General features: G+C 35.2%; 3 protein-coding genes and 1 long non-coding RNA gene across 6 annotated transcripts; 2 read left to right on the top strand and 2 right to left on the bottom strand.

Moving 5' to 3' along the window:
- Positions 1–3,250: 3,250 nt before the first annotated feature.
- On the bottom strand, positions 3,251–5,402 carry LOC129891321 (uncharacterized). Its single transcript, XR_008767166.1, has 3 exons — positions 5,077–5,402; positions 4,537–4,613; positions 3,251–3,312 (listed from the first exon to the last, which is right to left on the bottom strand). It is a non-coding gene; the product is annotated as an uncharacterized LOC129891321 (long non-coding RNA).
- Positions 5,403–36,176: 30,774 nt separating this feature from the next.
- Positions 36,177–36,689, top strand: LOC129892937 (uncharacterized). Its single transcript, XM_055968444.1, has 2 exons — positions 36,177–36,336; positions 36,478–36,689. The coding sequence occupies exons 1-2, from the start codon at positions 36,177–36,179 to the stop codon at positions 36,687–36,689; spliced, it is 372 nt and encodes a 123-aa protein (XP_055824419.1).
- Positions 36,690–44,013: 7,324 nt separating this feature from the next.
- On the top strand, positions 44,014–46,812 carry LOC129891319 (nascent polypeptide-associated complex subunit beta-like). The gene is made up of 6 exons (XM_055966632.1): positions 44,014–44,120; positions 45,211–45,278; positions 45,817–45,965; positions 46,053–46,109; positions 46,365–46,403; positions 46,496–46,812. Exons 2-6 carry the CDS (start codon positions 45,211–45,213, stop codon positions 46,669–46,671), a joined length of 489 nt encoding a protein of 162 aa, XP_055822607.1. The 5' UTR covers positions 44,014–44,120; the 3' UTR covers positions 46,672–46,812.
- Positions 46,813–47,438: 626 nt separating this feature from the next.
- Positions 47,439–63,543, bottom strand: LOC129891318 (pathogenesis-related homeodomain protein). Of its 3 annotated transcripts, none has more exons than XM_055966629.1 (11): positions 63,340–63,543; positions 61,543–62,055; positions 51,698–51,863; positions 51,351–51,474; positions 51,079–51,191; positions 50,613–50,972; positions 50,290–50,526; positions 50,107–50,196; positions 49,221–49,271; positions 48,741–48,962; positions 47,439–48,008 (listed from the first exon to the last, which is right to left on the bottom strand). In XM_055966629.1, the coding sequence occupies exons 2-11, from the start codon at positions 62,025–62,027 to the stop codon at positions 47,742–47,744; spliced, it is 2,115 nt and encodes a 704-aa protein (XP_055822604.1). In that variant the 5' UTR covers positions 62,028–62,055; positions 63,340–63,543; the 3' UTR covers positions 47,439–47,741. The 3 variants fall into 3 exon arrangements, with proteins under 3 accessions (XP_055822604.1, XP_055822606.1, XP_055822605.1); XM_055966631.1 differs by having other exon boundaries at positions 48,741–48,959; XM_055966630.1 differs by lacking the exon at positions 63,340–63,543 and adding an exon at positions 63,181–63,294.
- Between the last annotated feature and the right edge of the window lie 8,546 nt (positions 63,544–72,089).

Genomic DNA, 72,089 nt, shown 5'->3' with positions numbered 1-72,089 from the left:
ACTCTGATACCCTCTCTGGACACCACATGTCCCAGAAATGCCACAGACTCCAACCAAAACTCGCATTTTGAGAATTTAGCATAAAGCTGTTGATCTCTCAAAGTCTGGAGCACAACCCCCAAGTGTTGCTCGTGCTCCTTCCTACTCCTTGAGTATACCAGTATGTCATCAATGAATACAATCACGAAGGAGTCAATATAAGGTCTGAATACTCGAGTCATAAGGTCCATAAAAGCTGCGGGGGCATTAGTAAGCACAAACGACATCACAAGAAACTCATAGTGGCCATAGCGAGTGCGAAAAGCAGTCTTAGGAATGTCAGCTGCTCTAATCTGCAACTGATGGTAGCCAGACCTCAAGTCAATCTTAGAAAACATGATCGCACCCTGAAGCTGATCAAATAGATCATCGATACGGGGCATGGGGTAACGGTTTTTCACCGTCACCTTATTCAACTGCCTGTAATCAACACACATCCGCATAGTCCATCCTTCTTCTTAACAAATAAGACAGGCGCACCCCACGGCGACACACTCGGGCGAATAAATCCCTTACCTAGAAGATCCTCAAGCTGCACGCTGAGCTCCTTGAGCTCTGCAGGGGCCATACGATAAGGTGGTATAGAAATAGGCTTAGTTCCTGGCTCCAAATCTATGGCAAAGTCAATATCTCTCTCTGGGGGTAGACCAGGTAGGTCAGTAGGGAAAACATCAGTATACTCCCTAACCACAGGAACTGAATCAATAGTAGGGGCCTTGCTGGATACATCACGGACATAAGCTAAGTATGCTAAGCACCCAGATGTAATTAGCCGTCGGGCCCGCATAAAGGATATGATACCAGTCGGTGAGCGACTATAAACACCCTACCACAAGACCGGGGGAATACCAGGCATGGCTAATGTAACGGTCTTGGCATAACAGTCCAAAACCGCATGATGAGGGGATAGCCAATCCATGCCCAGAATAACATCGAAGTCCAGCATATCAAGTAAAATAAGATCTGCCCGAGTCTCATGCCCCTGAATAATCACCACACAGGATCTACAAACCTGATCCACTACTAAAGAATCCCCTACCGGGGTCGAAACATGTAATGGGACCTCAAGTGACTCATAAGGAATACCCAAACGTGGAGCAAAATATATAGACACATAGGAATACGTGGAACCTGGATCAAATAAAGCTGAAGCAGTCTGCTGACAAATAAGGATAGTACCTGTGATAACATCATCTGATGCCTCAGCCTCTGCCCTCGCCGGAGCAGCATAGAAGTGGCCCTGTCGGCCTCCCCCACGAACATTCACCCTACCACTTGACCTGCCTCCTCGGGAACCTCCCCGAATACCCTGCTGACCATCGCCACGGCCGTGACCCCGATCTATACCTCCTAGTGGAGGTGGTACTACTGCCAACGGTCTAGCCCGGCCGGGACACTCCCTAGCCCAGTGCTCTAGTGAGCCACAATCGAAACATCCTGAAGCTGAGCGACCCGTGATAACTCGTCCGCGGTAGGAAGAAAGTGGACTCAATCCCCTCAAGCTCTGCCCTGCGATGGAACCCCCCGAACGGGGCTGACTACTCTCAACTGCTGGTAGAGCGGCCTGAATCGGCCGGCTGGATTGACCCTGCTGGTACCTATCCTGCTGAAACCGCTGGCGGGGCCTGTCATAACTATCATGGCCTCTAGAATGTGACCCACTGAAGCTACCCTGATGCCTGGGTCTCTTATCGCTTCCCCCTTGGGCCTGGCGATGAATAATTTCGATCGTGCGGGCATGATCCACCACATCCAGAAAAGAGCGGCCCGCAGAAACAAGGTGCTCGGTCCCCAATCTCAGGTAAGGTCTTAATCCATGCACAAAACATCGTACCCGCTCCTCCTCAGTAGGTAGAATCATAGTGGCATGTCGGGAAAGCTGATGAAATCTAGCCTCGTACTCTGCAATCGTCATGTGGCCCTGCTCCAACCGAGTAAACTGATCCCGAAGTCGGTCCCGAACACTCCTAGGGATGTATTGAGCTAAGTAAGCCTCTGAGAACTGGGCCCATGTCAATAGTGGTGACCCAGCTGGTCTGGACTGCAAATAAGAGCGCCACCACTGTCTGGCTGCCCCTCTAAACTGGTGAGCAGTGAAGTCGGCGCCTCTGGACTCCACAAGACCCAAGGAATGGAGCTGCTCTTGACAGGTAGTCAAGAACTCCATGGCATCCTCGCCAGTGGCTCCAGAAAATATCGGGGGCGATAGCCTCTGAAATATCCCTAACATCTTCTGATCCTGTAATGACATCATACCCTCTGGAACTGCTGGCGGGGGTGCAACAACTGGTGGAGGCAGTTGAACCTCAGGTACTGGCTGAACAAGCGGATCCCGCGGTGCTAGTATGCCTGATACTGGGGTCGGGGCCTGTGGTACAACTCCAATAGCCGTGAGGAGCTGCACAATCGCTGTCTGTAGTGCAGGGGTCATAACTGGTGCAGCTGGAGGCTGTGCTGGTGGTGGTGGTCCCTCTGGCTGAGTAGGAATAGGAGCGTCCTGATGATCCTCTACCAGCTCTGGCTCTATCTCTGGGTTGGGAGCTGGTGCTGCTCTCCTACCTGTCCCACGAGGACGACCTCTAGGCATGCCGGGCCTTGGTGTGTTATCATTACCGGTGGTACCGCGCGTACGAACCATTCCTGTGAAAGAGTGAGTGGAACAAATGAGATTTCACAGAATCAATAAGACACAACACTGCACGAAATGATACAACATAGAGAATGTTCCTAATGACATCTTGTAGCCTCCCGAAGATAAGTTACGGACGTCTCCGCACCTATCCGCGAGACTCTACTAGACGTTAGCTCTGTACAAGTGAGACCAACGAACCTAGGGCTCTGATACCAACTTGTCACGACCCAATTTTGTAGGTCATGATGGCACCTACTATAACCCTCTAGTAGGTAAGCCAACCTATTAACCCGGAACTTCAAGTAATGTGTTTGAAGGCAAAAACTATATAAGAGCATTGAAATATAAAAGTAAACAGAATGAATAAGCGGAAGTAAACCAAAACATGTTTTAAACAACTAAAGATCCCTCCCAGAACCTGGAAGTCACAAGTACAGAGCTGCTACAAAATAAAATACGAGTACAAGTCCCGAAAGTGGACCAAAAAGATATAAAACAACTGGCTAGTCTCAGAAGGCAAAAGACGGGCCATCCATGCTGAAGGAGACAAGAATGATCTAAAAACGCCAAGTACTCACACTAGTCTCCGAAGTTGACTGCAACAGGCTCGATTTATCCACGGCGATAGCTGGTGCTCGGTCCTGCATCACGAAAGTAGATGCAGAGTGTAGTATGAGTACCAAGACAACAGGTACCCAGTAGGCATCATAGGCCAACTGAGCAGAAAAGGTAAAAACAATATGAAAAAGAAGAATAGCCTAAATAGGAGTCAACATAAGCATCAAAAGGAAAAAAAATACTACCTATGAAAACTACAGCTAACTATACCCAACTGAGCCCCCCATAAGCCCAACCGGGACACTCGTGCGCAAGTTAAATAAAAACTCGGACGAACCCCCATAAGCCCGCCGAGTACACAGAATAGCTACAACTACCAAGGCTAGGAACCAAGAATCTGCGATGTTAGGAGCCGAAGTATTATATCATTTCCAAACCCAGAATCTCTAAGAGTCAATCGATCTAGTGGTGACTTAGGGGTCGAGGCTGGGACTGGGACCCAGAGGCTCACCCGAATATTCAAAGTGGTCAAGGCCAGGACTGGGTACCCGGATGCTTGCCATAATATATAAGTACGGTCGAGGCCGGGACTGGGTACCCGGATGCTCGTCGTAACACATCGATATGATGAGGCCAAGACTGGATACCAAGATGCTCGTCATACTACCAAGTCGACGGAGGCCGGGGCTGGGTACACGGATGCTCCTCGATAATTCAGAATGGAGGCCGGGACTGGGTACCCGGATACTCACAGATATTTTATCTTATGGTGCCGAATATTCTCCTTTCCAACTAAACAATAATAGTACCGAGAATCTCCTTTCCAATGAGTCAACCAATATGCCGCCAAAACTAAAACCGGAGCCAAAGTCAACGATCACGAAATCTAGTGCTGCCGACGCCTCACAAAAGTCATGATTATATCGAGTTATGGATGATGGTATTTTTAAGAGCAAGAGTAACGCCTAGCTAAGGCCAAACTACTAGGCACTAGCCCGCTACACCATTCTACAAGGATCTAAGTCTACCGGAGCGACGCCGGGACATCTAAAGCAAGTTTACATCCTATACTAAGGCCAATATACCCCACTGTATCAATAACATGCTCATTCAACTCTACTTATAAAACTTAACAAATAACGACAAGATACACATGCTTCTAAATATCCGAAAACCCGATAATAAGCCTAAAGCATAATTTCTAACGCCCAAGATATACAATCAAACTACCCAACCCAAATTCCAACTATTTCAACATGCTTTCACACATTTCAGCTCAATCTAAAGAAAGGTAAACCGTAGCCTACCTGTAGGCCAAACACGCGGGCTCCAAATCACTGTGCTGGAGCTTTTCCCTTTCGAACGGCCTCGGAACGCTGCCAAGCTGTCAAAAATAGAACCATAACGTCGATACGGTCGTTTAGACACTAATTTCATAATTTTTGGAAATGGACCAATTTTGGGGTCGAAAACGGGAATTGTGGGGCCCACATACGAAATTCCAGATTTGACCCCCAAAACAGGTTCTACACGTCACCCCAAGCACACAAATCAGATTTATAACATAATTCGGGGTGGGAAATTACGTAAGACGATCAAAAATCAATTCCCACATTTTTAAACTAAGAAAACGATATAAGGCAGCCTCCTTACACGTCGATTTCTCAAAAACGAAATACTGTCAATCAAAACAAATTATACCATGACGTTCCTTGCGAAAAACCCCACAATCTAGCCTCAAGAATCACTCAAAACGGAGTTATATTGACCAAGATACACTCTTTCAATTTTCAACAAAATTTCATTCCGAAAATGACTAAATCTGCTGCTTAAAATCAATTTATTACCTCGAACGACGTGCCAAAAATAGATTCTGAAACTTCCACGATGTTCTCCTTAAATTTCCACGCAAGATAGCCTCTGGAATCACCCAAATCGGATTTATATTGGTCAAGATATAACTTGTCAAAGTTCTTCAAAAATCCATTCCGAAAATGGATACTGCTGCAAATAAAATCACGATTTTTACCAGAATCGAATACTCCAAATCAGTTTTCAGTTTCTCCAATGCATTCTCCACGAAAAACCTCACAATTTTGCCTTTTGAATCACCCAATTTGGAGCTCTAGAACTCAAGAAATGAGGGTTCAAAGTTGAGGAGAAAATCTGAAAATTTTTCTGCACTATTGCTGCAGATTTTCTGGTTTAGCCACAATTTAAAGTCTCCGAACGAACCTTCGGAATTCGTTCGGAATCAGATAAAAATAAACCAAATATGCTACTCCACTAAATTCGACATTCCGGACTCAATGGCGCATTCAGAATTTCCATACGAGATCATTTTAATAAAAAGTGGGCCCCACACCCAAAAGTCATTTTCCACAACGGGTCTCGATATTAGCTCGGGAGCCTCGGGAAGCGAACGAAAGGTCGTTCCTGACCAAAATTGACATTCCGGAACTAACCGCACTGTCAGAATTTTTATTCGAGCGCATTTTCCAAGAATGTTGACCAAAGTCAACTATAGGCTAAGTTTCAAAGTCAAAAGCGCCAAATAGCCCCAAACTCGTATCAATTGACTCGATAGTCATTCCAACAGTGCTACTAGCCTAATTTGGTCATTCCGGAGCTGATGGAACCATCAGAATTTGAATTCGAAATTTCGTTAGCCCAAAACTCAAAAAGTCGCAACTAAACTAACTTAGGCCTTTAAAATACCAAAATGGACTCGGGACCTCTAAAAATTCAACCAATACTTATTCTAGACCAAAACCCATCTCCTGAATCCAACGGAGTTGTCGGAATTCTATTCCGAGCATCGGAACTTCAAAAGTTGACCAAAGTCAAACCTTGGCTTAAAGTTCCTCAAATTCTCAACTCAAGGCCTCAAATCTTCGTTACAGCTCCAAAACTGATTCCGTAAAGTCTCCTAAGCCTATTTCGATAATTCGGAGCTGCTGGAATCGACGGAATTCCATTCTGAGACCCGTAGCTCCAATTGACCCCAAATACCACTTTTTAACACTTAAAGCTTATGAAACTCAAAATTTCCAAAGACTTAACTTTTCATAGGATTTTCTAAAAATTAACATCCGGTAACAATTAGAAATGACTCGGGGCATCTAAAGGGATGGGTAAAATGGTCATTTTACAAAAATTTCAAAAAAATGACCTTGAGGGTCATTACATAAACATAGTTCTATATGACATAATATTATAAAAATATTTATTAGCAAATATATAGGTATTGTATCTATTAAAGTAGCCTATTAAACTTATTAAATCTTAAACATGATTTCTATAAAATTTAACATGCTAAAGTCGTGTAGGTATAGTTTCAATTAATATGCTGAAAATATTAAGCTTAAATCGTGACATATGATTTAATTAACATATTGGAAATTATCTATCGAAAGCGTATGTACATGATATGTAATAATAGAATGATTGATAGTTTGAATAAAATATACAAGAGTTGGGCATGTTGTTTAATATATATAAATATATGAAAATATTAAAATTGATAAACTAATTAAAGTATAGGGTTTATCAATATTTATTTGTGTGGTAAACATATTTCATCTAAAATTAAAATCTGAAAGTCAACAAAAATAATTAAAATAACTAATTTCTTTCGGTATATTTGTTTAGCGCACGCAACCACATAAAATTTTTGTCAAAGTAAAAAAAAATTGCAAGTAGCACGTAGATTTCCCCTCCCCTTAGACTAATCCCAATTTCATTATTATTATTATGAAGAGTAGAGTTTACAAGATTATTACAAAATTAAAATAAAAGGTAAATGAATAAATAATACAAAATGTAAACGAAATAATGACATTTTAAACTTTCGCACTCCTCGTGTCTTGAACTTTGAAGTTCAAGCCCTGCTAAATCATAAAGAAAACACAACCAATATACAAATATATATAGAGGTATATCATGATTATATAATTTTGCTACAACAAAGCAAGCAAATAGAACGAGAACACATTTCAAAATAATAAACCAATATATCAAAGAAAATGGGAACTAACCTGGATACTTCATGTATTTATTTTGACAAGATATAATATGTAAGAACCTAAAGTAAAGACAGTACAATAAAATAGGAAAAGAAAGTACTAACCGGTTAATATGAGTTTTATGTTAATGAAAAGCGATAGCAATATCCGAGATCCAAACAAGTTGAAGTAGCAAAAAGGCAAAAGAAAAGACTTGAAAGTAATTAAGTAATTTGTTAAAAAAAAAAGAGGCTTCTCTCAATTCTAGTGTTCTTTTCTTTTCTTTTGTTTTGTGTTCTTGTCTTTTTTTTTTCTTTGTGTTTTTCTTCTCCTGTTTTTCCTTCCTTTTTTTCGTGTGTGTCTTTGTGTCTACTTATATTGATCAATCTATGGGTAAGAATACCATCAAGTCAACAAAGACAAAATAGCCAAAAACTTTAATTCAAAAAATTTCAAATAAGTGGACAATCAATCAAATTAATAACAAATTTCCAAGATTTACTCCTAAAATCACTCAAAAGATGTTTTATTTCAAAATAGTGGAGCATTAACCTTAAAGTGGTGGGACATTAAAATATTTAAAGTTGATACTAACTTTATTTCGAACTTTCATAAAGGGACAAAATTAATTATGACAAATACAATATGATTATATCATATTAGCAATTACTATAATTATTTTTAACACTAAAAACTTCAATCAACAAAAATTGTCATATTAAGTAAAACAAACTTAACCTTCTTCCTAAATTCAAATGGGAAAACAAGATGTCATTTATCAATTAACTAATCCGATAGACATCGGGATTAAAAGATATGTATTTTATACAATGGTGAATAATAACAATCTTATTGTAAAAAATTCTCAACTATACTTGTATATAATTAAATACAAGAATGTAAACATGGACAGAAAAACAAACAACACACACATATATAATAATCTTAATCGATTAATAAGCAAGTAAACATCTAAAAATGAACTATATTTTTGTGCATAATTAAAATGTAAGAACATGAATATGAACACTAAAATGAACATGAACATGAACATGAACAAAAAATAGATATATGCTTTGTAATACTAATCGATTAGGAACTAAAAAAACAACTTTGAATCTCAAATTTAACAAATCATTTGAAGTAGACAACCAACCCAACACATTTTATTTTATTTTTTTGAAAAACAAAATCTATAAACGGAGTCTAATATAAGAAGATCTAAATTTTCCAAGCAAAGAACTTATTATACACATTTTATTTAAAAATAAAAAAAATTTACACCGTATAATATATAATCATCAATATACAACTCAATCAAAATCTTTGGCAACTATAATCTTATGAATCGTATTTACTATACACATATTATTCTCATATAAATATTAACTATAACATCAATCATAATAATAATCACACATTCATCAATATTAAACAATTCAACAATAACATAAATTTACATATCATATACACAACAATCATAAAAGGACTATAAATTTTTAGATCTATTCATGAAACACAATATACGTATTTATATATATAATATAAATAAGATTAAATGAAAATATACCAATATCTTGTTGTCGTCGGAGTTGTCGGTGTCGCGGAAAAGCTGTTGGCGGCGTTGGTGGAGCTGCTGCGTTTCGCCGTCGTTGGTGGCGGAGAAGAGAGTGACGGGGAGAGAGAGGGAAAGGCGGCGACGGAGAGAGAGAGGGAGAGGCGACGATGGAGAGAGAGAGGCAGAGCCGTCTGTCACGACCCAAGCCTAGGGCCTAGACGTGACATGGCGAATGAGGAACCCGAAAATACCTCAAACAAGCCTCTTAGCATTCTTTTAGCCTTTCATAGGTAATGATGATAAATAAACAAGCGGAAATCATAATAAATCTTCAACTTACATATGTCCAACAATACCTCTAACTATTAGATTTAACGGGGCTAAGACAAGTCCCTAGCTCACCCTCAATCATAATAGAAGAAATTCCATAGTAAAATATCTTAACATATCATAAACTAGAAAGATAAAGGAGTATTGTTCCCGGAACATGGGAACTCACCAAAAATAGTCTTCAATGGAATATCAACTAGCCACGTGGAGGAGAATGAGGAGGAGCACTGATCCCTACATGGTGATATCATGTAGGCAAAAGAGTATGTGTTAGTACTTTGAATGTACTAAGTATGTAAGGATGCATGAACATTGAGAAAACATTAAAACATTTATGTAATATGGAACATAATTTAATGTATGCATAATAAATCATATATATATCCTTTAAAACATTCATTTTGTGGGAAATTAACCATAACCGACATTTAAGACCATGCGAGCTATTACATGGAATCCAACATAACCCCCTACGTTGGCCGGGGAGACTACTTGCCAGGTAGAACTCCGTCAACTTCATTCATTTCTTTAACTTTAACTTTAAGGGCTATTTATGGATCCATTAGCCTAAGCCTACAAGGGCTCCTATGTTGGCACATAGTTAATGAGACAAGGGGTTGCTACTAGGATTCCCTTACCGAATCCCACCTCAATGCCTCATTCGGTGCTAAGTCAATCCCACGGAATAGTTTAATACTTCAAAATATTCATAGCATATAACTTGAGAATTCAAACATCATATTCGGTAGAATAGCTCATTAAAACATTTGATAATTCAAATATGCAAGAATTGTCCTTATTGCATAAAGAATCCATCATTCATATCATTTCATCATTCTTTTAATTCATAAGACTCCCTTTTTGATCATAGATATTACTTTCATAAACATTTATTTAGAGTCAAAGCTTTCAAGTCAAACTTTATTAAAAACATAGTAAAACTAGGTGGGTTCAAATCACTTCAACTTGCAAATATGTATGTAAATAAATATTCATAAATACTTTGAAATCCATTAATTTAAAATCATGCTTTAAACAACCCACCATGAATTTCAAGAGCTTTTAAATAGATAAATAGCGAAATTACTTGTAAACCATCAATTCATATATATGAAATTATGTTGCATCAAAATAGAGCAATAATCATTAATTTAACCATGATTCATACTATTAAGTAAAAATAAGAATTTACCATAAGAAAATATTACTTGAAATCAAGATATTTAATTGAAAGAGTTTTTGGACTACATGGGTGGAAGAACCCATGGATAAACACACACATAACTTAGAGTAGAGCTTAAAGAAAATAAATATAATTTATCATATAATCAAAATAATTTAGACATGAGAGTGGAAGGAATACTCTCATTGAAACCTTACATACCTGGAAACCGAAGCTTTAGTTGGTACCGGAAGACTTAATGACCACTCTTGAGTCCTAGCTTCTTTCCTTGCCGGAACGTTTTGTGTACTACCCGGAATATATGAATTACCGGAATAGTATTTCTTCACTACTAAGAACTAAAACTATATTTGAGAATGTGTAAAGAAGTGTATAGAGAGAAGATTTGCTTGAGAAAGCTTGATGAATAAAATGAGGAAATAAGGTGGGTATTTATAGGTGGGAAAGAGGACCTAACAATAAATAAAATAATTATAAATAAAAATCTGAAAATTTAGTGGAATATATTGATGTCATGGATGATATTAAATGGAGGACAATTTATGTCATGAGTGATGTCAAATGTATCTAGATCTTTCTATGGTAGGTGAAATGAGTTATCTTTGACAGAATACTCTTTTTGGGAGCTACGTTTGAATAAGATAAATTCCTTATTAGGATTTAGTGTCTTCATAAGAATTGTAGATATGGAAGTCTAGTTTCATATCGTTCAAGAATCAACCAATTTGGATAAATCTATAGTGAGATATGATTTTTCTTCTATAAACACTCATTTCCGTCACAGCATCCTACCTTACAAAGATTAATTTATTTGACCTACTTAACCTCCGAATATTAAAATATGGTCTTCATAAACGTTGTAGGTAATGATCCTGTGGTTACTCAGAAATTTGAATCACTCAATTTGGATATTCCTATGAAAAGTTATGACCAAAATACAGAGGTTGTATTATGTTTAGGCAAAAATTGAAACATCGTATACAACGTTTTTAGGGGATGTTACACCGTCGGTGGTGGCTATATGGTGGAGAAGACAACTCTTGTTGTTGTCTTCTTCTCCTTTTGAGAAGATGATGAATAGAAAGAGAGAATTAGGTGAAGAGGTAGAGAGAGAATTAGGTGAAAGAGGTAGAGAGAGAATAAGATAGTTTTAGGGTTTTGGGGTGTGAAAAAGGATAAGAACGAATGAGAGCCGTCCGATCAAAATGCAATCTATGGTTTAGATTATAATTTGATATAAAAATAGACTACATTAAATTTAATTAGGATACAATTATAAGTAGTCATACAAATAAAATGTCATATAATTAGTTGTCAAATACATGTTGAATAAGTAAAATCATAAATCTATAAAATTATAATATTATATATGTAAAGTAAATATGCATGTACATACAATATAAATATTTGTGTATATATACACATAAATGCCACTTATATATATATTACATACTAAAAATAGATGTTTAATAGGTATGTTAACATAAATAAATTAAAATATATAATAAACTTAAATAATAACCCTTTTATATACATATGTACATAAGACCTATTAAAATACGTATATATTAATATGAAGAAGTAAATTACAAAAAATAAACTTAGTAAATAACATATTTTATAAAGAAATACTTATGTGTATACTAAAATAGATATGACATATATATTAACTAAAATTCACAATAAACTTAATTAAGTAATAATCTTATATGCATATGCATATAAGTCGTATTAAAATAGGTATGCAATATGCACAAATTAATATGAATAAATAAATTGGTAAAATATACTTAATTAAGTAATATTTATACAAAGAAAACACACACACGTATAATATATACTAAATAATGCGGAAAAAAAATATATTTGAATGTACAAAGCTTGTTATTTTCATAAACGGTAAAAAAAAGATGTTAATAATGTTATGTCGAAAAATGGGCGTGGTTTAAAATTAATTTCATCTTTATAAGAAAAAATTAATTTTAGTAAAAGAAGAGTCGCCACTTAATTTTTTAAAGAAATTAAGAAAACTTAATTTAAAAGACCCTAACAGATTTAAGTCTTAAAAATTTAGAGAAAAAGGTACGAGGTTCATATTACTATTTTAAGAAGGTTTTAGCACTTAAAATAGCCGCTAACATGCGGTTGTCCAACGATTTGAAAATTATTTGACTAACTTTGGGTAAATGTGTTTTAACAATAATTAAAGTATTAAACAATTTTGAGAAAAAATATAAATTTTAAAATATTTAAGATAGTTTATAAGAATGTTTGACTTAGTAAAATGATTAATAAAGGAAAAAATGATGAAAACAAAAATGGTATCTCTTTAGGGGATTTAATTAAGTTAAATTAAACAATTAATATTAGAACTAACACAGGATAAATAAATATCATCAATTACTTAAATAATAGCAAAAGGCAAACGAAATAATAAATAAACTACCCCAAATATATATAATTAAATAATAGCAAAAGGCAAACGAAATAATAAATAAACTACCCCAAATATATACAAACGAAAGTATTTAAAAATCGGATAGAAATATTTATGTACTCATATTCTTCGGATCAGCGCCGGCTTATTAATCGGAAGACAAAAATATAGTATTTTGTCGTTTTCTGCTCGGGTCGATTTCCATCATTTCCGAAGGGCCTATCTACCCCTACCCCTCTTAAATTTGTTTGTTAATTCAATCCTAAAGCGATCTAAAAGAAATATTAAAAACTAGCATCTTAAAAGGTGTCTAGCGTCCCAACTTAATATCCGAGAGGCATTGGACGTACTATTAGGACAGGTGTTAGACTAAAGAAAATATAAGTTTCTTAATTAGACACATCGTCAAACAAAAAACAAATAAGACGTCACTTAGCACATAAAATCTCAAATAAGCCTCTATATTAATTAACTAGTATGCTTAAAAACACAGATAAATAGTGAGGGTCAAAGCAAGTATTAAGCGTGTGTGTGATCGCCAAGCCCAAAAGGTCGTAGAAATAAAGTTTAATTAATTAAACATATAACAGCAATCTTAATTATAGCATAGTTGTGATAAGAGAAAGACATTGTTGACCATTTTAATTTATTAATTAAAGATCTTAATGAATTTATAGAAACAAGATTTATACTTTATTACATGCTGAAAATTTATAAAATATACTGTAGGCATGATTCATAAATAAAATGATATGCTGAAAATTTATTAAGATATTTATACATATGAATTTAATATAAAATAATATGACAAGATAATTACTAAAATCCTACGGATATGATTTCCACTCATGAACTTAAAAGGTTGGAAATTATTAAATAAATACTGTATTCATGATTTCTATGTAATATAATATGCATAAAATTAATTAAAATTGTAGGCGTGGTATCAAAAATAGAATAATATAATAAATATATATTAGAATCCTATAGACATGATTTTTAACTATAACATTATGGAAAGAAATACTCATAAGGCCCATAGACATGATATCGACTTAATTTGCATGCTAAAAATAAATTGACAAGGGTCTATAATATTTAAGCATTTGACATAATGAGAAATATTTATAGAATCCTATAGGCATGATTTCTAAATAGAATAATTGGATCAAGACTTGTTAGATTTTGTAGGCATGGTTTTCTACATTAAAATAACATCATAAAAACATTCATTATTACCGGATAACATGCTAAAAATATTAATAGGGTCTTTGAATATGATATCAAATATTTGACTTGCTGGGGTTTATATAGTTTCTATAGACATGATAAAAGTAATATTTTATCGTTAAAATGGACATGTAGCTATGCAAGTTTACATGCTGAAAATTAATCAGTAGACACCTACAGATATGATATCTAAAAAGACAAGTTATAATACAAATTTAATTCTTGAATAAGCATTTTATAACATTATGACAATTTAAAAATCACTAAGACAAATGCAACTTATTAAATCTACAATACGAAGATGTTCCAAGAAGTCAAAATTAGATACATACAAACATATTGAAATGACTACGGATATTTAAAAACCCAAATTTAAATACTTTGACACGCATGTTGATGGTTAATTAATTAGTTTAACATGCTTAAGGTGAGATAGATAAACAACTATTTTATCAACAAATCTAACAAGTAGATATGGATAGTAAAACATGTAGCACATAAACCCTCCCCCTCTTAAATAGTTCCCCAAGTAATTTCATTATGTAATATATACAAATTATTACATTTTTAGACAAAAGTAAATAAATAAATAAAAATAATATGAATAGACAAAGATGTAAAATGTAGTAGCTTCTCCGACCCAAGCGAATTCTTCTCGTCTCAAACTTGGAAGTTCCAATCCTGCTAAACTATGAAGAAGATACAAAGTAGTATACGAATAACAAGGGACACATCGTAATGATAATTATATCTCAACAAGACAAACAAACAAGGTAAAACAATAAACCAAACATATAAAGAAAGTTGTAACTAACCTGGGTACTTTGGTTAGAGGAATAAGTAAATAGGAATCTGAAAACCCAATGTTAAATACTAGAAGTGATGTTAAAGTATGCAAGAAACTCCCCCCCTTTTTTTTTGTTTGAGATTTTTCTATCAAGTAAAAAATATTTTCTTTCTTTCTTAGCTCTCTCCCTACTCTGGTCTGTCTTCTGTGTGTGTAATCTCTGTCTTTATATTGATGGGTAAAAGACCATCTCCCTCAAGAGAGACAACTGGCCAAATCCCTTTAATTCAAAATTTTCCACTAAGTTAGACAAAAATAAACCACTTTTCAAGATTTGTCTCTAAAATCTTTTAAAAGATGCTTTAAAAAGTTAAAAAGGACTAACTTTATTTAAAAGATGCTTTAAATAAAGTTAAAAGAGAATAACTTTATTTAAAGTAGTGGGGTACTACTTTATCTAAAGTTGTGGATACTAACTTTATCTCAAATCATAAAGGGACAAAATTAATTATGATTAAAAACAAAATGATTACAACATATTAGCAAATTTAAAGAAAGAAAAAAAATATTAACTACTATAATTATTTCAATCCGTAAATCATGTCACAATAAGTAAACATTAAACCTTCTTCCGAAATTCAGAAAGCAAATCATCAAGTTATCAGTTAGCTAATTAAATTGACACCCAATTTATGAATATGCATTTAAACAATAGCAAATGACAACAACATTACCATAAAAATCCTCAACTATACTTGTCCATAATTAAATACAATAATATAAATATGGACAGAAAACAACAACACAAATACGTATAATAATCTTCATTTCTAAGAAACAAATAAACATCTAAAAAAAAACGATCTACATTTGATGTATAAATAAAATATAAGCTTATGAATATGAATAAGAACAAAAACAAGAGCAAAACAACATAGTATGCTTTGAAATCTTAATCGATTATTAATGAGCAAAAATCTTTGAATTTCAAGTTTAATAAATCATTTGAAGTAGACAATCAACCAATATTTGTTTTGAAAACAAAAATCTATAAATGGAGTCTAACATGAGAATACAAAATATAATCAAACCAACATATACACAACAATCGTATGAAATTTAGAATTGCAAGAAACACAACATATATATCTATATACACATATAATGAAGTAAAAATTTAAATGCAACCACACCAACATATATACAACAATCATATGAAATTTAGATTTGCAAGAAACACAATATATATAAATCTATATACGTATATAATGAAATAAAAATAAAATAAAATCATACCAAGACGGATCTATGAAGATCCGTTTTTGATTAATCGTCTTGTTCGTTTAGCAACGACCCTCGAAGAAATCGTCGTCACTGGTTGGAGGCTGCCGCTGTACGCCGTCGGAGGAGGAGCTGCGAGCTAGAGGCTGCTGCGCGTCGACGGAGCTTCTGGCTGCCGTCACTGCTTCTTCCGGTGGCTGCCATTGTTGCAGTTGTTGTTCTTTTCGTTGGAGGCTGCTGGTTCGCAGCTTACCATCGATGGCTGCTGCCGTTGCAGCGATGGAGAAGCTTGGCTGCGTATAGTGTTGTTGCAGCTGACTGCTGCGCGTCACTGCAGCTTGATGTCGCGGCGTGTCGTCGGCTACTGCGGTGTGTTCTCCGGCGGCGTCGCGGTGGTGAGAGGAGAAGATAAGGGCGACGGCCATGGCTGCTCGTCGGCGCCTCGTCGGACGGAGAGACGAGGGAGAAGAGTGTGGGGAGGTGCGGCAGTCTTCTTCTCTTCTTGAGAAGAAGATCAAAAGGAAGCAACACCAAAAAACCATTTGGTTTAGGTTAGGGTTTGGGTATTTTGATAGTGTAGTTGTAATCCTAGCCGTTCATTAATTGAGAGGAGCGGTTGGGATTAAATCTTGATATTTGATAAAGGTGAGATGGATGATTGTGATTGAAAGATGGATTTAAGATTTAAAAATGGTTATATAGTATAGATTAAAATTAAAATGGATTTGAATAAAATGACTATGCTTTAAATCAAATGGAGAAAAATTGAATAGATTGCTAGTTAATTAATAATCATAATATATATATATTGAATAAATAAAAACAATAAATTTATTCAAGTAGCCGTATTTATATATAAAGCAACTACTTATGTATACGCTACGCAGATATATGTATATATGTATATATATGACGCACGTATGCATATAACATATACTAAAATAGATGCATAATTAATATAGTTAACTAAAATATATAATAAATTTAATTAAATAATAAATTTATGTGCACATGTATACAATACGTATTAAAATAGATATATAACATATGCATGTTAATATGAATAAGTAAATTATAAAATAAACTTAGTTAATAAATATTCTTTATGCAAACAAAATACACAGATATATACTAAACAGATACGTAAGAATATTTAAACGTATTAAGCTTATTATAAAAATAATAAAAATAGTAGTAATATTAATAAATAGCAAAATATTATAAATTATGAATATCAAAATATATGATTTATTTATTAAACTAAATGTAAACTTATTTAATTAATAAAGAAATAATTTTGAAAAAATGCCTATTTTTTTAGGTAGCAATTCGAAAAGTAGTTATGGATGGTCAAAATTGGGTGTCAACAAATAATATTAACAAATAGAAAAAATATATTATGAGCTATGAACGCCAAAATATATAATTTTTATTATTATTATTATTATTATTATTGTAAAAATAAAATAAATATATATATATATATATATATATAAATAATTTTAAAAATGCTTATCTATTAAGATAGTAATTCGAAAAAAAATAAAAATAATTATAGGTCGGTCAAAATTGGGTGTCAACACCGACTATAGTATATAGGGTGGAGTGTTGGCCAGTTAAGGTCTCTCACGTTCAAAAGATAAAAGTAGCCGAGATGAGAATGTTGAGATGGATGTGTGGGCATACCAGGATCGACAGGATTAGAAATGAGGCTATTTGGGACAAAGTAGGAGTGGCCTCGGTAGAAGACAAGATGCAGGAAATGCGACTGAGATGGTTTGGGCATGTGAAGAGGAGAGACACAGATGCCCCAGTGCGGAGGTGTGAGAGGTTAGCCATGGATGGTTTCTGAAGAGGTAGGGATAGGCCGAAAAAATGTTAGGGAGAGGTGATTAGACAGGACATAGCGCAGTATCAGCTTACCGAGGACATGACCTTAGATAGGAGGGAGTGGAGGACCCATATTAGGGTAGAAAGCTAGTACATAGTCTCGTTATTTTTCTGTATTAGTAGGCGCATTAGCGCACTATAGTTTCTTGTGCTCTGACTTCTGCTATTATTTTTCTATTACTTTCTGTACTTTGATTACTCTATTTTACCTGTGTCGCTTTTGTTATTTGCTTTCCCATATTGCTTTGAATTTTTTAGCGTTATCTGACCTCTTTTTATACTTTTATTGAGCCGGGGGTCTTTTGGAAACAACCGTCCTACCTTGGTAGGAGTAATTTCTATGGACAAGAGAGTGAAAGTGATTAGATACCAATTTGGATCACCATATACCAATTAGAATCAAGTTATAGCTCGAAAAAAGAAAAATGATGAAACTCTTCCTAAAATCCTATAGCCTCTCGAAGAAATGTACAGATGTCTCTGTACCATTCCGCGAGACTCTACTAGACTCATTTTGGTACGACGAGATCAATGAACCTAGGCTTTGATACCAAATTTGTCACAACCCCGACTCATCGTGACTGGCACCCACTCTAACTCTCCAGTGGGAGAACCATTCTAACAGCCCAATAATATTAATCACAATGTGTACACAAGCTTAAAAATGCGGAAGCAGGTTTTAAATCGAAGATAAGTGCAGAGTTCCTAAAATTCAGAAAACTAACTAATTATAACCTCAAATGTGTGGAATTAAACACCTTTAGGAACTGAAAGTCCTCGTACCAAAATTCTAAAACTAACTAGTCTAGAACAAGAGTACAATCCCGAATAGAAAACCAGTAATAAATAGAAATATTTTCTAAACACCTAAGTCGTGGAAAAGAAAGGACTGGAACAACGATAGAATCCACAACAGCCTGAAAGAACAATTCACCCTTGAATTCAAAAACACAATCACTCATCTAGATGAGGTCTCTCTTCTACTAGATGAATTTGCCCTGTACTTAATAAAAAGGCAGAGCAAGAGTAGTATCAGTACACAAAACCATGGTGTATTGGTAGGATCACGCGATTAGCCAATAAGCGGATCATAGACAAGTAAATTTCAACACAATAGGCATATACAATAACAACAACAACAACCCAGTGAAATCCCACAACGTGAGGTCTGAGAGGGTAAAGTGTACGCAAACCTTACTCCTACCAAGGTAGGACGGCTTTTTTCGAAAGACCCCTGGCTCAATAAAAGCATAAAAAGAGGTCAGATAAGGCTAAGAAATTCAAAGCGATATGGAAAAGCAAATAACAAAAGTGAAACAGATAAAATAGAGTAATCAAAGTACAGACAATAATAAATAATAACAAAAATTAGAGCACAAGAAATTGTAATATGCTTACTAATAAAGAAGAATAACGAGACTATGTACTAGCCTTCTACCCTAATATGGGTCCTCCACACCCTCCTATCTAAGATCATGTCCTCAGTAAGCTGATACTGCACTATGTCCTGTCTAATCACCTCTTCCCAATATTTCTTCGGCCTACCCCTACCACTTCTGAAACAATCCATGGCCAACCTCTCACACCTCTGCACTAGGGAATTTGTTTTTCTCCTCTTCACATGCTCAAACTATCTCAGTCGCATTTCCCGCATCTTGTCTTTTATCGAGGCCACTCCTACCTTATACCGAATAGCCTCATTTCTAATCCTGTCGATCCTGGTATGCCCACACATCCATCTCAATATTCTCATCTCGGCTACTTTTATCTTTTGACCTTAACTGGCCAATACTCCGCCCCGTACAACATAGCCGGTCTAACCACCACTTTGTAAAACTTGCCCTTAAGTTGTGGTGGCACCTTCTTGTCATATAGCACACCGGAAGTGAGCCTCCATTTCATCCACCCTGCCCCAATACGATGTGTGACATCATCGTCAATCTCTCCACTGTCTTGTATGATAGACCCAAGATACTTGAAACTACTTTTCTTTTGGATGGCCTGGCACCAAACCTAACTTCCACGCCAACCTCCTGAGGTGTCTCACTGAACTTGCACTCTAAGTACTCTGTCTTGGTCCTACTCAGCTTAAACCATTTAGACTCCAAGGTATGTCTCCAATCCTCCATCTTAGCATTAACTCTGCTACGATTCTCATCAATCAGGACTATGTCGTCTACGAAAAGCATACACCATGGCACCTTACCTTGAATTTGTTGCGTCAATCCATTCATCACCAAGGCAAATAAAAATGGACTAAGAGATGATCCTTGATGCAACTCTATCACAACTGGAATTTTTCTGAGTCCCCTCCTACTGTTCTTACCCTGGTTTTGTCTCCCTCATACATGTCCTTGATCACCCTAACGTACGTCAAAGGTACACCTTGAGCCTCCAAACATCTCTATAGTATCTCTCTTGGAACTTTAACGTAAGTCTTTTCTAGGTCGATGAATACCATATGTAAGTCTCTCGTTCTCTCCCTATACTGCTCCACCAATCTCCTCATAAGATGGAACAATAGGCACATACATATACAGAATAAGTCAACCATATCTCAATATCATAGTTCAAAGTCTTTCACATGCTATTATCTCACACAAGGGTCGTCTTAAGGGACCTACAAACAATCAACTTTGTATCGGAACGTGACACCTGATCCCAAAATATCACAATCACAAGAACATACAATGTTTACAATATTATACCACCAAGAACATGTTCATCAATATAACAGGCCAACAAGTGATCATTTCACACATAGTCTAGTATATTTCCCTATTCATATACACACATGCATATCATGAAGCAATTTAACAAGTATATAAAATACATACAGGAAAATAGACCATCACCTACCTCAAATTCAAGATTTCAGAACCTCACAATGCAATAGCCTTCCCTTTTCGGGTTCATTCTTCTCGTTCGTGGTCTAGAAAATATTAAATACAAATCAAGGATCAATATAATGGCCTAACTATCAAGAAATATAACACAATTTCATTCTCTAGGCCAAACTCATGATCCTAACATTACCCTATGGCTATTTACCACCTTATATTTTCAGTCCAAACCCTTCTCCAATTATTATCACCCGTACTTCTAGTTCCTAAGAATCAAAGTATGAATCTAGAGATTAAAAACCTTACCTTAAGCGTGGAAATTCGTGAAAAATCACTAGAAATCACCCTAGGTCGCCTCTTGGGGTTTTAAAAATTGAATTTGTAGAAAAAGACCATTTTTGATCTTTTTTACGACTTAAGTTGCGATTGTCCCGCTCCGGTGGGACAAATCCCGTTTTGGAAAAATAATCCTGCCCTGGCGGGATAGTTGGAAACAAAGAGCTCGGATTTTGTGCTCCAATCTCCTCTTTCACAAAACACCCCCTTCAAGGACATATTAAAATATGCTCCCCACGCAAATTTCGATTCTAAGAGTTTTACTCACCCGAATACGATTCCACAAAGTCGTAAATACTTCATATTGCCGTGGCTATTAGCCTGTCTAATCAATTTATAAATTTTACCTCACATCGTTCACGTGATCACTCTAGACTTCACTTGATTCAGAATTCATCCAAATCTGGCCTAGGCTCAATTTTTTCGAAGTTACTACCCGAAGTTTTCTAGCCCGAAATCATTCCCCATTGGCCTATTTCTAATGACGGGAGCAGGTCGTTACAGTTGTGGAAGTCAAAATTGGGTGTCAAAACTACCACGCGACTTATCCTTTTTCAGTTGTCGGACATTAGTCAACTATTACATGCGACTTACCTTTAGTCATTGGCACTGCTGCCTCTTCCCACCTCAACCCCATTACCCATTACCCCAGCCCACCCCTACCCCAAACATTTTTTTATAAATTAGTTTTTACATTTTTTATAACTTAGTATAATTATGTTTTAGTTTATATGAGGTTTATGATCAAAATTTAAGAGTAGCAACCTTTAAGCAAAGAGTACTTTACTTTTTTTTACATATAACTAGACTTGCTAGACGTGAATTCAAATTGGTTGCTACTCTTAGACTAATTTTTTTAAAAAAACATAAATTAGACTAATTTGAATTCACGTCTAGCAAATCTAGTTATATAAAAATAAAAAGTAAAGTACTCCTTGATTAAAGGTTGCTACTTTTAAATTTTGATCATAAACCTCATACAAACTAAATTATAATTACACTAATTTATAAAAAATATAAAAACTAATTTATAAAAAAAAGGTTTGGGTTGGGGTGGGCAATGGGGTGGGGGTAGGGAATGGGGTGTGTGTGGGAGGGGGGCATGGAAAGAGGCAGCAGGGCCCATGACAAAAGGTAAGTCACATGGCAGCTTGCGACTTCCCCTTAACAGTTGACTAACATCCGTCAACTGAAAAAGGGCAAGTCGCATTGTAGCATGTGTTTTTGCCCTTTTTGTTTCATCTTCAAATCGATCACCTTTTTGGAATTTTTGCAAATTTTTTTACCCCTTTGACTCCGAACTCTAAAAATTAACCTGCAAAGTGAAGTTGTTGAAATATTTGGTAGAAATTGAAATAGAAAGACGATTTTAAATTTAATTCAGTAAAAAACTTGTGGTAGTAATTTTACTTTTATGTAAGGGTATTTTCATCTTTCAATTTTTAATAATATTTTTGTATTATTATATCACAAAATTCACCCAATTGTTATCTTTTATTTAATCTATTTTTTTGAACGTGATAATTTATTTTAATATCATTACAAACAGACAAATTCTCTTGAGTACAAACACTGATAATCTTACCAAAGGTAAGAGTTTCATAAGGAATTCCCTAGATTTAAACTTGCGATGTTTTTTATAAAACTTTTCAACTGAATGAGAAATCTTCTTTTTTCTAGATTTAATAGGAATATCAATAGCAAATTGGTCACAAAATTCACCCAATTATTGTCTTTCATTTAATCTATTTTTCTGAATGTGATAATTCATTTTAATATCATTACAAACAGTCAAACCCTCTTGAGTACAAACACTGATAATCTTACCATAGGTAAGAGTTTCATAAGGAATCTTAGTATTAGTACCACGAAGACTTTTTCTAACACTTTCAGAAAAAATAGAAGGCAATCCATCAATAAATTTGGACTTCCAATGCTCATGGCTACAATCATGCAATTCCATAACTCTACTTAAGAAAATATCTTTATACCATCTAAAATCAGATAATTGTCTACAGCGTAAATACTGTAAAGTAGTCCTAATAGTCTCAGCTTCATCAGTCCATCGACCACAAAAATGTTCTACCATAGTGGTAACTAAAGTATAAACAGCATTGGGTTTAGCCTCTTCAGAAGTACTAGTTTCATCAGCAATTTGATGAGCTAATTGACCTGCTATGTGATGAATACTAGTAGTGTTCATAATCGTTAAACGATGTTCATCTTTTAAAAAATTATTCCACCAGCCTTTTAATTGACCAGTAAAACCAGTAACAATCATAGAAGCAATAGTCTTATCAGAATTGTTATTAACCTTACAAATAGTACTATACATTAACATTCTATGTACAGCAGTAAAAATCTGTTTATCATTAAACCCATCAATATTCCACTCATAAATCTATCGACTTTTATAACTATTACTAAAAGTATGATCACGTTCTTCATTTAAAATATCAATAGGAGTAGGCCTATTATAATAATACATACTTTGAATAGTTTTATCAGCCCATTTGGTATTTATCCAATTCACAGAAAAATCTTGTCTAGATTGAGAGCTAATAACATCTTTTTCTTTTAAAATCGGTTGTGGTTGTAAATCCAAGTTAGTAACTTGAGAAGAAGATAAATCAATATTTTTTAATTTATTTCGCAAAAGTTGTTCAATGTCACCAAAAGATTCAGTTTTGAAATCTTTAATTTCAGGAGGTATTTGTAAAGTATTTTTAACCACTTTCTGATCCACTTTATCTTTTCCTTTATTTTTTGTAAAAGAATCAATTTTTTCATTCAAAACCTTTGTTTGTTTTAAATAATTATCTAAATTCTTATGTAAAGACATAATATGTTCACCCAAAACACTCAAATAATAATTAGCATAATTTTGATATTTTAGATTAATATTCACATGCTCACAATTTACCATAGCACTTTTATTATCAAATAATCTTGCAAATGCAGTAAAATTAATAATTTTACCATATTTATGAATATCAAAAGATTGCATATGAGGTAAAGAAGAAATAACTATATCACCAGAAGAAGACAATCTATATTCATGTTCAATAACAGATAAATATTGACCTACATATTTAATCATAAACCATTGGACAAATGATAAAATAACATTTTCTCTTGAAAGATCATCATAAAAATTATCTTGAAAATATTTTTGTTCTTCTCTTGTAAATGATGAAAAAAACCATTTTCTAAAATCTTCCCACTTTTGACATTTAAACTCAGCAGATATTTGTGTTCTTGCCGGTGAATCCGAACTAAAATCAATAGGTGTACTATCCATCTAAACCATTTGAAAAATTCATTTCAGAATCTGTAGGATCACCTAAATTATTATCCCTTCCCCTAGCAATATTATTATTAACTATAACACGGTTTCTCTAATTTGAGAAGTGGATGCCCTAGATGGCATATCTACTAAATAATTAGTAGGTGAAATATAAGAAGAAACAGATCTGGTTAATTTAGAAGAAGAATTAGTAATTCTAGAAATATTATGATTTTTAAAACGAAGTCTAACTGTACCATCAGAAATTTGGGAAATTTCAGAAATCTCTTCACAAGTAATATTCTGAGGGACAGCAGCCTCCTCAATAATCCATTCTTCAGGAAAATTAATTTTTTCCCATTTAATTAATATACGTGTGATAATCTTGGATTTAGAAAAATTATTTTCAAACAAAACAATTTCATTATTATTGTCAGCAATTTGACATCTAGGAGATAAAGTACACAAAGGTCTATAAATAATTCTAGTACAAATACAAATCACTTGTGTACCAGGTAAATAATTATAACCATTAATTTTTACATTTAAAATTAAAGACTGTAAAACATTCACATCAGATAATGCAACATTCAAATTTGGATAAGCATTAAAATAGACAGCACCATAAGCCAAACTTGACTGTATTGTACCAATTAAAGAATTTTGCCAATTTAAATTTCTACCATCTCTTAAAGCAGCAATAAAACTTTCAGGTAATCCGTTTAAACTCAAAGGCTTAAAAGCAACTTGTACTAATTCAATATGCAAATAATTAAAATTTTTATGCTTATAATAATCAATGTCATCTTGAGTAAATAAATGGAAAATATCACTCTCCTTTTCCATAGTAAAACTTAATTCAGTAGTCTTTACAGTAGTATTACCAGCATATCTCTCAAAAGTACCAAGTTTGTAAATAGTCTGAATATCTATTTTAGGAATCGTCCAAGTATTTAATAAATCTTGACTAACAGGTAAATCAATCTGTTCTTTTAACATATTTTTAATAAATTTTGGTTTTTTAAACCAATCCATAATGATGAGATTTAAGTGTTAAGTAACAACTTTTTATAAATTATTAGAATAAAAAAGGAAAACGAAAGAATTTTGATAAAAATGGTAAAAAAAAGATTATAAACGTGGTATTAAATGTCATAAATGTGATCGTTTTGGTCATTATGCTAATGAGTGTAAGACTCAGGAAAAGATTAAGTAATTAGATTTAGATGATAAATTGAAAGATTCTTTGTGTAAAATACTTTTAATTTCTGAGCATGAATACTCTTCTTCTGATAATGAAATTAGTTCTAATTCTTCTAGTTCTGTGGAAAATCATCTACAGGTTTTATATAATGAAGATTTATATTTTGATTCTAATAGATCTTTTTCTGGTGATGAATGTGTACCCTGTTAAAAAAGTTTACCTTGTGAAAAAGATGACAATCTTTACAATTTGTTGTCTAATTTTCAAGAATTGGATGTTAATGTTATCGATGATGATAAAATATTTGAGATTTTAAAAACTGTTTAAAATAAAGATTTAACAAATAAGATTTTTGATATTGTTTTTGATGAAGGTTCTAGTAGTAATAAGGTAGAAAAATCTACTAATATTATTACGCAACCTGATTATTATTCTATGTCTAATTTAAAACAAATTTTAAATCAAAGAAATTTTGTTCAAAAAGAAATTACTACTTCTGATTTACAACAAGAGATTATTATTTTAAAAGAAGAGATTGTTCAATTAAAAAAGCAGAACAAAAATCATGAAAATCGAATTTTGAGTTTGGAAGATAATAGAACTTTTGATTTACTGTTATAGGCTAATAAACCTGAAAAAAATGTTTTACCAGAAACTAATTTGCAAAATCAAAATGATGATTTAGAACAAAATGAAGATTTTTTGAAAATTATTCGATTTGAGGATGACACTGAATTTTTACAAAAACTTAGTATTATTACTTCCCAAAAATTTTATATCAATATTACTCTCCAGATAGATTATAATTTCCAAAAAGAATTTATTGCCTTATTTGATAGTGGTGCAGATGTTAATTGTGTGCAAGAAGGGATTATACCTTCTAAATATTTTCATAAAACTACTCATTGTTTGAGATCTGCTAATGGGAGTAGAATAAAATTAAGATATAAATTACTTGAAGCATTTTTGTGTAATAAGGGTATTTGTTTACCTCAAAGTTTTATGAATGTAGAAGATATTTCTTGCCCTATTATTTTAGGAGTGTCTTTTATGAATGTTATTTTTCTTTTGAAATGGTGGGACAGTAATAAATTAATTGGTACGTATAAAGGTAAAGATTTTCAATTAGATTTTATTACAAAACCATTTATTAAGTCTATTAATCAGATTGTTGATAAATTAGTTTTAAAAAATCAACAAATAGATTTTATTAAACAAGAAATTTCTTTGATGGAAATAGATGTGGTTTTAAAAAATCCTAAGTTACAGAGAAAAATAGATTTATTACAAAATCAGTTAATTTTTAATATTTGTGGTGATCATCTTAGTATATTTTGGAATAGGAAAAAACATGTTGTTACTTTACCATATGAATTTTTTTTTGATGAATTGAATATTCCGACCAAGGCTAGACCTTGTCAAATGAATTCTGATTATTTAAAATTATGCAAAAATGAGATTGATAATTTATTAAAAAAGAATTTGATTAGACATTCTAGTTCTGCATGATCTTGTACTGCTTTTTATGTTAATAAGCATGCTGAACAGGAAAGAAGGGTTCCCAGATTAGTTATTAATTACAAGCCTCTTAATAAAGTTTTAAAATGGATTAGATATCCTATTCCCAATAAAAAAGATTTATTAGATAGATTGCATGATGCTATTATTTTCTCTAAATTTGATTTAAAGTCTGGTTATTGGCAAATTCAAATTTCTGAATGTGATAAATATAAGACTGCTTTTAATGTGCCTATGGGACAGTTTGAATGGAATGTTGTGCCATTTGGTTTGAAAAATGCTCCTTCTGAATTCCAAAAAATTATGAATAATATTTTTATTCTATATACTAATTTTATTATTGTTTATATTGATGATATTCTTGTATTCTCTAAAGATATTGAAACACATTTTAAACATCTTGAATTATTCCAAAAGATTGTTATTCAAAACGGGTTGGTTATTTCTAAACCAAAAATGTTTATCTTTCAAACAAATGTTAGATTTTTAGGTCATAATATTGAAAAAGAAAAGATTAGTCCTATAAATAGGAGTATTGAATTTGCTTCTAAATTTCCTGATGTGTTAACTGACAAAAGCCGGTTGCAAAGATTTTTAGAAGTTTAAATTATATTTCTTCTTTTGTTAAAGATTTGGCTACATATACTGTTATTCTGTATGATAGATTAAAAAAGGATCCTAAAGCATGGAGTGATTTACATACAAATGCTGTCAAAAATATTAAATTGAAAGTTAAGGAATTACCTTGTTTAACTTTAGCTAATCCAAATTGAGAAAAAAACTATTGAAACTGATACTTCAGACATTGGTTATGGAGGTATATTAACCTAATATTCTCCTATTGATAAAAAAGATTTTATTATTCAGTTTTATTCTGGTAAATGGAATAAGAGTCAAAAGAATTATGTGACTGTTGCAAAAGAGATTTTAGCTATTGTTAAATGTGTTTTAAAATTTCAAACTGATTTATATAATCAAAAGTTTGTTATTAAAACTGATTGTCAAGCTGCTAGATTTATGTTTACTAAAGATTGCAAACACAATGTTTCTAAGCAAACGTTTGCTAGGTGGCAAGCATTGTTAGCCCCTTTTGATTTTAATATTGAATATAAAAAAGGGATTGAAAATAATTTACCTAATTTTCTTACCAAAGAATATTTAAATTAACTATTTTCATGAACAGGATGCATCCGAATTGGTCCGGATTCTCTAATAGAGGAAGAGCCCGACCTCAATATGGGAACAGATTCCAGTCCCTAGGCCAGATTCCAAGGCCAAGTCTAAGTGGAGCTTTTTCTACTACAGGGGCATCATCCTCAACGGTTGACAATATCAATGCTAGACCGTCTTATGAAGATTACCAATATTATTTGAATTTTATAAATGCCAGCCATGCTGAAACTACTGGAGGTAACAATGTTACCATTCAACCCACCTCTATTGAGGATGATGAAGATTCTTTTGCCTCAATTATTGGCAAAACTGACAAAGAGATTTTTGAAACCAATCTTTCTAAACGAGAAGTAATTTTATTGGTGGAACCAAAAGATTTACAATAGAAACACAATCCCTGGATTGTAATGAAAAGATATTTAAACAATGCATTATTTCCGATGCAAACTTATAAAACTAGATTACACTTTGAATTGATTTTAATTTCCACAGGATCTGTTGAAATTTCCCATAATAACGCTGGAGGTCCAAACAAATCTTATTTTACTTACTCAAAAATGATTATAAAAAGGCTAATTTTGCCAGAAGAATGGGGTCTCAGTACTTTAAAAGATTCTCAATATAATCACCCGATTTCAAAAACAAGTGTAAATTTTAACTATTAGGATTATGTTGAAGCTTTTACAAAAACTTTATACTATGAAAACGATGATCGCAAACACTCTTGGTTTATCAAAGTATGTGCTCAAGTTTTCATAAGCACAACCATCCCTACTTGGTTCATTAAATGGTGGTCTTTTTTCGGACCTTCTAGCAAGATTTTACCACAACAATTCTTGGATCTTTACACTGTTTGGATTGAAACAACTCCAAAAATTGCTGAGTTAGACAAAGAAGAAAGATTATTCCAGGAGACACCTTTACTCAATTTTTTCCTTGAATTTTCAATCCCATGGATTTTTAAGTGGACTGTCGAAGTAACTACTGACAATGACATCATACAAAATTTTGGTCCAAATTAATTCAAAAAGACAAAGATGGCAGATTATGTGGCCAAGACTTATTAGATGATATTACCACTACCATTGCTAAGTATGGGAAGAATAACAAGATTCAAATCTCAACTGAAGAGAGCCATTTTGCAAAGGTAACCCGAAAATTATAGATTAAAAAAGGCGGATTATTAACCCAGGATGAACTTGTTACAGCTTACATGAAACAAGTTAAAAGAGATATACAGGCCCAATTCGGCACTGATGATGATGATTCCATGCTAGACAATTCTGGTAATAATAATCTTTTTGATGATTCTCAAAGTGTTAATAGTATTGTCTCTAATGAGATTCCTGATATGATTAAGAAAGCAGAAGAAGAGATTTTCCAATACAAAAATAAGAAAAAGATTTTAAAAGAGACATAGTTGGAAAGCGACAAGCAGACAGATTTTGACCACCAGCACAGTGGATTTATTGTAAACAGTGATTTTACTGTTCAGCATTGAAAAAAACATCATTATTGAAGAATTTTACTATTTGGCACTGTGCATTACTATTTGGCATTGTAGCCTTTTTGACTTTTTTTTCATTTTACTGTTTACTTTTTCGTCTATAAAAGAATGAATTTAGAATTCATTCTGTAAGTTTTTCTTTACCTCTTTTCTCTCTGCCTTCTCTCTACTTTCTCTCTCTAAATATTGTAAGTAGTTTGTATTAAGTTTGTGAATCATAAATAAAGAGTTGAAGTTTGCTACACAACCCCAAGAGACTGGTGGTTTTCCAGGTACTTATTTCTTTCTTTTATTTAATTATGTATAACTTAGACCCATTATGAGCTAAGTATTTAAGTGTTAAATAATAACTGATATGAATTGTTAGCATACTAAATGGCAATGACTCTAAAATAAGAGCTTTTCTTTAATGGGTTAAGGTTTTAGCTTGTTGTTAAGTTAAAATAATTTTATAGTAAACTAAGCTTAAATCATGGCGTTGGTAAGCCCTAATAGGGGTGTTCCCGACATGATGAGTGATGAGTTAATTGGGTTAAAAACCTTGTGATTCCGTTGGTAAGTCCTGTATGGCTGATTAAATCGCCTAGGGATGTTCTCGGTTGGATTTTTAGACGATTAATTCGCTAATTATTATTATTATTATTATTATTATTATTATTAAACAACTTATTTTTCCTTTTTACTTTTATTTGGTATGATGGTGAGACGAGTTGAATATAATAAAAAAGGAAGAATTTTATAGCCAACTCCAACATGGTTAACACTAAGGCATAATTGTTGTTTATGTAAAATTTAAATTGGCTTGAGTATGTGTTGATTTCATCTGGTAGCCAGTTTTGACCATGCTATGCTATTTAAATTCAATTCAATTTTTTAAAAATATTTATTTATAACTAGTATTGACAAACTTCACACAAAAATTCATTTGATTTACTACTACTTCTTCTTAACAAGAGTTAGAACTTATGTTTGATGTACAACATACCTAAGTTCAAATATCTTGAACGTCTGCCTTATGAGCAAAGTTAGAACTTATGTATGATGGAAAACATACCTAAGTTTTACTTTTTACCTATTCGGTAGAATTTCTAGTCAATTGAGTAGGTTCACTATCTTAAAATGCGTTGAATGCTTGCCTTATGGACAAAAGTTAGAACTTATGGCTAATGGGCAACATACCTAAGTTCTAACTTTACAAGGCACTTTGGTAAATTAAGCAGGTCCACTCTTTTGAAATGTCATGAAAGTCTGTTTTATGGGCAAAATATACGACCCAAAAATGGATGTGATGATACTCGTCTTTTTCCCACCAACACAAGTCAGCCAAGAAGATGTTCGGTAAAGAACTAATAGCAATAACATAAATGCAAAAAACTTAGTCATTCTCAATAAACCCCCAAAATCTGATTATCATGTGTACAAGGACTAATACAATGCAGACTGAAAGATAAATACAAGTCTCAATGTATTTATTTCTCAAACAAAACAAAGCATAAGTAAAAGAACAAGAGGGTCCACCAAAAGACAAACAACTACCTCTCAATGTCTCCTCGAAAAGCCTCAGGTGAACAAGAAGGAAATCTAACTCGCGGATTCGGGCTTAAAACCTACAGAAGTGTAGAAGTAAGGAGTGAGCACCAAACAATCTGTTACTCAACAACTAATCGAATAAGACAAGGTAAATCTAGATAGAAAACGAGAACCTTTTTCATCCTAATAGAACCACCATAACTACAACCTGCACAGAAATCAGCCCAGCCTAAACTTCATAATGCACTGTTCACAAGGTTTCATAATCACAGTTCAACGTTACAACTCACTAATCACAAGCATCAGATTAATCAATCACAAGAATCAAGTTCATCACACATTATTCCATTTGAACTAGTTTAAACTCATTTTGATGGTGCTAATGAAGGGTCCGCTTAAGAGAACCTTCACTTAAGAAAGACCCATCGATTAAGCAAAGGGACTCACTAAGGCGGGGTTCGCGAAAGTGAAGGTCCAGTCGCTTAAGTGACATCTGAGAGGGTTTAGGCGAGATTTAAGGTGTTTTCACCATTTTTAACATTTTCAAGCTAGGTTTAGGGGATTTCTTCAAGGTTTTTTCATGAAACAACTCTTGGATAATGTATTTCTAACACTTTCCTTCAATTTCCATTGAATATTTTTGAATTTTAACTTCAAATTTTGGATTTCAAATTGGAGATTTTGAGTTTTCTTGAACATGAACTTTTGAAGGAGAAATGGAGATTTTGAACTCATTTCAACCTCGTTTTTGAAATAGTTTTCACCATTAGATTCCTGATTACTTGAGGAACATTTTCATCAAAAATAATCAGATTCTGAGTTCAACTTCTGATATGAGATTTTTGACTATTTTACCTTTTTCACCCGAATTGCTTGATTTTAATGTCAATAGTTTCGAAATATGATTGTGAATATATATTTGATTAAATTGTAGTGATTTGGAGTATTTTCGGAGGGAAAAATCTTTGAGTTTGGGTTGTTCGTGATTTTTATCCAAGGCAAGTGGAATTCTAACCTTTGTTAAGTATGTTGAACCTTGTATTTTCCTATGTGATGGGATTAGGATGTGTTGGTTCATTAGATTAAGTTGAATTATATGATTTAAAGTGTGATAGAGGAATTCAGAGAGGGGTAATTATCTAAATATTGTGAATTATGAGACATTGACTAATTGTGTGATTGTGGACTATATGATATCATACGTGAATATTTATTCTTGTTTCACTCGTTACTTGTGCATAGTCTTATCTATGATGGCTGAGAAATAATATGAGTGAGATACTGGATATTGAGACAGAGGTTTCTACCGATCGAGGTGATTTGCCGAGGTCTCTTTAGGCGGCCGAAGTCTTTTCCGATGGATATTATGGTCGAGGTCTCTTCTGCAAGATATTGGCCGAGGTCTTTTCCGGCAGATGTTATAGTTGAGGTCTCTTCTAGCAGATACATGGTCTATGTGAGCCCTCCATGAATTCCATTTTGAGGTGATCAGCGGATGTATATCGTAGGATTGATATTTATCACGATTATTTGACATTGTATTTGTATCTATTCCATCATGTTTTTTATTATGATTGAGATTTTCTTGTGTTTGCCTGAGTATGGTGGTGAGAATGTATATGTACTTTCTACTTGTGGGTTGTCTAGTATTCTGGTATAATTGTGATATAAACTGTATGGATTGGGTTGTTTGAGTGAAGTTGTGTAGTTGTGGAGGATTATGGTTGGTATGTTAGGAGTACCTGTGTTCCGCATTACTTTACTTAAGGTTTAGTTTTTATTTTGCTGATTATCTTGTTGTTGGTGCTCATTCCTTGCTTCTACATCTATGTATGATTTGACCCGGCACCTCCTGCTCTTAGTACTTTTGTTGATTGGGCCGAGTTTCTGGACACGTGAGAGGTACCAACTTGTCTTCTTTGGCAGACTATTACCGCCCATTTACTTTATTCGAGGTTGAGGCCTCCGATGTAGTTATCATAGGTGTTGTTCCGGTTTGTCATCGCTCTACATCTGTGTTATTTGATCCTGGATCCACTTATTCATATATGTTAGCATATTCTCTTCTAGGTTTGACTTTCTATGTGATCATATGCCCGTTTCATGCATGTTTTTACTTTAGTAGAAGAGTATTTAGTAATGGATCGGGTGTACCGATCTTGTCTTATGTCTTTGGCAGGTTATGAGACGTGGGTGGACATGATTATCCTTGATATATAGACTTCGATATCATCTTGAGTATGGATTGACTATCTATGTATCGTGCTATTCTTGATTGTTATGCCAAGACGGTGACCTTAGATATGCATGGTAGGTCGCGGTTAGAATGGAAGTGTTCGAGTGGTTCCTATCCTAGTAAGGTTATTTCTTATATTCAGGTCCAGTGATTGATCAATATGGGTTATTTGGCGTATTTGGCATTTATTCGTGATACTGATGTTTAGCCGCATTCTATGGAGTCTATTACCATGGTTTGAGAGTTTATGGATATATTTCCTATTGATTTTCCAGGGGTTCCACCTAAAAAGGATATTGACTTTGCTATTGACCTCGAACCGGGCACCAAGCTCATTTTTATTTCTCCTTATCGTATGGGTTTAGCTGAATTAAAGGAGCTAAAAGAGTAGTTTTAGGATCTGTTGAGTAAGGGGTTTATTTGCCCTAGTGTTTCGCCTTGGGGTGCCCAGTGTTATTTATGAAGAAGAAGGACAAGTCCATGAGTATGTGCATTGACTATAGATAGTTGAACAAGGTGACTGTTAAGAATAAATACCCTCTTCCCCGTATTGATGATTTATTTGATCAACTCCAAGGAGCGGTCTTATTCTCTAAGATTGATTTGAGATTCGAGTATTATCAGTTGAGGATTCATACTTCAGATATTCCTAAGACAGGACCAGATATGGCCACTATGAGTTTCTCATTATGTTTTTCGGGCTGACTAATGCCCCAACGACATTTATGAGGTTAATGAATGGGGTGTTTCATCTGTATCTGGATTCATTTGTGATTGTATTCATAGATGATATCTTGGTTTACTCCAAGACTGAGGCAGATTATGTGCAACACTTGAGGATTGTGCTCTAGAGGCTTAGGGAAAAGAAGCTTTATTCTAAGTTCTCCAAGTGTGATTTTTGGTTGAGTTCGGTGGTGTTCTTAGGGCATGTGGTGTCAAGGAGGGCATTAGAGTCGATCTGGCTAAGATCGAGGCGGTCTGAGGATGGACTAGGCCAACTTCAGCTATAGAGATTCACAGTTTTATGAGTTTGGCAAGGTATTATCATCGTTTTGTTCAAGGCTTCTCTACGATAGCAGCTTCATTGACTAGGCTCACTCAAAAGAATATGGTATTTCATTGGTCGAAAGAGTGTGAGGAGAGCTTTCAAAAGCTCAAGGTATTATTGACTACCGTGCCTGTGTTGACCTTGCCTGAGGAGGGTGTTGACTTCACCATGTATTGTGATCTATCGGGAGTGGTCTTAGGTAGAGTGTCGATGTAAAAGGGGAAGTTGATTTCCTATGAATCGAGGTAGTTGAAAACTCATGAAAGGAACTATCCCACCCATGATTTAGAGTTGGCGGCGGTTATTTTTGTTTTAAAGTTATGACGACATTATTTGTATGGAGTTCATTATGAGATATTCATCGATCATCGGAGTCTGCAATAAATCTTCGTCCAGCGGGACTTGAATTTGAGGCAAAGGAAGTGGGTTAAGCTTCTAAAGGATTATGATTTGACTATTCTATATCACCCTAGGAAGGCCAACGTGGTGGTCGATGCATTGAGTAGGAAGACTTCTAGCATGGGAAGTTTTGAAGCTATTCGAGCTGAGGACCGACCCTTAGCTAAAGATGTTCAAGAGATTGCCCAATGGGTTAGTGAGATTGCATCTTTATGATGAGAGCCGAGTGCTTGCTTTTGTAAAGGCCCACTCTTCTTTGATGGATCAAAATCGAGAGAGGCAGTTTAAGGATGAGAAGTGTGCCTCATTCGAGACAAGGTGATGAGAGGTGAAGCTAAGGAAGTAGTGCTTAACTCTGAGGGTGTTTTGAAGATTGAGAGTCACATTTGTTTGCCTACGGTGGGTGGGTTCGTCAGATTGATAATTGAGGAGGCCCATTGCACTCGATATTCTATTCATCTGGGGATAACAAAGATGTACCATGACTTGAGTCAACACTCTTGGTGGTGTGGTATGAAAAAGGACATCGCGGAGATTGTGTCAAAGTGTTTGACATAGTAGAAGGTTAAGTGTGAGCACTAGAGGCTCGGGGGTGAGTTTCAGAGGATGCTCATTCCTACTTGGCAGTGAGAGATGATCACTATGGATTTTGTGGTAGGTTTTCCCACTACAGTAGGATGATATGATTTCATTTAGGTTATGGTCGACCAATTGATCAAAGCTGCTCATTTCATTCTGCTTAAGATTAATTTCACGGCGGAGAGGTTGGCTCAGCTCTATATTAATCAGATTGTTCGACTCCATGAAGTTCCTATTTCCATCATATTGGATCGGGGCTCATTGTTCATATCTCACTTTTTGGAGGCTGTGTAGCGTAGGTTGGGTACCCAATTGGATCTGAGTACCGCATTCCACCCTCAGACGGACGGACAGTCTAAGTGGACTATTTAGGTGCTTGAGGATATGCTACGGGCATGTGTGATTAATTTTGGTGCTCGGTGAGATTAGCACTTGCCCCTGGCGAAGTTCACTTACAACAATAGTTACCATTCCAGCATCTAGATGTCTCCTTTTGAGGCCTTGTATGGATGAAGATGTAGATCACCCATTGGGTGGTTTGATTTTATGGCGGTAGATAGCCTAGACACCGATTTGCTCTAAGATGCCATGGAGCCGGTTTGGTTGATTCAAGGTAGGTTGTTGACAGCTCAGAGTTGTCAGAAGAGCTATGCTGATAAACGGGTTCGACCTTTGGTATTCATGGTCGGTGATCAGGTATGGTTAAGGGTCTCGCCCTTGAAGGGTGTCATGAGGTTCGGAAAGAAAGGCAAGTTTAACCCTAGGTTTATTGGTCCTTTTGAGATCCTAGATTGAGTGGGGGAGGTGGCCTACAGGCTTGCCTTGCCACATAGTCTATCCTCTGTACATCCGGTATTTCATGTCATGATGCTATGGTGCTATATTCCAGATGAATCTCATGTGATTTCCCATGATTCGGTTGAGTTGAGCGCATATTTGACATATGAAGAGGAGCCTGTGGCTATTTTGGACAGACAAGTCAGGAAATTGAGGACTAAGGAGATAACTTCGGTGAATGTCCAGTGGCAGCATCGGCCCGTGGGGGAGGCTACTTGGGAGTTGGAGTCAGACACGCGAGCCCGTTACCCCTATCTTTTTTAGATTCTAGGTATGTCCCTTACTTTATATTTGAGGACAAACATGATTTTTAGTAATGGATGATGTAATGACCCTGAGGGTCATTTTCGATATTATTAATAAAATTACCATTTTCCCATTAGTTTCCCCGAGTCACTTTTGGTTGAGTCTGAAAGTTAGTGTTTGGAAATCTTGTGAAAAGTTAAGGTGTTGCTTGAGAAATGGGTTTTAAAGGCTTAAGTTGTCAAATTTTGAGTTTCTAAGTCATTTAGAGTTTCGGGTCTTGAAATGAAATTCTATCGATTCCATCAGTTTTGGAATGTGGAAATTAGTCCAGGAGAGTTTTTGAAAATCGGATTAAGAGTTAAAACGTGGAATTAAGGTTCGAAGTTCGAAATTGAGTTAAAGTTTTATCCAAGTTTGACTTTGGTCAACATTTGAGGTTCGGGTGCTCGGATTGGATTTCTGATGGTTCCAATGGTTTTGGGAGGTGATTCTAACGCTAGAAGTGGCTTCGTTATAATTTTTAGAGGTCCCTAGGGTATTTTGGATATTTCAAGTATCGAAACTAGTTTAGTTGCGACTTATCGAATTTCGGGTCAAAGAGATCTCAAATTTAAATTCTGATGGTTTAATTGAGTCCAGAATGTAGAATTTAGTAGGATTGTATATATGGTTTGTGCATTCGAGATTCTGAACAAATTTCGATGGTCTGATCAGAGGCTTGGGTTATGATTGAAACTCATTTTGCTAGTGTTGATGCAGGGTCCGCTTAAGTAGACCAGATTTGCTAAAACGAACCTTCGCTTAAGCGAGACCCATCACTTAAGTGAAAGGACTCACTTAGACGGGGTTCACAAAAGAGAACCTTCTCTAAAGCGAAGGTCCAGTCGATTAAGTGACATCTGAGAGGGTTTAGGCGAGATTTAAGGTGTTTTCACCATTAACATTTTCAAGCTCGGTTTAGGGGATTTCTTCAAGGTTTTTTCACGAAACAACTCTTGGATAATGTATTTCTAACACTTTCCTTCAATTTCCATTGAATATTTTTGAATTTTAACTTCAAATTTTGGATTTCAAATTGGAGATTTTGAGTTTTCTTGAACATGAACTTTTGAAGGAGAAATGGAGATTTTGAACTTATTTCAACCTCGTTTTTGAAATAGTTTTCACCATTAGATTCCTGATTACTTGAGGAACATTTTCATCAAAAAATAATCAGATTCTGAGTTCAACTTCTGATATGAGATTTTTGACTATTTTACCTTTTTCACCCGAATTGCTTGATTTTAATGTCAATAGTTTCAAAATATGATTGTGAATATATATTTGATTAAATTATAGTGATTTGGAGTATTTTCGGAGGGAAAAATCTTTGAGTTTGGGTTGTTCGTGATTTTTATCCAAGGCAAGTGGAATTCTAACCTTTGTTAAGTATGTTGAACCTTGTATTTTCCTACGTGATGGGATTAGGATGTGTTGGTTCATTAGATTGAGTTGAATTATATGACTTAAAGTGTGATAGAGGAATTCAGAGAGGGGTAATTGTCTAAATATTGTGAATTATGAGACATTGACTAATTGTGTGATTGTGGACTATATGATATCATACGTGAATATTTATTCTTGTTTCACTCGTTACTTGTGCATAGTCTTATCTGTGATGGCTGAGAAATAATATGAGTGAGATACTGGATATTGAGACAGAGGTTTCTATCGATCGAGGTGATTTGCCGAGGTCTCTTTAGGCGGCCGAAGTCTTTTCCGACGGATATTATGGTCGAGGTCTCTTCTGCAAGATATTGGCCGAGGTCTTTTCCGGCAGATGTTATAGCCGAGGTCTCTTCTAGCAGATACATGGTCTATGTGAGCCCTCCATGAATTCCATTCTGAGGTGATCAGTGGATGTGTATCGTAGGATTGATATTTATCACGATTATTTGACATTGCATTTGTATCTATTCCATCATGTTTTTGATTATGATTGAGATTTTCTTGTGTTTGCTTGAGTATGGTAGTGAGAATGTATATGTACTTTCTACTTGTGGGTTGTCTAGTATTCCGGTATAATTGTGATATAAACTGTATGGATTGGGTTGTTTGAGTGAAGTTGTGTAGTTGTGGAGGATTGTGGTTGGGATGTCAGGAGTACCTGTGTTCCGCATTACTTTACTTAAGGTTTAGTTTTTATTTTGCTGATTATGTTGTTGTTGGTGCTCATTCCTTGCTTCTACATCTATGTATGATTTGAGCCCGGCACCTCCTGCTCTTAGTACTTTTGTTGATTGGGCTGAGTTTCTGGACGCGTCAGAGGTAGCAACTTATTTTCTTCGGCAGACTCTTACCGCCCATTTAATTTATGCCTTGTAGATTTGTACATTTTTCATTTCTGTTGGAATAATGGCTTGTACATGTGACACCAAGTCTTGGGTGGTTTAAAATCTATTTTTCCACCTATCCTTATCTACATCATATTTGACTTTACATTTCCTCTATTATTTTCATTTATTTTGAAGTGTTTAGACTCTTAGGCTAACTCGACTTGGTGGGTTAGGCGAGTGCCATCACGCTCGATTTCGAATCGTGATAGTATGTAAAGCTTAAACCTCTTTCGCCATTAAGGCACGACCTAAAGTCACATGTTCCTAATATAAATGTCATATGAGATTACATGAAGAAGTATTCCTATTTTGCAAATCTTCCCATGTTGAAGGTCTAAACCTATAGATTTATAGTACTCTTTTTCTAGTTAGAGAAGTCATATATTTCACGTCACTGTATGTGTCTTCAGTTGAAACTCTTAAAAGTTACAGGGTACATGTGTATCATAAATTTAAAGGAAGCAGTTGGCCATTGATTATTCATATTTACATAGATCACATAGACATGATTCTTAAGCTAAAAGAAAATAATCGATTATTGTATCACGAGTTATATAATTCATGAGTTACTTATAACAAGCCTTTGCATACAAGTTGAGATTATAGCTTACTCTGCAGCGTGGGGTGGGCATTTATAGCTACTACGTTTGACGCTATTTTGTACATAGAATTCAGATAAAGTTTGTTGAAATTTTCCGTTGTGGATTCACCTGACTTATACAGGTCTGTGGGCAGACCATACAGGAGCTCGGGAAGCGTACCTTGATAGTCCTCATTACCTAGACTATGAGATTTCACACGTGATCGTGACAATAGGCTATATATGTCATACAGGGTTCAGAGATCGCATATAGTAGGCCATCATTTGAATCCTTGACAGCTAGTTTTACAAAGAGCCACAAAGTTATATAACGAAGTAAAGATATCACTTAGGCAAATTATAGGAATCTTATATATATAAATGAATAAGCCATGTAACACTAGATGAGGACCCTTGAGATTGATCACAGTTCCAGTGTTGGATTATGTCTCCTGCATACGTATGCTCAAATTTGCTTATCTTGATATTTGATTCATTTGAGCAGTCTTACATGTCTACTTCACTACTTGTTATTCAGTCTGCTTTACATACCAGTATATGTTTTATATGTACTGACGTCCCTATTTTTTTGGCGCTGCATTTTCATTGATGCAAGCTCTGTTACTCAGGATATCATACATTTTCAGTAGACCAGAGACTTCTAGTTTAGCAGTGGTATGCTCCACCTCTATCGGGAGCTATCAGATATCTAGAGCCTATATTTTGCTATGTATGTATATATGTTAGAATGGGTATGTCGGGTCCCTGTCTCAACCAATTATAAAATTCTCAGATGCACTCTTTAGAGGCTTCTTAGACTTAATTTTGTTTAAGTTGTAAGTAGCCCAATGGGCCCTTTTGTTATCTATGCTTAGTGTGTGCTTCCGTTGTTTATGAGTCTACATCTTTAATATGAGTTAATACATATATTAGTAGGTGCTCGAATAAGTCCTCGATGTCCGCCTCTCTAATTGGGGGCGTGACATAGACAAGAGGATTATTTATTTGGAGTAAAATTTAAGAATTATGGTATTTAACTTTGATAGTCGGTAAGAGACATTAGTTCACTATTTGGTATTTATGGTATACCGAATTATCCACTCTGCAGCTTGTTCCTATTCTTTTCAACTTAGATTGCAATGGACTTTCAATTTTCAATTTTTTTTCTCACTTTAAAACCAAAAACTATATTTTTAAAAAAAATTCACAATGAAACAACAAACATCCCCCTCAATATGATAATGCATCAAAGTTGTCTTTCCAGTTAAACTTTTGTGTTGGATTTATTTTTATATACACAATATACATGAATGAAAAGTAAAATAGCAGGCTGCGTCCTATTAAAGGTAGCAAAAACTATTTGACTTATATGTCTATAAGAACAAACAATTTGTGTTTAATTTGGTTATGAATATAAATTGGAGTTTTTTTTAATTTTTTTTAATTTTTATTTTTTGTGAGTAATTTGAAATGCAAACGTCTTTTTATTATTTTTCAAATTCTTAAAAAATAAAAAATTCAACTTTAAGTTAAATTCCGAATTTTTATGATCAAATGTATTATATGAAGTTTAACTCCAAACAAATTAAAAAAAAAATTCGTAGCCAAATTACTCATATGCTTTCCCTTTCTGGATGTTTGATTTTGGAGAACCACTACAAGTGTTGATATTAAAACCACTACAACAACTAAGTTAATCTATTGTGAGTTCCATTTTATTAGAGTTATGCTTAATTAGGGTAAATTTTAAATTACTGCATCGAAATTTATCGTATCTCATCAAAAGTTAAAGTTTGATATTTGACGTCTATTTTTAGTTACTGGTTGTTGAATTATCAAATCGAACATCGGACGCCCACCCCTAGTTATTTTGATTATTTGAGACTAAAGAAGTGATATATAACCTAAGCCTCATTTGTTTGCACTTAATGAAGATATGAATATGAATCATTCAGACTGTAATTCATTAAGTGTATTCGTTTTTCTTTAAATTCTATCACTTATTGGCTCTTAAGAGATCTGATTAAACTTTGTATGTTTTACCAGAGTTCAAACCATGCTCTTTGAACTCATTCATGTAGATTTTTTTTTTTTGGTCAACCATTAATGTAGCATCTCATATTGCTTGAATATACACCTTGTTTATAGTTTTGATACATTCAATAATTATCAACTATATATATTATATGTTTTAGATTTTATTAGTTTAGTGATTTTATTATGTTATATTAATATAATATTTAAATATTATATTGTGTGGAACTATATTGGTTATGTTATTGTTGTTGTATTATTTAAATTTAGTATTTAATAATTTTCAATTCAACATATTCAGATATTAAGAAAACAGAATCATTTAATGTTTAAATTATTGCCGCTACCAATTACTACTGTCAGTTGCTACCACACGATCTATCACATCCATCATTATAATTACATCTACTACCACCATCACCGTCACCACCTCCACCACCACCTCACCATCACTATCAGCCACTACCACCATTACGATCAATCTCTACTATCAACCACCTTCACCATTATAACTAGCACCGTCGCTAATTATCACCAACACATCGTTAACCATCACATATTCTTTAGTCACCACCACCACTTCAAATCATATCCACCATCACTAGCGAACATAAATATTTTTTCTCAAATACTAATTTTATTTATTAATTTATATTCTTCTAATATTTACTTATTATTTTATTTCAATTGCATATTTATTATGTTTATAAATAAATAATTCATGCACATTCAAGTGTTGAAAAATAAAAAGTCTTAATCATTCAATATTTAGATTTAGAGACAACATCTTAATCATTCAGATGTTCTTTCAGATTCAAACGTATTAATCTTAATGAAAACAATTGAGGCTTTCGTCTCTTTTCTTCTTCCTTATAGTTCCAAGTTCTGGTAATAAAATTTTTTGTTTACCAAAAAAATAACTCTTATCAAATATGCAAGGAATCAGAAGCAAAAAGAAGTTATATGTCATTGTTGTTTATTTGTTTAAATAGAAAGTGTTTATACTATTTATTTTCTTATATTGTTATTATATATTTCATACATTCAATCTCTCTTCCTCCCAAAAATAAATAAATTAATAGAATAAGAATTAAATTGTCCCATTTCTAATTGTTCAATGGCAAAATTAACCAATTAACCCTTGTTTTGAAATCGTTAGTAGGGAGAATATATAAAGCTATTTGGCTAGATAAAAGACATTTTTGAGTCACAAAATATAACGACAAGGGGTATTTTTGTGCCACAAATGTAATGTGGATACAGTTGACCTATTCGAAATATTTTAGATGAATACTTAGAGCCCGTTTGAATAGGCTTAAAAAAGTAACTTTTATGTATGAAGTGCTTTTAGAACTTTGAAGTGCTAAAAGTTATTTTTATAAATAAGCAGTTGAGTGTTTGGATAAAAGTGTTTATGTTGAAAATAAGTGTTTGAATTTTAGGGTTAAAAGAATAAAAAGGGTAGTTTGAGAATTTAGTTAAAATATAAGGAATATAAAAGTAATTTCCATAGTCAAACAAAATGGCTTTAAGCACTTAGAAAAAAAAGTTAGAAATCCCAACTTTTCATTTTTGACTGACTTTAAAAACTTTATGGCTTAAAGTTAGTATTAAGCAAACACATCCAAAAGCTAAAAAAGGCTTATAAGTTGGTCAACAGGCTCTTAGTGGATGTTTATATTGACTTATTTTAAGTGACTTTTGATTTTTAAGCTCTTTTTTAGCTTTGATAGTGTTTGGGTAACAAAAAAAATAATACTTTTAAGCACTTCTTTTAGGCAGAAAAAATAGAAAAAAAAATCAAAAGTCAACACCCAACTTGTAAATTTTAAGGAGTCGCTTGGTGTGAGGTATAATGCATAATAATTTTAGGATAAAATGCATGATTATTCTATTCTGCTTTTGATTGGAGGTATTAAGTAATTCTTGAATTATTTATTCCACCATTTATACCTTAGTAATGAGATAAGTTATCTCATATACATGATGAGATAACTTATTCTGAAATAAGTAATTTCGAGATAACTTGTTCCCAACCTAACAACACCTTAGCTTTTAATTTATAAGTCACTGAAAAAAAATCCATCCAAACACCCCCTTAATCCCTTTCCTCAATCAATGAATGCATAATTTAATTTAGAAGTTTTGTATTAAAAAAATTTAATTTATCTTTAAAAAAATCATACTTTTTTTATAATTAAAACCAAATGAAATTATTTAAAAAAAATAATAATTTGTTCTAAGATTTGGTTCGATTTTCCATTAAATGAAGAGAAATGAAAAAGGAGGGGATACATACGTCTTAGAGAAGTTCTGAGGGCATAACTGGAAATTGAAAAGTTCTCACATTTATATAGTACGATATATAGTTATCAGCATCCAAGCAAACCCTCCTTCTGTCTTTCATTTTTTCCCCCTTTCTCTGCGGCTAGGGTTTTAGCTCAGTCTTCTTCTCACAAGGTTAGTTCCTCTATACCGCCCCCCCCCCCTAATCTTCATAATCTCTGTAATGGGTGTCCAATTTTATGCTTTTCTTGTTTTCTCTTTCTTTGTTTGTACATGTCTCTGATGAATTCTGTGTGTTAGTGTATGCTTTTTGTTTGGATAATATTATTGAATGTTGGGTTTGTGTTTGAATTGTTGATGGGGTTTCGATGAATTGATGGCATTGATTGGATTTGGTTTGTGTTTCATGGATCTTTTAATCTGTTGAAAAAAAGTTGGTATCTTTATGGTGGAACTTTGATAGTATGATACAATGAGGATTTTTCTTTCCATTAGATGACACAGAATGGTGGAAGTTTGACTTTTGAAGAATGGAGCTACTAATTTTAAGGTGGATTTTAGACATGATTTTGTGTGTTTTTAAATGAAATTTACATACTTTGGAACTATATGACATGAAAGGGGATAACTGACTAATTTCTTAATGACCCTTTTTCACTTGATTTTATAAGCTTCCTAACTATTTAGCTAGTTCTGTTTCGTGTTATTTTAGTTTGCAGGGAGACTTAGTGCCCGTTTGGATTGGCTTATTTTTGGTGCTTTTAAGCCAAAATAGATTTTAAGCAGTTTTGAAGTGTTCGTGTAATGTTAAAAAGTGCTTATAAGCACTTGTTTTTAAGCCAAAATAACAAAAATAAGTCAAAAGCCATAAGTTAGAAATTCTAACTTATGGCTTTTGGCTTATAAGTCATAAGCCAAAAGCCAATCTAAACAGACTCTTTACTCCTTTTGTTATCTGCTTTTTTGATTACTTAAGAAAATTGGTTTTCTTCAAAATATTGATGTGTTTTTCTTAGTCTTATCTTTGTTAAGTTGGTATCTGCTGTTAGCTCTGACATTTATGTGTGCTTGTGTTTTAAGCTTCTATATAGAGGGATTTGTTTTTTTAGCTTGTGAATTTTCTGGATGTGGTTTAGTGTAGTTTTATGGTCATGGAGGTTGTTACAGATATATCATGCCTGTAAAATGGAATGTAATAATTCTGTGAGTTTCTTGTAACTTGTTTATTGAGAAATATTGACTTTTGGTGTTTTTTCTATGACAGATGAATGTAGAAAAGTTGCAAAAGATGGCCGGTTCGGTCAGAACCGGTGGAAAGGGTACCATGAGAAGGTCTGTTTAGTTTTCTGTAGTTTCTTTGACTGTTATGACATGGAAAGAGTTTGTGTTAATGTATTGAGAAAGAATGTGTGTGTTTGTTGCTAACTTGTAAGATTTCAGTTTCTTGAGAACCCGTTTGGCCATGATTATTCACTTTTCCCCAGATGAGTTACTTGTACTATTTCAAAAATCAGTAGTTGGTTATAAAATTTCCAGTTCCAACTTGGAGGTCAATTTCAAGTTTGAAAAAGTGCTCCAAACCTGTTTTCCAACTCCATCTTCATAAATTCCAAAAAAGTACTTTATTTTCTCCTTTTGCAAAAAGTATAACCAAACAAAACTCCATCTTCAACTCCAATTTCACAATTTACAAATAAAATAAAAAAATATATATTTGGATGCCTACTTAAGTTTGTAATGACTAACAAGTGTTTGTCCAAGGGTCAAAACTTGAGTGAGGCATGGAGAGAAAGGGGACACAAGAAGTGTATTGATAAGTGGTATCTTATTTTTCTCAATCGTGTTTGCTGAATGAATGCTTCTTCTGCAGAAAGAAGAAGGCTGTACACAAGACAACTACAACTGATGACAAAAGACTACAGAGCACCTTGAAAAGAATAGGTGTCAATGCTATTCCTGCTATTGAAGAAGTCAACATTTTCAAGGAGGATGTTGTTATCCAATTCATTAATCCCAAAGGTAGAAAATATAATCTATATTTCACCTAGTTTTTCTCATCTGTCGTTTTATTGCCTTTAATAACCTTTTGTTTTGGATTCTGTTCAGTTCAAGCATCAATTGCTGCAAACACATGGGTTGTTAGTGGTACCCCCCAGACAAAGAGTACGTGTTCACTATTTCCTCATGCCTTGCTGTAATTGCTAGCTGGTACCTTCTGAATGCAACATCAACATAAGCTTATAACTATGTCACGAACAAATTTTACTTTTGAGACTAGCATTTTCTCTGTTGGAGACCCAACAAATGAGTCCTTGATTGTCAGTGATTTGAGCTTCCTTACAGTTTTAACTCCTTTTTGATTATGTCTTTGGGCATGTGCATAAAGTTTCTAAGCTTAATATTTATTTCCTCTTGCAGAATTGCAGGATATTCTTCCTCAGATTATTCACCAGCTGGGTATGTGTCATTTTTTAGGCCTACACTTGAGTAAGGGGAAAAGCTTGAAGAATTGAATATGTGTTTTGACTGTTGAAAAATACAATTTTCAGGTCCTGATAATTTGGAGAATTTGAAGAAGTTGGCGGAGCAGTTTCAGAAGCAGGCACCTGGTGCTGCAGATGCGGCTGCAGGTGCTGTTGCAGCACAGGAAGATGATGATGATGTACCAGAACTTGTGGCTGGTGAAACTTTTGAAGCTGCTGCTGAGGAGGGCCACACTTCCTGAAGTTTTTGTTGAATTCCCCTACTTTCCAATGTTCTGAAATCAGATTTTACCTTAGCTTTTGAGTGTTCTATTTCATGTCTATTGTGACATCTCAAAAGAATTCTGAAATGCTTTTAATAGTAAGCTACTTTGCCCTTCAAAGCATAATCTTCTATTTTACCATGCTGTTCTTCTATGTCATAGTATTTGTTATTCTATACAAGCTAGCCTTTATAGTAAGAATATGCGATTACATAGATCTCCTTTCGACACACTAGAGGAAAAACATTCTGCTTTTCGCTGATGTCCTTACCTTTTGTATATGATGGGGGCTTTTCAGGTTGTGTAACTGAGATTGAGCAGTCCATTTGTTTGCCATGAGGTGACAATTCTGTATTAATTAGGGGCCAATGCGCTATCCGAGGGCAGCAACTAACAACTAAGAGGCTAAGCAGTAATAATTCTGAGATTACTTTGTAGGGAACTTTCAACCAGTGACTAGCAATTTATTTCTTTATTTTTTTCCACCCGGTGTTTGGTGTTTGCTTTGGCTTGATTGTTAAGCATGGTGGTTGTTACTACTTCCCTATTACAGCCTCTAGTGTACACAAACTGTTTTAAAGTACCCATTTACTTGACGTTTAGTACACAGCAATATGGCTATGACGATTGACAAGATTATTAATTAGTATCATTTAGCAGATGACAAATATTTATACTAGTTACAACACCTTAGTATAAAACAAAGTTATGTTGCAATATCTTGCATCCAACAGACTCATGAGGAGTGCACTAAGAGGTCACATTACATTCAAAATTTTGAATACTGCAAGATGCTCATGCAGCCACATTTTGAGTTTGTGACAATCAATAAAACTGAAACTGATCTATTATACAAGGTTACAACAATCTAGTACATTCTATTTCGTTGCAAGTCCTTACAAAAAGATTGAAAACTATACATGTATATAGCGAAAAGAAGAATTCTGCTTCTATATTTGCCTCATTCAACCTCCTTGTTTGTCTTTGTTGATTTTTCAAAAATGGAGAACACAATATTAGGAATGAAAAAAAAGAGGAGATGTGATTAATCACCTTTTCTCCTGTAACTCTGCAACAGGTATAAAAACAACCGATGATTCTTCTAAACTAGAAGTGTCAGCTCTTCTACATCTGCGTTTCGCAAATCTTTGTAAAATGTCCTGGAGTCTCGCTATTTTGTCCTTGATTCTACAAAGCTTCTGCATCTCAGCTTCCTGTATTTTTTCCTTTTCCTTGGAATTGAGTTTTCTCTTTTGTTTTTTTGCTCTCTCTCGCAGTAGTTTCAGGCTCACGTCATCGCCAAATTCTACAAGTGTCTGCTTGTGGAAACAAAAAAAATTAGAACACAAATATAGCACACATCCGTCTTTCAACTAGATTTTCTAAGTGAATAATGACTAAGAACAGAAATGCATCTGTCTTTCAACTAAAATGAGCACTGAACAATAACAGAAAAAAAAAAAGGAATACGGGAGATTCTATCCATTTGAAGTTCTCTACCAAAAATTGAACGAGCTTCTGAAGTTCAAACTTGAAATGGGAAATTGCAAGCAAATTAATCCAAACTCAGCCAGGTTTTAAATACAGTGTGTTTGACATGGCATAGATTGAGATAAAACAGGAGAGCTTCCATGATTTCGTAGATTACTTGGGTCGCTGGAAGCATCGGCAGGTACTAATCAAGTGTTAGCTATAGGATAATAGCAAGAATAGCTACATTCCCAATCCGTGTAGCTAAATTAAGATAGCATTCTCTATATTTTTAAGAACCTGCAGTACATATCACTTCAGACTTGGTATAAATTCCTCTCACTGACAAAATATATTTTCTAACCAAGAAGATAAGCTATTTTTCCCCCGTCTTTTTCGTGTTTGTTACTTTTCTTTTTCTTTTCTCTGATAGTTAAAATCCACATTATAAGCATTTTCACAGAGAGAAAGTGAACCCGAGCCAAAAAGTAAAGCGTAAACACAATATTTTCTTTATATACATTAACGTAGAATACTAAATAGAAACTGCACATGGATTCTCAGCTAATTAGACGTACCTCTACTTTATCTGTTGACAGTTTTACTACTTTTTTGCCATGCTTTTTCTTCGAAGGACGGATCACCAAATTGGGAGTTTCTTCAGTAGGTGCCTGGGCTACATTTTCTTCTGCATCACTTGACGAAATATGATCTGCTGGTTCACCCTTTACAGTCTCAGGTATACATCCTACTGCTGTTGTAGGACTAGTAGCTTGGCACGGTTTTGTACTCTCAACCTGCTGATACCCATGAATAAAAGAACTTGAGAATTAAAATATCCAGCACCGGGGCCAAATGTTATACAGGCCCTGAATTCAGGGGTTAATGAAATTGCCACCACATAAAGGAAAAAGAGAAGTACAAAAGAACTGATAATATGATAATGGCAAGCTAACGTAATCATCACCATAATCATGCTAAGAGAAAAAATGGCAGGAGATGAGGTTTGGAGAAACTTAAGCGGTAAAGGACACCAATAATCTTAGCTCAATCCTTACCTTTCTAACTTTAAGGGCCATATACCGTGCATTCTTGAACCATTTGTTCACCTAAAAATAGCATGTAAAAGACAAATAAGTAAATGAAACAATATATAAAGCGAACAGATTAACATAGTTTCCACCAACTTATCCCTCACAGGCATCACAAGAGACCTAGGTATGTTTGGTATGAGAGAAAATATTTTCCGCGGGAAAAGTAAGTGGGTTTCTTACTTATTTTCCAGTGTTCGGTAATTAAGCAGAAAATATTATCCCAAAAGTATTTGTTATTAGTCTAGGCAAACATTATGGGAGTGAAGTGGAGGGTAAGAATGGGGTGAATCGGTGATGGATGGGGACTATGGATGGGTGGAAGTGGGGTGTGTTGGAGAGCGAAGAGACAATTAATGTGGAATGTCACTTATGAAACTTGTTTTCCCTACTTCTATTAGGGAAGTCATTTTCCTTATTTTTAAGGAACTTATTTTCCTAGAGAAAGTATTTTCCAAAAATTTAGACCAACCAAACATGGGAAAATTGACATTTTCCTCCATACCAAAAATACCCTCTTAAGGTTTAGGCTTTGGAACATCATTATTTATAACTTTATAACAAAATAAATCATCATGTAGCCACCTCCCAATTCTCGTCCTCCCTTACTTTCCCCTTTTATCTGAGCAAAAAAATGTTACTATCCTAAGAGCATACGATTTGTAGCCAAAACATATAACAAAATCAGTTGTTGCTAGAGTAACAGTTAAAACTTTGTGGCCTATTGACCAATTAAGTTGTCATTTTCTAACAGAGCTGACTATACATGTTAGCTCAAATAATCACGGAAGATTGCAGTACTACAGGATCTTAACTTTCTAGGTGTCTATCGACATATCACAATTATCATTACCTTCTCGTATTCAAGACCCAGCTGCTTGGAGAGGTTCTCCCGCACTTCTCTAGATGGAAGTTCATTCTCAGCAAATACACGGCGAAGTTCCTGGTAAAGCTCAGAAGGCATTGAGCAGTGAGAATACTGTAAAAGATGCTTCCTCTTTGATGTAACAACGAATACTGCAAAGAAGCATATTACCTCGACTGCATCAGGAGGAATCCTGAATATTTCTCTCTTGGCTGGTCTACAAAAAGACTCTTTTTCCTCTTCATTCGCTGTTTTTTCTGGACAACTTTTCTCACTTTCAAAAAGGGTTATAAGGGTGCTTGCAGCATCTGATTCAGACTCCTTCCGTCTACGCTTTCTTTTACCTGGTCCCCAATCTTCGTCTTCACTATTTTGCTCGATCGGGGGAGCATGCTTTCCAAACATTTCCTGTGCCACATAAGAGCATCATTGATTTCTTGTTAGCAGCATGCGGTAGACAGTCAAAGACAACTTATGGACACTAACGTACTCACATCATTTAACTTGATATAATCAACAGCTTTTCTCTGTCTGGGACCAGATAGAACTTCGACGTCAGCTGTCTCCTCATAATCTGACCCAGCAATCTGTTCAGACATATAATCTTTTCCACTGCTGCCATCTTCTGGCTTTCCTGTTAAAGCTAACAATTCATCCTCAAGTGATCCTAACATGCTTTCACTGCTTGCTTCACTGGAAGAACCACTGTCAAAGCTATCAGTACTACTGTGACTATTAGCAACTTTTTCGGGATCATAGTCATCATCTTTGGAATCATCAGATGGCCAGTCTTGTTCGGGGCATAACAAGGACTCCTCACCTTCGGGTAGAAGTGCCTCTTCCTTGAAGATATTCTGTATTAATCAAATAGATATGTCATCATTAATTACCGATCAACAGATAATTCTTGGAGAGGTGAAAAAATGATTTTATGGAGAGTACAACAGTAGATTACTCAACCTCCCAGTTACTATCCATAGCAAAGTGGGTGCCGATATGAGCATTTGTTGCTTCTAATATTTCCATCTTACACTTGCAAAATTTGCAAAACCAGCCTTCATCATCTGGTGGTACTGCAAATTATCATTTCTTTTGGAATAAGTTTTCATAAATAAAATATGAGCCAGCAGCCATTTAGCTAAACAAAAGTTGTAAATTTCAGACGTGAAGTGCCGCTCTGCATAAGCAGTGAAAGAAAAGGGAGAAATGGAAGCATATTCAAACTAACTTACTATTTTCTGTTGATAGTGGAGGATCAAGACATTTTTGATGGAAGGCACAGTTGCATGTCCCATCACAAAGTATGATGTCATTGTCAGGAAAAGCTTCTTGCAATTTGCATTTGGCACAGATAATCTGAAAACAGAACAAGAAACTTTGAACTCTGCATCCGAGTTTGATTATCTGGCTTATTTGTGCAGATTTTTTCCTACTTCAGCTTCGATGCTGCTATGAGTTTTAAGGGGATAGGGAAATAAAGAGCAATAAAAAGAAAAGAGAATTAGCCATCATGGGACTGTGTGACATGCAAGTGTTAACAATGTATAAGACAAAAAAGACTTTGTGAAAGGATGCTTACATGTTCATGATGGACAGATCCATCTGGAGCAATAGCAGAATCATCAATCTGCCCAGCAGAGCTAAGCAAATCTAGATGGTGAACTATCTCCCTTATTCCAAGCTTGCAGTTTAATATTTGCTTCTTCGCTCTTTGTAGTTCTCTTTCTGGCCTAATTTTTTCTCGACTGGATGAAAAGACGAAAGTTGTCACACAAGCTGCTCGCTAGTTACACTAGCATTTATATATTGAATTTGTCTAAATAGGCCACAGCTTGTAAATGCTCATTTCCTTTTGTGCTGTTTCTACTGTTAAGGGTTTAATATTAGGGTAGCCACTTGTGCAGTCCACAATATTCGGATTACAGGACAAAAAATGAGGGGCATCAAAATTGTTACCATACTCTAAACATAAATACATCCTTTGGACTGGAAATAAATTGTATCACGTCTTCTCTTGTCATACACAAAATCATTGCCGAACTCAGATCCACATTAAAGTAAGAGTGTCTACTATTCTTTTCATTACTTGAGTAATGAAACTAATAATCCCTCTCTGTCCCAATTTTATATCTGATCCATCATGTCTCTCATTGATGAATTAACTCATGAATTTTTTCCTTTCTCATTTTTGGTTTTGCCTTATTTCAAGATTACAAACTTATTGTATTTTTAAGCATCAACATCATCCTCAGCAATTAAGGATAAAAAAATTCACTATTAGCAATGCCATTATTGATTATACAATGTTCAAGACCCGTTTAGCCAAAACAACACCATCCCTAGGTGGAAACTCAAATAGAGAGAGAAGAGCTATAAGTCGTTTTGGTAAATAATTGAAGCAGTAGAGAAAATAAGCAATAATCTGTAAAGATATGGCTGATATGGCACTTGGGATTAACTCAAACCCAAAAGCTAGCTCATGAGGGTAGAATTGTCAAGTCCATATAAGCAAACCACCAATCCATTCCCAACCAATGTGGGACTCCAACCCAATGTAAGAACTTCCTTCACACTCAGGCCAAGCTGAAGCGTGGACCGTGGACCGGAAGCCCATACGGGAATGGACCTGACTTTGATATCATGCAAAAGATGACACCTGGGTCTAACTCAGCCCCAAAAGCTAGCTCATGAGGGAGGATTGTCCAAATCCATATAAGCAAACCACCACTCTATTCCCAACCAACGTGGGACTCTAATCCACTTTTAACATAATCAAATTTGACAAAGGTGCTAGTTGCACACATAAAGGATAACTCTTAGTGAACTATCCTCTCACCTCTTTAGAATGGTGGAAGTAGTAGTGGAGCCGCCCTTGTCAAGGTAACTTTTTTAAGTAGATAAACTATATGTTGAGTCCCTCTTGGCTTTTTCTGTGTATACTTCTTTATATTTGACTTGCCTTGGTGAAAATCCGGACTCCACCACTAGGTGGAAGATTTTGAGGTGATGATTGCATATTGTATTTCGGAGATTGGATGGAATTTTCAGTTCAGAATCAATCAGTCTGGTTGGAAATTGGATGAAGTAGATGAGTTTATTCAGAAAATGAACTCATCAATTGTGGAAAAAAACAAAGATTCCATACAGTGGTTGGTTAACCTGAAAAGATGGGGTCTATACTGTTAAATCCTTTTGATAGATAAGTTAATCCAGAAATGAACTCAGTAATCCTATTGGTTAAGACTTACGGGTAGATATTATGAGAAATATAGGAGAAAATTATTATTGACTTGTGTAAGAACAACATTACACAAAAAACCCTATTTATAGACACTATAAAACAATCTTTTTCCAAGTAGGATACTATAAACTATTCTTATTTCTATTCCTATTCTAAGTAGGATTGTGTACACCTATTTCTATTCTAACACTCCCCCTCAAGCTAGTGCATAAAAATCATATGTACCTAGCTTGTTACAAATATAATTAATAAGAGGACCGGTGAGGGACTTGGTGAAGAAATCTGCAAGTTGATCACTTGACTTCACAAATTTTGTACCAATATATCCTGGGAGTATCTTTTTTCTAACAAAGTGACAATCAATCTCAATGTGCTTAGTCCTCTCATGAAACACTAGATTTGATACGATATGAAGGGCCGCTTGATTATTAAACATAAGTTCCATATGACCGATTTCTCCAAATTTTAGTTCCCTCAGCAAATGTTTGATCCAAACTTAGCTCACAGTTGCTACAACCATTGCTCGATATTCTGCTTCTGCACTAGATCGAGTAACCACACTTTGTTTCTTACTTTTCCACGACACCAAATTACCTCCTACTAAAACACAATAACCGCACAATAACCGGATGTAGAACGTCTATCAAAGGGTGATCCTGCCCAATCAACATCTGTATATCCGGTGATATGCTCATGGCCGTGATCCTCGAAGAGCAGTCCTTTACCGGAAGCTGACTTTATAGATTGCAAAATACGAATAACTGCATTCCAATGACCATCACAAGGAGAAGTCATAAACTGACTTATAACACTCATGAGAAAAGAGATGTCAGGTCTAGTCACTATGAGATAATTCAACTTTCCAACCAGACATCTATACCTTTCAGGATTACTGAGTGGCTCCCCCTATCCTGGAAAGAGTTTAACATTCGGATCCATAGGAGTGTCAATAGGTCTACATCCCGTCATTCTTGTCTCCTCAAGAATGTCTAAGGCATACTTGCATTGAGAAATAACAATACCTGATCTAAACTGAGCAACCTCAATACCTAGAAAATACTTTCGTCTGTCGAGGTCTTTAGTCTGGAAATGCTGAAAAAGATGTTGCTTCTAATTAGTGATACCATCTTGATCATTGCCGATGATAACGATATCATCAACGTAAACAACTAGATAAATACACAGATTTGGTGCAATATGAGTCATGCAAAACTGTTGAATTATTGTGCTGAACTTCCCAAACCAGGCTCGAGGAGACTGTTTCAGACCATAGGGTGACCTACGCAATCGACATACAAGGGTACTAGACTCTCCCTGAGCAACAAAACTAGGTGGTTGCTCCATGTAGACTTATTCCTCAAGATCAGCATGCAAAAAAGCATTCTTAATGTCCAACTGATAAAGAGGCCAATGATGGACGACAGTCATAAATAGAAAAAGATGGACAAATGCTATTTTAGTACGGGAGCGAAAGTGTCACTATAATCTGGCCCAAATATCTGAGTATACCCTTTGAGTATAATGTGGGTTAGCATTTCGAGTGGATCGTATATCTTTTTGAAGTGTAATCGGTTGGCCAGGAGGAGGCGGAAAGTCCGCAGTACGAGCAGGGTCTGGCACATGACATGAATCATCTAGGACTACAACTGGACGCGGACGACGATGATAAGTCAGAAGTGGTGGCACTACAACTGGAGATGTAGGAAACACCGTAGATTCCTCAAAAGTTTGTACAGGTAAGACCTGAGGTATGGGTAAGACCTCAGATACATCAGGATGATCAGAAGATAGATGTATAGTAAGGTTGAGATTCAAAGAGTGTGATATCGGAGGACATAAGGTATTGATGAAGTTCAATTGAATAACAACGATACCCTTTTTGAACTCGAGAGTAACCAAGAAAGACACAATTGAGGGGACAAGGGGCTAAGTTATGAACAAAGCATATGCTCCCAAAGACAGGAGGAGGGATAGAGTAAAGACGTGACTGAGGAAACAGTATGGAATGTGGAACCTGATTCTGAATAGAGGATGAGGGCATTCTATTAATTAAATAACAAGACGCAAGGACCAAAAACGCAACGGAACATGAGATTCAATGAGAATAGTGCGAGAGGTCTCAATGAGATGCCTATTTCTCCTTTCCGCTACACCATTTTGTTGAGGGTGTATGGACAAGATGTTTGGTGAATAATTCCATGGTGAGTCATAAACTCCTGAAATTGGGAGGATAAGTATTCTAAGGCATTATCACTACGAAAATTACGAATGGAAACACCAAATTGATTTTGTATTTTAGCAAAGAAACTTTTGAATATAGAAAATAACTCGGAACGATCTTTCATTAAGAAAACCCAAGTGCATCTTGAATAATCATCAATGAAACTAACAAAATCACGAAATCCTAAGGGTGAACTAACTCTACTAGGACCCCAAATATCATAATGAACTAATGAAAAAATAGACTCTGAATGACCCTCAATACTACGTGAAAATGTAGCACGAGTGTGTTTTCCAAGTTGACACGACTCACAATCTAAACTAGACAAACTAGGCACCATCTTTTGCAGTTTGGGTAGACTCGAATGTCCCAAACGTTTGTGAATTAGGCCTGGAGGATCTGTAATGAAGCATGCTGTGAAGGAATTTGAAGAGGTAAGATAGTAAAGGCCTTGTGATTCATGTCCTGTGCCAATTGTCTGTCCCATACTGAGGTCCAGCATGAGAAAAAAATCATCAAAAAAGAATATGCCACAATGTAAGGCACGCATCAAACAACTAACGGATGCCAGATTAAAAGGAGAACCAGGGACATAAAGAACAAAGTCTAGAGTGACAAAAGATAAGGGTTTGGCTTTGCCAACCCCTTTTGGTTTTGTTTGGATCCTATTAGCTAAAGTAATAACTGGAAAGATTGTGAATAAAAAATATCAGACAAAAGTGATTTATCGCCAGAAATATAATCAGAAGCTCCTGAGTCCATGACCCATGATCCAAGAGTATTAGATTGTGAAACACAAGCAAAAGAATTACCCGCAACAGAAACATCAGGTTGTGCAATCGAAGCTACTTGTGGTGACGTTTTCTTACTTGCTCGATACTGGAGGAACTCATCATATTTTGTACGAGCAATATGAGCATTATTGGATGAGTGATTAGGCTGAGCCGCAGATGCTACTTATGGAGATTTCTGCTTACTTGCACGATTTCGAAGGAACTCATTATATTCCTTTAGAGTAATAGGGTCATAATTGGGTGGTGGACCATGCAAAATATAACATATGTCACGAGTGTGCCCAAGTTTATGACAATGACTACACTTGGATTGAGGTTTTCCAAAACGCCCTCCTCCTCGTTGATTCTCCATAGATTGATATGTTCATTTTTCTATGGTTTTTGAGATGCAAGAATAGAGGAGTCAATGGTGGGTGATGAGGCTATTTTGTGATTGGGAGGCGCAGCAAGACGAAGTAGACGAGAGAATAATTCATCAATTATAGGAACTACAGGGCTAGCTAAAATCTGATCACGCACTGAATCATGATCAGTAGGAAGTCCAGCAAGTGTAAGAACTAGAAAAAATGTTTGTCTGTGCTCTTGTTGTTTTTCCACATTTGTGGTAACTGGTATCAACGTTTCAAATTCCTCCATGATTACTTGTACCTGTCCTAGGTAAGTAGACATATCGGAATCTTGTTCTTTAAGTTGGTCATTTGAGATATCACATCATAGAATCGAGATATGTCATTAGTATAAAGTTCGAGCCTTTTCCCAAACTGAAAAGCATGTCTGGGATGGGCGAAACAAGGGCATCAACTTGGAATCAATAGATCATCGTAGGAGACTATATAATTGAGTATCAACCTTCACCCATTGTGCTTTGGCTTTTGCATCTTCCTCACTTGCCTTTGCCTTTTCATCTACCACCCAAACATTATTGGTTAAGTGATTTTGGACGCCTTGACCCTTACACCATAGCTCAACCGAGGAAACCCAAGCTAAATAGATTGAGCTTCCCATTAATGGTTCCGAAGTAATCATAGGGCTTGAACTTCCTATATTTTTGGAGCTAAAAATTTCAATCCCGAAAGACATATTATGAAAACAAAAAGAAAATATATAGGAATATGGAATCAGGAGAATATATAGGAATCTAGAATCTGGTCGGAATCAAAATATAAATATATGGTCAGCCTCGGGATGCAGAGACAACCTCACTGGAAAAAAACAAAAATGTTGAAAATTGGCCGAAAACTGCCACGCGTGCCAGAAATTGATGGGGTTTTCTTTCTTGTAAGTTTCTCACCAATGCTCTGATACCACTTGTTAGGACCGAAAATAATTAGGTGTCATGCGGAAGCTAACAAAGCAAACCTCGATAGACCATGAGTAAGAAGACAAATGAGAAATATACCAAAAGAGACACAAATATTTAACGTGGTTCGGTCAATCGACCTACATCCACAAGAGGAGATGAGCAATCAACTATAAATATGAGAGTACACAATATCAAGAGAAATAACTTCATACAATTCACTCGGAATACAAAGAGATTCACACAAGTGTTAACGTAACACTTGTGTCTCACAAATTCTCCCCCTACACAAAACTCTCAAAGCCTCTAGGATTACACGGTGAATGCTACCATAATTAGAAGGAGTGAGTCTCTATTTATATAGTCATAAACCTTTTCTTACAAGAAAAAAGACTAGCCAAATATGAAGAATTTGTGTTTTCCTTTTAGGAAAACCCAATTATACTAGGAAAGTCAGGGCAAATACCCAACAATTCTCCCCCTTGGCCTGAATTTCCGAAAAAATAAATTTGCTCCTCCTTCTTCACATAATCTTCAACAGGTTGCATCTCCATCTTCAAAATCTTCTCCGCAAAATCTATGTCTCGACACAGAGAACTACTCTGAAACATTTCTCCAATAAAAATCTTCATTACTGTCAAAAAAGGTTGTGACTAGAACTGAATCTACCAAGATGAACACCAGTTTTTAGCCTCGCTGTGATACATGCGACTCCGATTCATTTCCAAATCAAATCATAACTATGACATTGCTAATTTTTCTAATTTCTTCATATAAATTTCTGACCCCGCTACTAAAAATATAGGAGAAAAATATTATTGAATTGTGTAAGAACAATATTACACAAAAAAACTTATTTATAGACACTATAAAACAATCCTTTTCCAAGTAGGATACTATAAATTATTCCTATTTCTATTCCTATTCTAAGTAGGATTGTGTACACCTATTCCTATTCTAACAGATATATTCATAATTTGTATTACTGGAAAAAAAAGAAGTATTGCTTTAATGTGAGTGAAATGCTGGACTTGTTAGCTTCTATGAATTTATAATGTAAAACAAGTCCACCACTGTTTTATTTGCTGCAGTACCATATTGGTACAGTGTTATCAATAAATTCTTACCTTACTAAAAAAAACACAGATAAAGGGTAACTTCAGAATAAGAGACACAAGATAGTTTTTCCATGTCATACGCAGATCTCTAAATGAATAGGTCGATAAGTCCAACACTATGACGATTGAAATTGCTGAAAAATTGTCTCAAAATACATAAATCTCTCAAAAGCTACAAGAACTTAGTGAATAACCGAACAAAATGGAAGAAAATATTTTATAAAGGGCACACCAATTAACTAGGATTAAGGTTTTATCTGTTGATACATTTACATACAGCGAAGTGTTAATCGGGGGTATTTTCAGTCAGGTTGGAGAGTTATATGTCAAGTATAAAATAAGTGTGAGATTTTGAGAATCTCTACTGTGTGGGACTACACTGGGTATGTTGTTGTTGATTTTGAGAATATATTGTTTTACAAGCCCCTCATTTTGAGATTGAAGCATAGTTGTTGTTGTACAGAAGCGAGATTCTCTTTATAGTAATTCTCATTTGCTAACGGACCCCAATAATTCTAAGCATTAAAGAGCCTAGGAAGGCTTGAGTTAATTGCATATGTCACGTGTTGGTCATGAAACCCTACAATTCAAGAGCCCATAGTAATAAATTCTGAAAGCAGGTACACCCAACTGATTTCCAAAAATAAATACCATGACGATGTAAGAGACCATAAAATTACATGGAAGACAATAACCTTTATAGTTGTATCGAGTGGCTACCTTTGTGTTTTTCTTCTCTTCTCACTTTTTTTTTCTTTTTTGATAAGTACCATTATCTTTAAACAAGATGTGTTAAACATTTTTTCTCATAACTCTTACAATATCGTGCAACTCAAAACTCAAACATGCCAGTCTTTCACCCTATTTGAACTAACTTTATATCTAAATTCTAAAATCAGTGGTTGGTCCAACTTCCTTTCCAGTTCTATATCAAAAATGGCACATCATTTCAACTCTCAATAATTAAAACCTTACATACGCCTAACCATGGCATTCCATTGAAGCAGAGCAAACGCCACCATGTGGAGTCCCTCGTTAACAATGCAACAAATTTTCTTTCTGCTAAATCTCTTACTAAAAGCAATAGTGATACTTACGTAATAACTTTAGGGTTGAAGCAAGAACAATTAAGATTTAAGAGTAAAGGAACGTTGCATGTCTTTAGTGCAAAATATTCCAATTCCTCAATTTCCCATTCTTTTAGAGCAGAAGAGAAGTTTCAAAAATTGACCTAGAAAGGCTTATTAGATCAGAGCATTCAACTAACAGCTTAGAGTGGAAGGTTGAAACTTTTTAGTTAATGGTTAACAAGGAAACAACTTCCTGAGGTAGGGGTAAGGTCAACGTTCACCCTACCTTCCCCAGACCCCACCTAGTGGGTGGGATTACACTAGGTATGGTGTTGTTGTTGTTGTTGGTTAACAAGGAAACAACTCTCTTTTAGTTAATAGTTAACAAGGAAACAATTATTAAAAACTTTGGGGTGCATATTAGAATTTCAAAATTTTAAAAAGTTTTCCCTCTTATTTCAAATTTCAAATGTTGAAATTTCCCCCCTTTTTCATCATCTTTCAATCTTATGCTCTTTTTCTCTCTTTCTCCCTTTCTTTTCAGATTTCTCTCTCCTCCCTCCCCCTCCATCTTCTTCTTCTTCTTGTTCTTCTTCTTCTTTCTTTCTCCCTTCCTACATCTTCTTCTCTTTCTTCTTTATTCTCGTTGCCATTGTTGTTACTGCCGTTCATTCTTATTATTGCATTTTTTTCCTTTTTATCTTTTTTTGTTTTTATTTTTACGGACTATTTTGCTTTGATTTTGAGAATTTTTTTAAAAAAAGTTTAAGTCGTTGAAAGAAATTCTGCAGAAAATCAAGCAACTATGATAGTTGTTGCAGCAACTATGGTAATTGCTACAACGATTACGATAGTTGTTGCAGCAGCTATCGCAGTTGCTTGAATTGTTGCAGCAACTTCAACAATTGTATGAGTTGCTTCATCAATTGTTGAATTATTGTAGCAACGTTTGTATAGTTGCTGCAACAACTTCAACAATTGTTTAATTTTTTGACAGAAAATGAGGTGGAGGAGTTGGTGAAGGAGATAGTGGTTGCGGCGGAGGAGAAGGCTGGTGGTGCTGGTGGTGTTGGTGGTGACGATGGAAGAAGAGGTGATGGTTGTTGTGGCGATGATGAAGGAGGAGGAGGAGGAAGAGGTGGTGGTAGAGGAGGAGATAATGTTGATGGTGGAGGAGGAGAAAAAAGTGGTGGTGGTGGTGATGGGAGCAGCCGAGCAGGAGGTGACGACAGTAGCGGAGGAGATGGTGGTGGTGACGGTGATGGTAACAATGACGATGGCGGTGGAAGGGGTAGGAATGACGGTGGCGGCAGAAGGGGAGGGGAGAGAGAAGGGGTGGTGGTGGGTATGGGAATATGTGGTCTTTGTGTAAATAATATAACTTGAGGGTTTTAAAATTAGTGTCATTATCACTAATCTTAAAATTGTCATCTCTACTCAATAATTAAGACTTACATCACTTTTTCTTAGTTTTGAAACTTTTTTGTTACCTTTAATCACTTTTCCCAAACAACTCCATGAAACATGCATATCTACGACCATGTGGACACAAACATATTACTTGGACAATTTGTTTCTTTAGTTTCTTACCATTTGAGGCCCAAACAGTTACGATACTCAGTATCGAGTCTCTAGGGAAGACAAATACATTCATGTAGATAAGAAGGATAAGGTACACACCTCTGACCTTTCCAGCCTTCTGCAGAATAAGCATCAATAAGGTTCTGCTCTAGCTTCATCTTGATCAAGAGGTATCTTGTCCTCCTTTGTAAACGTGAAACATCATCTGGATCTGCGTTGCGTTTTCTTCTCCTCCTTTTTCTCCTTCTCTTTAACTTGTCAGACCCAGTATCCAGTTTTTCATGTTTGAAGTTGTCCTTTGAGTTGCATGCTTGAAGCTTTTCTCCTTGGCAGCTCAATACGGACTGCTTCTTCGATGATTTAGCTTTTTTCAGAATTTCTTTTTTAAGTATGTTTTCCTCAGAACAGCACTTTCCCTTACCATCACCAGCAACTGTTCTCTTTGACGAAGATGCATGAGAAGACCTTCCATGAGATTTTGATTTCAGCTTAGATCGCTTTTTTTCTAATCTTCTTAGCACATTTTTTACTTGTGATGAGCTTGCAACTGCTTTATGCATATCTTTATCTGTTTTTCCAGGCATCGTAGCTTGTTGTGTGACATTAAAAGTCCTGCAAGGACAAGACAATCAATTATCAAATAACCTCTAAGACAACACGAAAAGAGCAGATGAGGAGAGGTCTTTCTTTTTTTGATGAATGAGGAAAATTGTCAAATCTTTGTCAAGCCAAAAGATAGTAAAGTTGCAGTTCTTGTTTCAAAGTTACTTGTAGTTAATACATACCACAACAGATATTCACTGAAAAGAGGAAGAAGAAAAAGACAAGAAGAAAAACTGCCAAGTAACTCTTAGTTCCCAAGGCATCACAAGTGCAATATATGTGAATCTCTTCTGCTACAGACAAGATCTATGTGAAATTGTTAACTTTCCTCAACTGAATCAATTGTAATGAAGCAAGAAATCTGAGCAAATAACAAGATATAGACGGAGTTACCTCTACGATCTGAACATTGAGAACTATGAAGACCTAGCTAATGAAGAAAGGCGAATTATGCTTAACTCAATAACGAAGAAAAGAAGCAACCTTTTTGAAAATAAAAGATACTACAATAACAACATACAGGGTCTGAGGAGGATATATTGTACACAAACCTTACCCCTAACTCAGAGGTAGAGAAGTTGTTTCCGATAGACCCTCAACTCAAAGGATAAAAGACACTTACTATTAGAGCAAAACTACTTTACCCTTAGATTAGTATGGATTTTGAGATGCCACAGAACTGTGCTGAAACCTATAAGACAATTTAACTTATCACTGGAAGAAGACAGTTCCAATTGATATTAGGGAGGAAAAAAGGTTGTAATGGGTATTGGCTTTCACCAAATACAATCATCAATCCAATGTAGCAAACTCCCAAACAAGATCCAATCTTTAAATCAACTCTTCACCAAAATAAACCCCAGTCATTACAAACTGGATGCCAATCCCAAATTAGGCACTCTATGCACAACCAGAAAGAAGCTCAATGCGTTCAAGAACCACAAAAACATTCACAATACTAATCCAGTTATCACTTATTCTGATAACAAAAGATTGAATATACAAATACCCATAAAAGAAAAAAGCTTAAAACAAACACAGATATATATATACACATAAACAAATGACTTCAAATTTCAATTCTTGATCAACCAATTCATAACCCCAATTAGGCACATTCAAGAAAACACTTACACTATTGATCCAAGTAACACTTTAGTCCAAGATTGAAATTTGACAAACACCCAGAAAAGACTTAACCAAGAATTCTCAGATAAACCAAAAAAGACTCAAAATTCTCATAATTAATCAAATGGGTATTCCTTAGAAAAGGGAAAAACCAAAAGGGCTAACCTTAAAGTGGAGGAGGAGAAGTAAGATCGCCCAAGTATCTCACTAGTCTTTTTCAATGCAGAATTTCCACCTCTTTATAGTACTTTAATAGTTAAATTCTTATAATTTATTCAATCATAAATGAATCCTGGCAATTAAAATACTTCATTTATTAATCAAATCTTAGTAATATTTTTCACTAATTAGTGTTCCTAACTTGCTGTTTATGTTTGTTTCTTTTCCTTAAATATTGAGTTTCTTCTTTGGTTTTCCTTCTTTCTTTCTATATAAAGTATGACTATACCTAATTAAATCAAGTTCATAGTCACAGCTAATTGGATTTTATAATATGATAAAAGTATGTTTTGCAAAGTGTAATATTAATAGCTTTTTATTTTAATGAACAACCGGAGAATATATATATATATATATATATATAAAAAAAACTTTCACTAATATGTAATTATTGATGCATAAGTATATTATCAAGTGATTGTTAACCCCCCCAAAAATATAGGGAGATAAAATCTATAGCATAACTAAAATAATTCCTATTTTAGACATCTAAGTTTATGTCACAATTCAACCTATCGGGTCGTGCGGGTACCTACTCTAACACTTAAGTAGGAGGACCCTCAATCTCCTAAACAGAAATATCATGCGGGAGTTTAAGAAAATACAATTAATGGTCTAAAAGACTTATGAAGTCGCTATATATTATTAAATTAAAAACTCCAAGGTTTATTACAAGGAACAATTTAACACCCCAAGGATACTAGTATAAACAGGTACAAGAGCTTCTAAAGATACAATATACAATAAAATAATGACATAGCTCCCACCATAAGAAAGAAAGACTAGAAGCTGTTGGAGAATCATCTTCTTCTTTACCTAAGAAACATCACCGACCCTGCAACCATACTATGCCAAGTGGCATAGCAAGAGCAGTATCAGTACAAACAACACGTATTGGTAGGCATCATCGGTTAACCCGATAACCATCGCATAATATAAAGCAAGCAACAAGGAAACATGCTCTTAAGGAAATTCACCGCCAAAATCTTTATGCACGACTCGTATCATTCCCATTTACCTCCTTATTGTCATTAAAGCCTAATACTTATCCATTTCAGTTGGTACGCTGTCAACTCTAATGCAGATCAAGGCCTAGCCTTTCTACCACATGGAGAAGTTTCCTATCTACGGGCCACCACTAACTCTCTATAACCACTCTACTTTCCTTAAGCTTTCACACCAACACCTGGCCCTAGAATAATTAGCATCTCACTTGAAAAAGGGAAACATTAAGGTGGACTAAGTCTCATTTTCTAATCATACTGGCACGCCCTGGTGGGACCTAACCCGCTCTGGCGGTCTCACCACAGCGAGATTCTTCCTGTCAGGGCGGCCTGTCCGAAGACAAAATCTCTGAATTCTCTTCCAATCCCTTTTTTCACATGTACAAACAGGACACCTTCAATATCTGACTCTAAGTCACTAATCTTACTAAACCACACATCAATTGCTCTCCACTGATTTACCTACGGCCTCATACCTACGATACGGAAGCATCTAACAACCATAACATAATCCAAAAAGGCATATATAGAAGCACATTACCCATTTACCATTTCAAGAGCAATATATAGTTTCACAGTGTAAATCTTAAATAAACCAGTCAATATGGTAATACTTGGACCTTCGGGCCTTTCATATCAATTATTATGCAAGATGGGCATGCTCAATTATAACGGGTCAGTTTCTCTATCATCACACATATAGTCAAGATCAATTCAAAGATGATAGCCACACAATGGTTCTCTCATGGAACCCACACCCAAACTGTTAATGTGTAGGCGTGACACCCGATCTAATAGTTAGTATGTGTCGGAACGTGACACCCAATCTAATATATGTGTTGAAACATGATATCTGATCCAATAATCGTGTCAGAACTTGACATTCGGTCCAATATATGTGTCGGAACGTGACACCAATTCAATATATATGCCAGAACGTGACATCCGATCTAATATCACAATCACAAACACAATCACAATCACAATCCACAACGAATAGCTCACATACTTGCACAATCAAGTAACAGGTTCATTGCATGCAATTGTTCACAAATAGTCATTTCATTAGTTTCATTCTATCTTTCTTTTCATTAACAATATTTCATCAAGTCTTCTTTTGTCATGCTCCAGAAGGGTACCCTAGACGTGGTCGGCACTCGAAGGCATTGCTAGTCCCCAAGTGAACTACTTGGTCCAATCACACATTCAAACTCTCAGTGAAAGGGTCAACATAACTCAAAAGACAGATAACTCAAGTGGGATTTCAAAACATCATGAACAATGAAATAACATGCTAAAAAATACTCAAGCATGAAGAGACTCAATGTCACGTACTCAATAATAAAATTTAGTTTTTAAAACAAGCTTTGGAAAATATCCCTCTAACTCAATTCTGACTCTGTCCATGAAGCCTTTAACTCAATACTAGAGAGTTGCCAAGACAAGTCCAAGACTACCTTAACTGACAATCAAAAGAAAAAAAATGAATGGAAGAAATCTAACTAAAGTCCTCCGAATGCAAGGAGGCCTTACCAAAAGCTGGACGGGGTTTAGTCTTCAACGGTGCGCCTATTGAGGACCTTTATCACCTGTATATGCATCATAAAATGATGCAGGTCAAATGACGTTAGTACATGGAATGTATGAGTATGTAAAATGGTTGAAAGGAAACTTCCTCAAGATACTCAACTTAACTCATAGGACCAAACTCTGAAAAAATAGCTAAACTCAATAAAGCATGAAGTAGAGTAATATAATGTTTTAAATGATATGCACTAAGAGATATAACTCAAAATATTAAAGTATGATAATTTACTCTTTGGGAGGTTCTCTAACCGACAACCATCACTTATGAGCTAGTGATAATACAACGCTTAAGAGCTGCCATTGCCGCAGCCACCCAATACCTTGTCAGGGTAAAGGACGCTCAACCTCATTGATCTAGTACAAAAGTCCTTCTTTGGGACAAGAGAGGATTGGCCTCTATCCTACGGTGGCTACGTATTTTATGGGCTCACCCCATATCGGTGCTCGATACTACTCCCAAAATATTCCGTTATGCTCATACATATTAAGTGAGAAATTTTTCTCAATTTACTCATTTAGTCTCTTCCGGACTTAAACTCAAGACTCAACTTATCTCAAATCAAGGAATGCATTTAAAATAAAAATGTAATGTGACTTTTCAACTCAATCTCAAAATAGATCATCTCAAATTAAGGAATGTATTTAAAATAAAAATGTAATGTGACTTCTCAACTCATCTCAAAATAGATGTTTTAATGAAATATTGCTCAACTCATTTATACATAGAATACTCATTCTCAAAATGTTACTCAGGAGATTTCTCAACTCATGCTCAAACTTTTTCTCAATCAAAGATAAAACTTGTTATTCTTTAACTCAAAATAAATGCATAAAATATTTAATGCAAGACGTTTACAGCTTGTTCTTTAAAACTCTGTCAATGCATAATGTACCATGAAATCTCAATTAGGGTTCGTATGGATGCAAACACGAACCCACACTCTCAATAAGACTCAATTCAAGAACTCATCAAGGAATATTATAATACATGTGCAATAGCACAAGAAGATTTAATGATAGATTATTCAACAACTCAATTCATGGAACTTTGAAACTCATCTCAACTAAGTAAATGGAAGATGTAGGGCACGTGGATGAACTCAATCCATGTTATGGGTAGCCTTACATACCTGGGATAAAGACAGGACAATTAATCTTGCAAGATATTATTTGAATCCTTTAAACCCTAGCTTCTTCTCCACTTCTTAGCCCTAGCTCTTAAGTTAATTTAGCGTAAAAGACTTAGAAATGCGTTTAGAAACTCTTTTAAGGTCAAAAATGACCTATATCAGTCGTGGGTTAAGTATAGGAGGGGTGGGGAATATACCAGAATGCCCATTCTTAAAATTAAAAATGGGCAGAAAAATTGGCCTGTGAGGGAACAAGTGCGCGACGCGGACTTGTTCCCTCATAGTGTATTTTTTTCAAAAATTTTCCAATCGAATTCTAACCCCGTAGAAAATAATCAGGATAAAATTATGTCCAAATTATGGCAGGTCCGCGACACGGACCTGTCTCCCACTTCTCTATTTTCATTGCTTCACTCCAAAAATTTATCTTTTGATCCGATTGGCCTAAAATTCAATCAAAATCATTTTTCCACATAATTTTCACCCTGATCAATATTTTGGCCTCGAATTAATCAAAAAGGTTAAGTAAGATGCGTTGCACAAGCATTTTTAGTCTAGGGGTATTTTAATAATTTTACCGGGTGTAACTTTATCTCTCCCTTGAAATCATTCGTCCTCGAATGAAGAGTCATTAGAAATGAACTCAAGGCATGAATAACAATCGAGACTCAATCAAATCGACCAATCGATCAAATCAAAAAATCTAGACAATTAACTATTCAGACTTAAGAATAGGCAAATCAGTTCAAGTCAAGAGTAGAGATATTACCTTCATCATTCTCATCATTAGGCACGAATAGATGCGGGTATTTAGATTTCATATCATCCTCAGATTTCCATGTGGCTTCCTCAACAAATGAATTTCTCCACAAGAATTTGACTGAGGCAATCTCTTTGGTCCTCAATTTGCAAACCTGACGATCAAGGATTTGAATCGAAATCTCTTCGTAGGACATGTTATCTTTAACTCCAATACTATCAATGGTGACCACCAATGAAGGGTCTCCCAACCACTTCTTCAACATCGAGATGTAAAATACCGGATGAATAGCGGCTAACTCAGAAGATAACTTCTACTCATAGCGACACTTCCAATCCTCCTCACAATCTGGTAAGGGCAAATATATCGGGGGATAATCTTTCCCTTCTTCCCAAACCTCATGACACCCTTCATGGGTGATACTTTCAAATACACCCAATCATTTACTTCAAACTCTAGGTCTCTCCTCCTCACATCGGTGTAAGATTTCTGGCGGCTTTGGGTTGTCTTCAGCCTCCCTCGAATAACCTTCACCTTCTCCCTAGCTTGATAAACAAAATCTGGCCTAATTAACTCACTTTCACTAACTTCAAACCACCCAATTGGTGACCTACATCTCCTCCCATACAATGCTTCATAGGGAGCCATCTGAATACTTGCATGATAGCTATTGTTGTATGCAAACTCAATGATAGGTATGTGATCATCCCAATTACTTTGAAGTCAAGTACACATGCCCTCAACATATCCTCCAATGTTTGAATAGTGCGCTCTGCTTGACCATCTGTCTGGGGTGAAAGGTTGTACTAAGATTCAACTTTGAACCCAGTCCTTTATTAAAAGATCTCCAAAATTAAGAGGTGAGTTGGTCTGCTCTATCTGAGATAATAAACAAGGGAACCCCATGCAATTTGACAATCTCCCGGATGTATAATCTCACGTAGTCATCTGTGATATTAGTAGTCTTAACTGCCAAGAAATTGACTAAGCAATCAACCAAATTGAATCATGTTGTTTACGGGACCTAAGCAAACCTGTAATGAAGTCTATATTGATCATCTCCTACTTTCACTACAGAATATCTATATTCTGAGCTAACCCACATGGCCTTTGATGCTCAACTTTAACCTGTTAACAATTCGGGCACTTAAAAACAAACTCAATAATATCTCTCTTCATTCCACTCCACCAATAGACTTCTCTCATGTCATGGTACATCTTTGTAGAACCACGATGAATGTAATATCTGAAACTATGAGCTTCGGTCATGATCCTTTCTCGGACATCATCGATATTTGGGACACACAATCTATCATTGACATTTGTGATACACAATCTATCCTAGTACCTCAACATACCATCTCCCCCTTTGGAGAAAACCATCACCTTCTGTTTATGGACAGCTTCCTTCAATTGAAGAAGGACAGGATCTTGGTCTTGCCTCTCTTTCACCTCTGCTACAAGGGATGATACAGATCCATTTTGAACATTAAATCCTCCTTCATTATTCTCCTCAAGATGAACTCCCAATCGAGCTAATCTATGCACCTCTTTAGCTAATGCTTTCTTTCCCTCCTCTATATGGGCAGTACTACCCATAGAAAACCTGCTAAGAGCATCCACAACAACATTAGCTTTACTTGGGTGGTAGAGAATGCTCATGTCATAATCCTTGAGCAAGTCTAGCCACCCCCTCTGCCTCAAGTTGAGTTCTCTTTAACCGAAGACATATTGCAGGCTCTTTTGATCGATGAACATATCAACATGCACTCCATACAAATAATGGCGCCAAATTTTAAAAGCAAATATCATAGCTGCCAGCTCAAGGTAATGATTTGGGTAATTACTTTTATGTTTCTTAAGCTGTCTAGAAGCATAAGCTATAACTTTTCCCCTCTACATTAACACACAACCCAAACCAACTCTATATGCATCACAATATATTACAAAACCCTCTGTTCCATCAGCCAAGGTCAAAATAGGAGCGGTGGTCAGTTTGGTCTTCAATTTTTGGAAACTCTTCTCACAAGTATCAGACCATTGAAACTTAGCCTTCTTTTGAGTCAGCTTAGTCAAGGATGATGATATAAAGGAGAATCCCTCTACAAAACTTCGATAATAGCTAGCCAAACCCAAGAAGCTTCTTATATATGTTGGGGAGGTGGGTCTTGGTAAATTCTTCACTGCCTCAATTTTTTGGGTATCAACTCGAATATCATCTCCCGATATAATATGGCCTAGAAAAGCCACTGATGCAAGCTAGAACTCACATTTGGAGACCTTTTCATACAACTTCTTGTCTTTCAGCGTTTAGAGAACAACTCTAAGGTGATAGGCATGCTCTTTCTCATTCTTGGAGTAGACCAAAATATCATCAATAAAGACAATCACGAACATATCAAGATATGGCTTGAAAACTTGATTCATAAGAAACATAAAGGTTGCAGGTGCATTAGTCAACCCAAAAGATATAACCAAGAACTTAAACTGGCCATAACGAGTCCGAAAGGCTGTTTTCAAAATATCACATTCTCTCACTTTCAGCTGATGGCAAACCGATCTAAGGTCTATCTTTGAAAAATAGAAGGCACCCTGAAGTTGGTTAAATAAATTATCTATCTTGGGGAGAAAATACTTATTCTTTACTGTGACCTTATTTAGTTGCCTATAGTCAATGCACATTCTAAGGGATCCATCTTTCTTTCTCACAAATAGGATAGGAGCACTCCAAAGTGAGACACTTGGCCTAATAAATCCCTTATTTAGGAGATCTTTCAGCTACTCTTTCAACTCCACAGGAGCTATCCTATATGGCAGAATAGAGATAGGTTGCATATTAGAAAGGAAATTAATCCCAAAATCTATCTCTATTAGGAGGGACTCTGGGTAGATCCTTAGGAAACACTTCAAGAAAACTCATTTACAATCGGGACTGATTCAAGAGTGGAGGACTCAACACTATCATCTTTGTCTCTAACGATGTGATAAATACACCCTTTAGAGATCAACTTTTTGACTCTAAGGTAGGAGATAAATTTACCCTTTAGCATAGTAAGACTACCTTTTCACTCTAAGACAGGCTCATCCGGGAAACTAAACATAACGATCCAAGCCCTACAATCAACAGAGGCATAACAAGCATAAAGCCAATCCATGCCAAGGATCACGTCAAAATCAACCATATCTAACTCAACTAAGTCAGCCATGGTATTCTTGTAATAGATTGACATGATACAATCTCTATAGACCCTCTCAGCTAAGATAGACTCACCAACAGGAGTAGATATACTAAAAGGCTCAAGAAGACACTCAAGAGTTTTATCAAACTAATTAGTCACATAGGGGGTTACAAAAGACAAGGTGGCACCTGGATCCAACAAGGAATAACAATCATGAGAAGAGACTCGAAGAATAACAGTGACAACATCTAGCGAGTTCTCCTGATCATGGAGATTGGCCATAACATATAGGCAGTTTGGACCTCCACTTGTACCTGCAGTAGTACCCTTCTGGTTACCCAGACTTGGTGGTTCCATAGAAGAAGATTGAGCTCTATCTCCCAACATCGGGCAATCCCTTTGGAAATGGCCCTCCTTACCACAATTATAGCAACCCTAGTACCCCCTCTGCACTCTTCTAAATAGAGTCTGCCACATTTGCTGTAGGGAGGCTTCCCCGTAGGGCCTTGAGCCACACTTCTATGGGATTAGAAACCCTGAGATCTGAAATTCTGGTGACTCTGGAATTTCTGATCATACCTATTGCTGGGTGTAGGCGCACTGGCTGATGACGGGGCATAGTCAGATAAATTCTTCTGAAAGAAAGATCTGTTACCATTACCTTGCTTCTATTGACCAGGCTCATGTCCTGTGGACTTTGCCTTCTTACTCTGCTGTTCTTCTCTATACTTTTTCTTGTTATCCTCAACCTGTTGAGCATACACCATGATCTTGGAGGTGTCCATATCTAAAATCAACATGGCTACCTGACACTCCTTCTTTATATGCCTGCCTAAACCTGGCACAAATTTCCTCATCTTGTCCTTCACTTGGGAATCATCTCCGGAGCATATCTATACAACTGTATGAAATTGAGACCATACTCTTTCACGGTCATCCCTTCTTGCTTTAGGTTCATGAGCTCCTCTGCCTTTGCCTTCCTCAACTCCCTAAGAAAGAAATGGCCAAGGAAAGCGCTCTCGAACTCATTCCAAAT

Source organism: Solanum dulcamara, chromosome 6 (assembly GCF_947179165.1).
Source record: "Solanum dulcamara chromosome 6, daSolDulc1.2, whole genome shotgun sequence".
Classification (NCBI taxonomy): Eukaryota; Viridiplantae; Streptophyta; class Magnoliopsida; order Solanales; family Solanaceae; genus Solanum; species Solanum dulcamara.
This window is presented reverse-complemented; position numbering and strand designations above follow the sequence as displayed.

Bases quoted from the DNA above. Each gene is read 5' to 3' on its own strand.
- LOC129892937 (XM_055968444.1), top strand. From the start codon at position 36,177: ATGGAGCCGGTTTGGTTGATTCAAGGTAGGTTGTTGACAGCTCAGAGT. The intron at 36,337-36,477 runs GCAAGTTTAACC...GCTATATTCCAG, and splicing joins CATGAGGTTCGGAAAGAAAG to ATGAATCTCATGTGATTTCC.
- LOC129891318 (XM_055966629.1), bottom strand. From the start codon at position 62,027: ATGCCTGGAAAAACAGATAAAGATATGCATAAAGCAGTTGCAAGCTCA. The intron at 51,192-51,350 runs GTAAGTTAGTTT...GATAATTTGCAG, and splicing joins TCCACTATCAACAGAAAATA to TACCACCAGATGATGAAGGC. The intron at 48,009-48,740 runs GTACGTCTAATT...TTCCACAAGCAG, and splicing joins TGTCAACAGATAAAGTAGAG to ACACTTGTAGAATTTGGCGA.
- LOC129891319 (XM_055966632.1), top strand. From the start codon at position 45,211: ATGAATGTAGAAAAGTTGCAAAAGATGGCCGGTTCGGTCAGAACCGGT. The intron at 45,279-45,816 runs GTCTGTTTAGTT...CTTCTTCTGCAG, and splicing joins GGAAAGGGTACCATGAGAAG to AAAGAAGAAGGCTGTACACA. The intron at 46,110-46,364 runs GTACGTGTTCAC...TTCCTCTTGCAG, and splicing joins TGGTACCCCCCAGACAAAGA to AATTGCAGGATATTCTTCCT.